Source organism: Protomyctophum bolini (assembly GCF_963924005.1).
Source record: "Protomyctophum bolini genome assembly, chromosome: 9".
In the NCBI taxonomy this organism is placed as follows: Eukaryota; Metazoa; Chordata; class Actinopteri; order Myctophiformes; family Myctophidae; genus Protomyctophum; species Protomyctophum bolini.
Genome location: NC_137870.1, coordinates 6,054,221 through 6,110,232, shown reverse-complemented (window position 1 = coordinate 6,110,232; position 56,012 = coordinate 6,054,221). Strand labels below are relative to the sequence as shown.

The 56,012-nt window shown below is 45.9% G+C and overlaps 1 protein-coding gene across 2 annotated transcripts; it reads left to right on the top strand.

The window, feature by feature from the left end:
- Positions 1–8,689: 8,689 nt before the first annotated feature.
- On the top strand, positions 8,690–54,036 carry ece2b (endothelin converting enzyme 2b). Of its 2 annotated transcripts, none has more exons than XM_080772380.1 (19): positions 8,690–9,174; positions 28,344–28,430; positions 29,872–30,016; positions 30,626–30,841; positions 31,507–31,631; positions 36,788–36,934; positions 37,856–37,921; positions 38,615–38,803; positions 40,270–40,412; positions 42,676–42,790; positions 43,994–44,104; positions 44,537–44,635; positions 47,187–47,264; positions 48,642–48,715; positions 49,171–49,281; positions 49,755–49,822; positions 49,968–50,158; positions 51,366–51,461; positions 52,914–54,036. In XM_080772380.1, exons 1-19 carry the CDS (start codon positions 9,142–9,144, stop codon positions 53,091–53,093), a joined length of 2,274 nt encoding a protein of 757 aa, XP_080628506.1. In that variant the 5' UTR covers positions 8,690–9,141; the 3' UTR covers positions 53,094–54,036. The 2 variants fall into 2 exon arrangements, with proteins under 2 accessions (XP_080628506.1, XP_080628505.1); XM_080772379.1 differs by having other exon boundaries at positions 48,612–48,715.
- Positions 54,037–56,012: the final 1,976 nt, after the last annotated feature.

Genomic DNA, 56,012 nt, shown 5'->3' with positions numbered 1-56,012 from the left:
TCTGAACAACACCTCCAGCCATCACTACCATACAGGGGAGTCAACTCTATTACAACACTTTGATACTGGTTCAGTCTCTAAGTATGACATTATTGCATCTAACGGTTCAACCAATTGTTTTGTGCCATAACATCCCAGCTCAGCTGCAGCTTGAGCTTCACTCTGACTCCTCCTTCTACCTCACCGGAGTCCAGCCACTCAGCCGAGGTCCAGGCAGACTTGTCTCCCGGCCCTTCTCATCCCAGACTCGAGTGGCCCACTCACATGGACCTCACACACGACACGTGTGCCACCATGCTTCCCCCCCCCCTCCTCCCCCCTCCCTCCCTTGGATCGGCTCCGTGCTCCTTCCCCCCCCCCCCCTGCCTTGGATCGGCTCCGTGCTCCTCGATCGTTCGCCCTCCTCCCCCCTCCTACCTCCCCCCTCCCTCCCTAACGAGCATGCTGGTGGGTGCCGCCCCGCCCACCCTGGCCACGCCTCCCTCCAACTCCGCCCACCAGCCTCCTCCTGCTTCTCAGCAGCACCAAGAGGTCAGCAAGTGCCTCCTTCCTCTCCCCCTCAAGTCCGACGCCGCGCATCCCAGGACCACGCCATCTCCCCTTCCCCCCCCAGCCCCCCCGCCGTGGTCTCTCTCGACAACCAGCCCGCAAACGCTCCCCATCCGCTTCCTCATCAGCGTTGCCAAGCGGGCGTACGCCCCTCACCTCCCCGTCTCCTCCCCCTGCCTGCCAGGCTCACAGAGACCGCCACCCCCCCCCCCCCCCCTCCCCCCCACCTGCCCAGGCAAGCCCCTCCCGTTGTCAGGCTCGCCACTCTCCCACCCAGAGCCCACCCGGCGCCAGGCTCGCCACCGCTCGCCCCTCCCTCCTCCTCCCGTCCATCCCGAGCCCACTCAGCGCCAGGCCCGCCGACCTGGAGCCCACCCAGCGCCAGGCCCGCCGACCTGGAGCCCACCCAGCGCCAGGGCCGCCGACCTGGAGCCCACCCAGCGCCAGGCCCGCCGATCTGGAGCCCACCCAGCGCCAGGCTCGTCGCCGCGGACAGGCTCGCTACCGCTCACCACTCCCTCACCTGGAGCCCACCCAGCGCCAGGCCCGCCGACCTGGAGCCCGCCTCCTTCCCCCCCCCCCCTCCCGCCGACCTGGAGCCCCCACGGCGCCAGGCTCTCCACTGCTCGCCCCCCCCCCCCCCCCCCCAAATCACCTCCACGTGCACGCCGTCCCCCCCAGTAGACCGGCACAGTGCGCCCCCCTCCCTTGATCATCAAAGCGTGCCCCCCTCCCTGGATCGGCACACTGTGCCCCCCTTCCTGGATCGGCACACCGTGCCCCCCTCCCTCCCTGGATCAGCACACCGTGCCCCCCTCCCTCCCTGGATCGGCACACCGTGCCCCCCTCCCTGGATCAGCACACCGTGCCCCCCTCCCTCCCTGGATCAGCACACCGTGCCCCCCTCCCTCCCTGGATCGGCACACCGTGCCCCCCTCCCTGGATCAGCACACCGTGCCCCCCTCCCTCCCTGGATCAGCACACCGTGCCCCCCTCCCTCCCTGGAGCAGCACACCGTGCCCCCCTCCCTGGATCAGCACACCGTGCCCCCCTCCCTCCCTGGATCAGCACACCGTGCCCCCCTCCCTCCCTGGAGCAGCACACCGTGCCCCCCTCCCTCCCTGGATCAGCACACCGTGCCCCCCTCCCTCCCTGGATCGGCACACCGTGCCCCCCTCCTCCCTGGGTCGGCACACCGTGCCCCCCTCCCCGGATCGGCACAGCGTGCCCCCCTCCCTGGACCCGGCACACCGTGCCCCCGTCCCTGGACTCTGCACAGCGTGCCCCCTCCCTCGATCGGCACAGCGTGCCCCCTCCCTGGATCGGCCCACCGTGCCCCCACCTGGATCGGCCCACCGTGCCCCCCTCCCTCCCTGGATCGGCACAGCGTGCCCCCTCCCTGGAGCGGCACAGCGTGCCCCCTCCCTCGATCGGCACAGCGTGCCCCCCCCTGGGTCGGCACACCGTGCCCCCCCCCCTGGGTCGGCACACCGTGCCCCCCCCCCCCCCCTGGGTCGGCACACCGTGCCCCCCCCCCCCCCCCTGGGTCGGCACACCGTGCCCCCCCCCTGGGTCGGCACACCGTGCCCCCCTCCCCGGATCGGCACAGCGTGCCCCCCTCCCTGGACCCGGCACACCGTGCCCCCGTCCCTGGACTCTGCACAGCGTGCCCCCTCCCTCGATCTGCACAGCGTGCCCCCTCCCTCGATCGGCACAGCGTGCCCCCTCCCTGGATCCGCCCACCGTGCCCCCACCTGGATCGGCCCACCGTGCCCCCCTCCCTCCCTGGATCGGCACAGCGTGCCCCCCTCCCTCCCTGGAGCGGCACAGCGTGCCCCCTCCCTCGATCGGCACAGCGCGCCCCCCCCTGGGTCGGCACACCGTGCCCCCCCCCCCCTGGGTCGGCACACCGTGCCCCCCCCCCCCCCCTGGGTCGGCACACCGTGCCCCCCCCCTGGGTCGGCACACCGTGCCCCCCTCCCCGGATCGGCACAGCGTGCCCCCCTCCCTGGACCCGGCACACCGTGCCCCCGTCCCTGGACTCTGCACAGCGTGCCCCCTCCCTCGATCGGCACAGCGTGCCCCCTCCCTGGATCGGCCCACCGTGCCCCCACCTGGATCGGCCCACCGTGCCTCCCTCCCTCCCTGGATCGGCACAGCGTGCCCCCTCCCTGGAGCGGCACAGCGTGCCCCCTCCCTCGATCGGCACAGCGTGCCCCCTCCCTGGAGCGGCACAGCGTGCCCCCTCCCTCGATCGGCACAGCGTGCCCCCCCTGGGTCGGCACACCGTGCCCCCCTCCCCGGATCGGCACAGCGTGCCCCCCTCCCTGGACCCGGCACACCGTGCCCCCGTCCCTGGACTCTGCACAGCGTGCCCCCTCCCTCGATCGGCACAGCGTGCCCCCTCCCTGGATCGGCCCACCGTGCCCCCACCCGGATCGGCCCACTGTGCCCCCCTCCCTCCCTGGATCGGCACAGCGTGCCCCCTCCCTGGAGCGGCACAGCGTGCCCCCTCCCTCGATCAGCACAGCGTGCCCCCCCCTGGGTCGGCACACCGTGCCCCCCCCCCTGGGTCGGCACACCGTGCCCCCCCCCCCTATGGGTCGGCACACCGTGCCCCCCTCCCTGGACCCGGCACACCGTGCCCCCCTCCCCGGATCGGCACACCGTGCCCCCCCCCTGGATCGGCACAGTCCGCCCCCCTCCCTGGATCGGCACAGCGTGCCCCCCTCCCTGGATCGGGCCACCGTGCCCCCCCCTGGATCGGCCCACCGTGCCCCCCCTCCCTCGACCTGGCACAGTGCGCCTCGTGCACATCATGGCCCCGCTCCCTCCACTCGGCACATCATGCCTCCCCCCTCTGGCACAACGTACCTGCCCCTTCCTCGATTCCCCCAGGATCACCCAAACCCATCTCCGGTTCTGATCAAGTAGGCCTCGTCACATGCTCATCCGGACCGCAACGGCCAATCGTCAGGCAGCCAGACGCAGCCATCCTCCAGTCGGTTCTCAGCCTCTCCTCGCTCCATTACTCCCGTCGCCCCCAGTTTTAGGACGCTCCACCTGTCGGTGGAAGATCGGACAGTCGCCAGTCTAAGCGTGAGGTATCCCTTTCCAACGTACCAACCGGAAGACGGCGTTGCTCGTTGCTTCGCTGGCCTACTCCGGTCCGGATGCGGCCCCGCCCACCCGGGCCACACGTTCCACGACTCCGCCAACCAGCCCCCTCCTGCTTTACAGCTGCAGCAACAGACACGAGCCCGGCCCACTTCCCCTTCCCCCCCCTCCCTCACACACACGCCGGCCGGCGCACGCACCGTCTGCTTCCCTTCCTCCCCCTCCTCCCTCCCTCCTCCTCCCCCCACAAGCACGCTGGCAGGTGCAGCAATGCACCACGCAGGTGGGCGCGTAATACGCCCCGCAGGCGGCGGTCGCGGCGACGCACCTCGCCCTCTTCCAACCTCCCCCCCCCCAAGCACGCTGGCAGGTGTGGCAATGCGCCACGCAGGCGGGCGCGTAATACGCCCCGCAGGCGGCGGTCGCGGCGACGCACCTCGCCCTCTTCCAACCTCCCACCCCCCCCCCCCCCCCCCCCAAGCACGCTGGCAGGTGTGGCAATGCGCCACGCAGGCGGGCGCGTAATACGCCCCGCAGGCGGCGGTCGCGGCGACGCACCTCGCCCTCTTCCAACCTCCCCCCCCCCCCCAAGCACGCTGGCAGGTGTGGCAATGCGCCACGCAGGCAGGCGCGTAATACGCCCCGCAGGTGGCGGTCGCGGCGACGCACCTCGCCCTCTTCCAACCTCCCACCCCCCCCCCCCCCCCCCCAAGCACGCTGGCAGGTGTGGCAATGCGCCACGCAGGCGGGCGCGTAATACGCCCCGCAGGCGGCGGTCGCGGAGACGCACCTCGCCCACTTCCTCCCCCCTCCCTTCCCTCCCACACACTCCCGGCCCAGTCCAAAGCCAAGCACGTCAGGACCACAACAACAATCCCCGACGACATGCAGCACCGCCGGGCCCATGAGTTCAAAACACCTTGACCCCCTCCGCACATCAAACGTTCTCCGCGAGACTTACCCAATAGTCTTCGCCATGCTTTTTTGGGGCCACGATTCGACACAAAGAAGCATCCCAATTCTCTAGGCCAACTCAAGATCATACTCCCCCCGATAGACTCTTCTCATTGCCCACATCCATCCTACTCGTTCCACTACTACCAAACCATCAACGGATGCACTCATCCATCATTCCCGAACAACTCTCCCCACAGTCTACCCGAATCCATCCTCCGCCACATCCCCACAGGACGTTCCTCAACACTGCAACTCAAGACCATCTCCTCACGGAGACTGGCTTCGCCACCCCAGTCAAATCTTGACTCCTACGTCACTCCTACTCTGGCACTCGTCCTGCATTGGTGTCATTCCTACCACACCACATGAGCCCAACTCAAGACCATCTCCGCACAGAGACTGGTTTCGCCACTCCTGGCTCCACCCCAGCCAAATCTTGACTCCTACATCACTCCTAATCTGGGCACTCGTTCTGCATCGGTGTCATTCCTACCACACCACGCGAGCCCTTCAGATCATCCCGCACCCCCGGTCGATGGTCATCCCAAACCTACCACAATCACAGCAGTAGCAACATCCACATCGCCCATCCCCATCCAGGACGACCGTAACGTGCCGCATCATCTTCAGCCTGTCCGCCCCGGAAGGGGGTCCCCTCTCTTGCGATCCTTCCCGAGGTTTCTTCCTCTTTCCTCAACCTAACCTAGAGGGAGTTTTTCCTCGCCCAATTGAGGGTCTAAGGACAGGGCGGATCATGCGACACGTTGCCCTAGCTTCAAGACCTTCGGTCTCTACCTCCCAGCCATTCACACGCGTGGGCCAGCTCTTTTGGGGGCAGTGACGGAGCAGAGACGACCAGCCGCTCATTCCGAGTATAGAGCAAAGATGACCGTCAGCTCCAGAGACTACGCCCCCACCCTGAGTCTCGCCCTACCTTGGGTTCCTCACTCCACTCCATGCATTCATCTCATTCTGTTTCAATAAACTGTTAATCTTGAGCGAAGGTGTGGTCTCTTACTAAGTGAAGGGAAGTTGTACTATACAACGTAGTTTCGGGAGAAGAGACCTCCTTCCGCTTGACCTTAACCACAACCACTCCTCCCTCATTATCAACAACTCCTCCCTCCTCATCAACTCATCTGAACCACTCCTCCCTCATTATCAACAACTCCTCCCTCCTCATCAACTCACCTGCCTTTCATTATCACCCAGCCAATCCCTGGCGCAATCACCACAGCATAAATACACCTGCGATCTCTCAACCAAGTTGTTTGTTCTGCTCCACGACAGACCAAACATGGGTTGTGAGTACTGCACTTGTAGATCGGCCATTTTCACTATTCTTCAAAATCGCCATCCTCCTCCACCCCAACCTCCTCCTTCCGCCTCGATTCTCTAGGAATCCAGGGGGGGCAGTGACGGAGCAGAGACGACCAGCCGCTCATTCCGAGTATAGAGCAAAGATGACCGTCAGCTCCAGAGACTACGCCCCCACCCTGAGTCTCGCCCTACCTTGGGTTCCTCACTCCACTCCATGCATTCATCTCATTCTGTTTCAATAAACTGTTAATCTTGAGCGAAGGTGTGGTCTCTTACTAAGTGAATGGGTCATATGTATATGTTACAGGTGGGGTAGAGTAGATGCAGAACTTTAGCACCAAAATTGCCGTCCGTGGCCATACATACACATGAATATGAGGGTCCTTGACATGAACAGGTTTGAGAACAACTTGCCTAATGGACTATATGGTAGATTGTTTCAATTGCATTACATATACGATAAGGTTCTACATGAATTTTAAACTAGTCTATACTTAGATGATGCTACTGTACAAGTATGGTGAATATTTAGCTCCTGTGTACAGTGGAGATGCATTGACCTACAGCACATGCATCATTGTGTACTAAGCGTGGCTTAATGATAAAATCACACCCGTGTGAAGTGAGTGGTGCAACTCCGTGTGTGTGTGTGTGTGTGTGTGTGTGTGTGTGTGTGTGTGTATATCACCATATATACAGTTAATATGTGCGTGTTTGTGTGTTAGGTTGTGCACAGGTGGTGAAAAACAACCATGCTGTTTTCGTGCTCAGACGCACCCAGCCACCCACCCACACACATAGCTCCGTAAGGGAGTGGTTGCACCACTCAAAAACCAACAGTCCATAATGGAGAAGAGCACATATGTCCAACAGCATCGAACACAGCTGGATAGGACTGACACTCAACATAACAGCAGATGAACAAAAACACTTTTACAACTGGAATGACGGTCTGCCAGCTAATGGACAGGGGAACAACAATATTGTGCAATAATTGGAACCGAAGGGCTGTGGAGCAACTCCCTGTGTGGAGTTGCTCTTCCCTTTGTATGCTTCACTCGTCGTGAGTATATCTGAACCACTGTGTACACAACACTCAACTGACATAATACAAATCACATATTTCTCAACTAGAAAATGAAAACAAAACAAAAACATACCATCTTGTGAGAGTTGAAGATACCACGAAGCCAGGCAGTTCTGCGAAAAAATATCACACACAAGTTCGGCTTCAATTCACACTGTAATGAAGCTCATGGAAAGATCAAGCATCATGGATTTGGCTTGAGCCGGAAATAATTGGTCTGACCTTGGCCTACCAAATTCAAACCCTTCCGTATAACCGTAAGTGGGCAAAAGGACAATCACCAAGTGGTGTGTGGCAATGGATCTCTTGACTAAACAATGGCACAAGCATGCACTGTGACCTGCAATGCAGGTGAGAACAATTTGTATATCTTTCAAAAGTGTGTAAACGCAAACATTGAAGACAAAAATGAGGAAGCAAATTGTGATTGGCCAGAATGAGATGAAGAGCACCCCTCACTTCACACGGGTGTGATTTTTTTAAGAGAAGGAAATACATTTTGTTTGCCATCATCTTAATATTCAGTCTACATCTGTGTTCACGGCACGCATATGTGGCTGTGTGTGCACTTCATCACACCCACAATATTAGTAAATTAGTACTATTTACACTACAAAAATAAAAGCGCAACATAATGTTGCAAATTGCAATATAGCCTATAACAAAGTAAAAGGCCTGGTTTGGCGACATGTCTAATAATACTACTAGGCTACTAGTAAGCAACTACTACTACTACTAACTGTAGCCTATCTGTTCTTTTTTACTTATTTTATTTTATGCATCCTAATGGGTGTTGTACAATTGTGCTTCCTCTGCTTGAGGTTCTGTGTAATGCACATTGAATTGCCTTGTTTTTGGAATTAGCCATACAAATTAAAACTGCCTTGCCTATGATTACTACGTACAACTATTGCTATGCTATAAATGCTAGTATACTACTGCTACTAGACTTAGTATGCTACTACTAACATTGAACGCTAGGACAGAATACAATTCGTAACACCAGTTGTTCTCAGGACTATCGAGGCTTTTTGGTTTCCATGGCAACATTAAGGCAAAGCTGATGTTAGCTCTGACTCTGATCAGATAGGCTATACGGTTGCCATAGCAGTGCTATGACAACACTTTGCAACATCACCATGGTGATTTGACGGCCACTTTACTGCAGTAGATGACCGAGCTGGAGAGATAGGACCAAATGTCAAATATCTTAAAATAATGTAAAAAATAAACCTCCATTTCGACCTTTCATGTGTATGTGTGTGTGTGTGTGTGTGTGTGTGTGTGTGTGTGTGTGACTGTGCATGTGCGTGCATGCATGCACAGTTGGTAGGGAGCCAGTCAGTACATTTTACTTTGGTCTCAAGCCAAAACTCCTCAATTAGGGGGACACACACGCGCGCACACACACACACACACACACACACAGAGGGGGGAGGCGGAGAGCCACTCATCTTTTTTTGCCCCCCTCCCCTCTCTCTCTCTGTCTGTCTGTCTGTCTCTCTATCTGTCTGTCTGTCTGTCTGTCTCCCTGAGGAGGAGGAGAGGAGAGGATTGGAGGGTGTGTTTGTGTTTGTGTCGGTGAGGAAGGGAAAGGGTTGATGTTGGGCGGGGTTGTAGCCAAGACTGATTACTATCTTCCTCTCCGTTCATCGCCCGGTCTGTAGAGAATCAGAGATAGAGGGTCAGAGAGAGAGACACAGAGAGAGAAAAGGACAGAAAGACACACACACAGAGAGAGAGAATAGGACAGAGAGACAGAGAGAGAAGTCTCCTCCGCCACAGCCATAGATAGACGATGGGAAAATCCTCTCCTCCTTCTCCTTCCCTCGGTTGAACAAAGACAAGCGACTCGTCTCGCGGTTTGTTGTTCGCTCGTTGCTCCGCCCGCCCGGCGGATCCCTTCTTCTGTTCGGGGTTGTTTGTTTGTTTGTTTGTTTGTTTCTCGTCTTTCCGACGCACGGATAACAACAGACACAGACAGACACATTATATAGGGAGATAGAGGCAGAAGACACACGCACAGAGAGAGGGAGAGGGAGAGAGAGAGAGAGAGAAAGAGAGAGAGAGAGAGAGAGAGAAGGAGGGATGGCTCGGTAGAGGTTTGCAGGATGAGCGTCGCCCTGCAAGATCTGCGGAACAGCGTAAGTGAACACACACATGCACACGCACGCACGCTTGCGCGACACGCGCACACACGCACACACACACACACACACACACACACACACACACACACGCACACACAAATCCACAGTATGTAGGCTATTTGTATCTGTCTGCCTGGGACAAGGTGTGATGTATCATGTAGGCTATGTCAATCATCACCATGAGATTAGCCATAATATGTCATATAGGCTATGTCAAATGTATTCTATTTCATATGATAGGTGATGTATTTCTGCCTGACTGCCTACATTAGCAGCAGTGGTACAGCTGTGGTTCATCATCTGATTGTTAGGTTGGTTTGTTTTGTTTTATGCATACCAATGCTGTATGCACCATCTTAGTTTTTTCAATTTTAGTAGCCTATACATGTTTAATATAGCCTACTAAATAAATATATCTATGCTATGTAGGCCTACCATGTTTTTATAAACATGTTTATGTATACAATATATATGTTATTAACATCCACATTCTCTAAATGCACAATCTTAGTCATTATAAATATGTGTGTTCTAATCTAATGTATAAACCATCTCAGCCATTAAAACATATAGCCTATGTCCTTATACTAAATAAAACATCTTAGTCATGTATGACTTCGATAGATGTATGTTCTTATCTAAGTAAATACACAACTTTAGTCATTATACACATATATTCTATACTATACTACTATATATAGCTAACCGTCTAAGTAATTAAAACCTATATGTTGTAGGCTAAGTGTACTGTATAAACAATCCTCATTATAACCCTCAGTCACACAATGAATATATAAAGCGCCCATAAAGACAGGGGCGAGGGACAGTGGACACGACAGCCAGTGCACAGCGGCTGTGACAGTCTGCAGATGCACACTAATACTGGTTCAATAGATAGACGATACATACAAGACACACATTACAACCTTCTGACCTTCGCTTTGAGCCCTGAGCGTTTAGTTTAGTGGATTGTAAACTTCTGGAACTTTATTTTCACGCTAGAAGTAACTATGCCACTTTAGTCTTTACAAATCTATATGTTCTTGTATACGAAGTATTATAAACCAGTTATATGTTTGGATGAATACAACGTTTTTCTCTCAATTGTTTACACACTAACGCTGCGACTTCAGATTCAATGACCACAATCTGTAACTCATCTACCAAATCCGGAAAAAATTCTGCTTAAATACAAGCACGTTTCCTGCTTTATACTTTTCCCCTTTCCTTTTTTTCCAAGACTCTATACACACAATTCTCTACAATCTTCATGGATAAAACATAAAAGTCTCTTGTTTTTGCATGGAACATACCGCACTGTCATTCAGAATGTCCTGCTAACCATGCACATGCAGTGACTCCTCCATATGGACAAACACATGTTGCACAATTGTTCAATTAGCAATCAGAGCTTTTGTTGATGAGGCGCTGTGGCCAGACCAGACAGGATGCTGCTTAATCTTTACGGTGTGGAGTGGACAGCCAGCCATCTTGAACAGCTGGTTGGTCGAAGCTAGGTGATCTGGCCAGAGTTAAACTAATCAGACTGAGATGCAGGGCATCCATCCACCTAATTGATACACATAGGATAAAGGTACAGACACACACATGTCGCGTCCAGTCATTCTACACATGAGAGAAGGGGTGGCACTTCCCATTGCAGTGCGTTGGCATGTCTTGTGAGTTCAAGTTAGCTGAACTTTGACATGGTTGGTATGTTGGCCACTCCCCTCAGTCCCTGCCATTGTGCATGTGTGACTGTACCCAAATCTACACACACACACACACACACACACACACACACACACACACACACACACACACAGTGACACGCACGCACGCACACACACACACACACACACACACACACACACACGCACACACACACACACACACACACACACACACACACACACACACACACACACACACACACACACACATACACACACACACACACACACGCTCACACACGCTCTTGTTCGGATCTTGTTTCTGTTTTGTGACTACCCCAATTGACTATTATACTACCTGAGGCATGGCAAGCAGGTGCTGGTACAAAAAAATATGAAACTTGCCTCATGTCCCCTATACTTTTGAGCCTGTATACAGTAGAGCTAAATGCCTGGACAGAGCAATGAAAAAACCACACCTTGCTCACCCACCGCATAGTGCACTCCTTCCAGGTTTGAGCCTATATTGGTTTGATGACATCAGGGGCCCTTAAGAATGAAGCGGTATCTCTATCTTCTTTCATTCTTTCTTTCTTTCTTTCTTTTTTACTGTATACACATTTTGTTTGATTATATTCTATTTGATACTTGACACATACATTCAGTTTGGTGGACTGCAATATGTTGAGGCAACAATACAAATATATTTTTTGTATTTTGATATTATGTTAAACGCACCCGTGCAAACTGAGCGGTGGAACTATATACTTTTATTGTTATAGTTACTGTGTGTTATATAGTTACATAGTGACTGTGTGTTAAATTATAATACTGTGTTACAGTGTGTATGTGGTGCCTTGGAGTGCCCTGTTGTTGTCTTAAAGCAGCTGCTGGGTCAATAGTCAGTCAGGTCCTACTCAGACAGCTGGGGGTCATACTCGGACATAGGGACAGATAGACATACAGTACAGATACACATAGCTGTGGATAGGAGACGGTGTGCCACCTCTCAAAAACATTATAGAACAGGACAGATGCAATAACGGCATGTGCATCTCTGTCAGCGTATTGATTGTATGGAGGGACGGCAGGACTTTCAGCTTGTATTTTGCTGTGCTTTCCATGATTCCATTTGTACTATAGTGAGTAGTGACTAAGCAAAACACAGCATTTTGATCTTTTGCTCCATGACGTCATGTGGCAGCCACGTCTATGGACTTTTAATGTTTGCTTTAAGTATGCCCCCTGTGACGTCATGTTGTGGGCATGGTTTCAGCCTGCGCCAAGCTCCTTTGAGTTCCATTATGAGATTAGAGTGAAATATTTAAAAAAAAACATAAAACATGTGGGTGGAAAAAAGGTACTAAGTGGCAGTTGTGCACAAGAAATGTAGTGATCGGTAGCATTTTGTGCTACCGATCGACCGATATAGAATGAACAATAACCGAAATGGCGTGGCATTGGCCATTTTTATTTGAAAATGATAAGATACTCTCCTGTCCTGCAATGTTGTTATTAAATACATACAAAGATGAGGCCAGGATGTACACATTTAAAACACATCACATAGAGTCAGAAGGCGGAGCTTGCCATTTCCGACAACCTACAGAAATGATAGCCCGTATACTACCCAGCCATGATATAACGGAAAGATATTGTCACCATTTCACTTTCCCTTTGTCTATCACAGATATCGATACAGTCAATAGAGAATCAGTTATGATATCTATGCTGATATGATTTGAATGCCTTATATTTCCAAATAGTATGGCTAGGCGTTAATTACGCGACATCGTTTTGAACCCGGGTGTTTAAGGAACTAGGCAGCTATTTGCAGCAGGCTTTTATTTATTTTTGCACTGGCCTGCACCGGGCCAATATTTGGTTACAATTCCAATTAGGCTGAATAACTGAAAATAATAGCCCGGGTTGACCCAAATTAGGCTGAAGAAACTGAAAACAATACCCCCCCCCCCTGCAAATAATTCCTTTTATTTGGTGGCGGCTATTATTTGGATTTTGGACGGGGTGTTTTAATAATACGTAAAATGGTGTCAGACCACAAGCGTTTTGGAAATATACACTATGATAACTTTTCAATGTCTAATTGGGCTGCTTTCTGCGAGCAACAAAATGCACTCTGAAAAAGCTCCTGATGGGAACAGTTCTGCAAACATCTCTCCGCACATAGTAATGATGTGCTGACGCACGTCTGGGGGGGATTCAGGGCATCACACAGGAGCCCCCTGAGGGGTGGGGCGCATTTCAATTGAAACGGGTGAAGCATAGCTAAGGCTGCCTCTGGTGGCGCTTGTCATGTGACGAAGTATGAATCAGGCTGAACACTGCAATAGGACTGCATAGGACTCTTAACCTAAGGCAGTCATATGGTCTGTTGTGCTTTCATAGTAGCGTACCTAAGTGTTCAATTGGCTCTTTAGAAATGTCTGCTCATAATGATGTCTGTGTGTTATTTGAACACATATACCATTTTGAGAAAACAAGACATATAGCCTACAGTACTGTGATGTTGTTTTGAATTCATGCGTTTCATTTAGCAGGAGATTTGTGATGTTTTGTCTTGTCGTGTGTGTGTGTGTGCGTGTGTGCGTGTGTGCGTGTGCGTTTTTTAACACACACTCAGAAATGTGTAAATATGGAGAAAAACTAAACCCATAATGCATCTGTTAACATCTGTGTTATATCACTGGTGTGACTGAGTGAAGGTAATCTTCTGTTTGTTATTGCCCCTTTGTTGATACCATGTTAACATATTTAATGTGAACATAAAATGGGCAACTGTTCCGCACTGCATGTTTCCCTGCCCCTGCACTTGTTGCCGTCTTTTATCTCCTTACATTTGGACTTGACTCCCCCCCCCCCCCCCACCCCCCCCTGTACAAGATATTCCTGTACATTTCTTCAAGCTAGCAGACGGGTAATTTCCCCCTCTAGTGTCCAGGGACTATTGTTCTCCATTTCTACAGTCCTCTATGATAGTGGAATTCCCAAACTTTTTAGCTCAAGACCCAAAAGAGAAATTTGATGTTTGCGCCCGTGACCAAACTATATAGTGAAAATAGCAGATCTACAAGCTCACAATGCGTCGTATAGACTTCTACAGAAGCCACGTCATATATAGAAGTCCTCGCGTTGCACTCGATGTGTCTCTCCTCACTGAGATGCGTCACTCTTTATCATCATTTCAATTCAAAAGAATGCATTTAAAATCTGAGGGAAAACACTTTACTATTCTCATTCCTATCTGGATAATATGCCCACATTTTGATTTGTTCTAGAGCACACTGAACAAATAAAGACAGAGATACATTGGATTGATTTGACTCTGATCCATGATTGACAAATCATGTTCAACATTCTGCCCTACTGCACTGCAGTACTAATACATAGTAAATCAATGAATATGATGTGCATAGTAATTATGAATTATAAAAATATCTGTCTGTCTACCCATCTGTCTCTCTGTTTCGCTTTGTCTCTCACTCCTTCTGCTCTCAAGTGATGACGCACGCAGAGAGAGAGAGAGAGGTTGCCATGGAGACTGAGTGTGTTCCGTCGTTGTCTGTGACATTCAGGTGTGTGTGTGTGTGTGTGTGTGTAGTACAAATGTGCATTTTTTGTGTAAGTGTGTGTGTGTGTAAAATTAATTGTAATTTGTGGGTTCAAATAAAGAAATTTAAATGTGTGCGTGCGTGCGTGCGTGCGTGCGTGCGTGCGTGCGTTTATCCAGTTAATATCCAGTTGTACTGGAGCTTACATCATCTCTGTTACATAATAGAAACTCAGCGGCAACCTATCTATCAATATATCAATCAATCTATCTATCTATCCATCCGTCTGTCTATCAGTTTCATCGCACTGTTCTGAGCCCAGCACAGAATCATAATGGGTTTGTTGAGCAAGGATAATTAGTCTTGGTAGGTTGCACTCTGTGGCCATCTCCGTGAATAGGCCTGTTACACTGACTCTAGTGTTTACTGTTTACAGAATCTGTTACATAATGGACTGAAATTAACCATTGGATGGGATTGGATTGGATTGGAAATGTACTCAATGTTATAACTGTTCCTCTGTGACTGTGCCTTGTGATCAGTTGATCTCTGTGATTGGCCCATCCAGACAGTGGGCGTGTACACAGTGTCTGGTAAATCAGTGGTGATGCAGGACAGGTGGTGACAGGGTAGATTCAGCGACCGGACTGCCGCATAGAATGAACAATAACAGAGTGACAAGGCACAGTGATGAGGTTCAAGCTTTACTCACTGTAATCCATTCATCAGAATGAACAATAACCAAAATGGCGTGGCATTATTGCCACAGTGAAGCTCTCTCCACTGTGCTCTCTTAAAAACCCATTTAGGCCTGACCTCGAAATAAAAATAAAAAAATCTTCTAAATCCTCCAGTTTTCTGAAATAAACATTTTCACAATTTTTCAACAATAGCAGACCTATACAAGCTCGTAGCGCGCGCTATGAGCTTGTAGATCTGCTATTTTTCAATAGCTATATTATAACGTAATGTTTAAAACACCAAAAGGGGTTCCCGCCCCCAAAATGGGTTAACACAGTGGAGTTAAGAAAAAATGACCAAAAAACCCTCAAATAAAAGTTGATAAAAGTTGTGTGTGTGTGTGTGTGTGTGTGTGTGTGTGTGTGTGTGTGTGTGTGTGTGTGTGTGTGTGTGTGTGTGTGTGTGTGTGTGGGTGGGAATAACGAGTCAGTGATTCATGAATCGTGGAGCTGAAGTGTGGCAGATCTACAAGCGACCCACATACCTAATTATTATGAACATTTACGTTCACGTACACAACATAACACACCACTATAGACAGTATTCTTCATCTTCAGTATACATCTGGTTTTGGATCTGGTTTCCATGTTTTATGATTTGCTGCAGGCTTCTGTTGTGGTTTCCAGTGATAAATCTAGGTGTGACTGGGAGAGGGATTTGGATATACTGCAATCTCTGGAGAGGTTTTGGAATCAATTCTGGGTAAACATCCATTCTAGTTCTAGACTATAACCCATTTTGACCTGAGATCAGATTCTAAAAATGTTTTGTACATCCTGACAGTTTTTCTGAAAAAGCTATGTTTCTATGTCAGTCGCTCTTCGATTTTTCAAAAATAGCAGACCTATACAAGCTCGTAGCGCTATGAGCTTGTAGATCTGCTATTTTTCAATAGCTAAAGCATAACATAATGCTAACACCAAAAAGGTGTTCCTGCCCAAAATGGAATAAATGCCAGACACTCGTTGGTTCAGTTCAAGGTAGTGCACAGACTAAATCACGGCTCCATGCCATATATATCCCACTTCCTCTCCCTTGTGTGATAAATATATTTTTATTACTTAACAAAGGCCTCGAAGAAAAATATTGAGCCAGATCCATACTTGGATCGGTGACATTTAATCCCCTCTATTAATTATTTTGATGGTCAAGCCATTTTCTTGTTTCACAACGATGGAAATCTGAAGCTACTGTAGCCCTGTGTTTCAACAGTGGCTACAGTTAGTTAGTTACTTTATTGACACAAATGTATAAAACATTGGGTCCAAACAATAATAAAAAAACCCATGAATCAAAAACTTTTAAAAGGTACAATACATTAAAATATACAATACACAATACAGAAACCCTTTACAACAGGAGCTTTCTATTGCTAAGTGACAGGCAGGCATGTAGCATATGCAAAGTCTCTCTGTTAGTGCCCACAAAGAGTGAGCTCAAATCAATACCCTCATGTCCATATTTCTCTCTGATATCTTGTGTGAGGGGACAAACCAGTATATATGTGCTGTTCGTTTTGTATACCAGACTCACATTGGCAAAACCGCTGTTCAGGTGGTATGCGTCTCCATCTTCCCATTTCCACACGCAGTCTATGAGCGGACAACCGAAACCGTGTAAAGGTTATCCTCAAATAGTCCTCAATGGAGAGAATTCGGTATGCAATCAACAAAAAAAGACCATGTCTTCCTGAAAATATGGCAGCCCTTGTTGGATAGGTGGTCGTTCTCCTGTGCCCCTAGTGGTCCCTCACGTGCTTGAGAGCAGTTTGGGTTAAGATTACTTTATATATTATGTTGTAATGGTATGTACCAACAAGCGTATCACATGCTGTTATCTCTCTCTCTTCCTATACTCTCTTCATTGTATTGTTATCACTTTCTTCTTAATTTTTTTAGTTAGGGGGTTTGGGTTTGGGTTAGGGGGTTTGGGTTAGGGGGTTTGGGTGGGTGGGCTTGGTGTTTGTCTTGTGAGTTTGTTTTTCTTTTGGTTGTTCCAGAAAACCTGAAGGGTTTTCACCACTGATATACTGTACATATGATGTTAAAACGAAAAGCAAGCTCTCAAATGTCATGCAAGCTGCAATGCGTTGTGGGCTTGTAGATCAGCTATTTTGATAAAACATTTCATGTTCAAATGTCATGCCATTGAACAAAACTTTGAATACCGGTATTTGATTAATTGGGGATCAGCCCTTGAGCCCTATACCACATATACTGGATCATTGAAGCAAGGAATGCAGCAATTAGAAACAAACAGTAAATGCCATTGAAAATGAATGCCCATTTTTGAGTGTTTGTGTAAACACAAACATTATGTAAACACAAACATTGAAGCCCAAAAGTGAGGACGGATTGTGATGAAATTATGATGATGTACGATGATAAAGAGCGCCCCTCACTTCACACCGGTGTGATATTTTAAGATTGATTTTCAGTCACACAGTGTGACTGAAAAGTCAATGTTTTAAAATAGATAGATAGACAAATAGAAAAAGGAAGATGACTAAACTGACAGGTATCAAACAAGTGTTGGAAGAGTTGCCCCTGCATGTCATAAAATATTCTTAACATAATATTAATAATTACGGAGCCCCTGAGTGGCCATGGTAAGAAAAATTATAAATAATAATAATAATAATAATAATGTGATGTGGTCCCTGGATCGGGTTCTGGTGAGCAAGCCGGCAGCAGAGTTTTGAACTGTTGTTTTCTGAGAACCTTGGTGGTGATGCCGTACACGAGGCTATTAGTCGAGTCTGGATGTGATAAAGGCATGGATGAGGTGTCTCGGCAGCAGTGTGTGTTAGAATTGGACGAAGGCGGGCAATGTTACGGAGGTGAAAGAAGGGGTCCGAGGTTACGGACTTGGGTGGAGGGGGTGACAGTGGAGCCATCAATATTGATGGAGAAGTGATGAGTGGAGCGGGTGAGGGAGTCATATAGGGCCAATGATGAGTATTTCAGATTTTTATTGCAGTTGACTTTTAGAAAGTTAGTTTGCATCCATGTTTTGATGTCAGTCAGGCAGGAGGTGAGGGCCGGAGTGGGCGATGGCGGTGATGGTTGTGGAGGGGAGACATATGTTGTGTGTCGTCAGCATAACAGTGGAAGCGGAGGCCGTGACTGCCGAGTACTGTATCTGACTAAGGGGGAGCATATGTACAGAATGAGGGGACCAAGTACTGAGCCTTGGGGGACACTGGTGACAGGTGATGTGAGTGATTGGCAGTTGTTAATGGAAAATAAAATGATGTCTGTCAGTGATGTATGATTTGAATCAGGAGAGGGCAGTGTCTGTGATTCCAAGGGTGGATTTGAGGCGTGAAATGAGTATGGACTATGGAGTGTGGTGTATGGTATCAAAGGCGGCACTGAGGTCAAGGAGGATGAGGATGTTTAGTGAGCCGGCGTCAGAAGATAACAGAAGGTCATTTGTGACTCTGAGGAGGGCAGTCTCTGTGCTTTCTTGTGTTTAGTGCGGAAGCCGGATTGAAATTGTTCGTAGAGGTCGTTTGTTTCCTCTTTCCAGGTATGCAGTGAGTTGGGTTGTAACAACTCCTTCCAGATATCTTTTTCACAGAAATGGGAGATTTGAGATGGGCCAGTATAGTTATTGGGGGAGTCGGGTTTGAGACTGTTGTTTTCTTTAGAACACAGTAGGTGTAATGGAGTTTTAGGGGAGTGGGTACAAACCCAGAGGGAGGAGTTTATTGTTTTAGTGATGTGTGGGGACTGGGAGGCATACAGTTATTTATCATTAACAAATAACTGTATGCCATACGGTTATTTATCATTATTTGGTGAGAGAGAGTCTAATTTCAATCACTATAGGCCTGTACGCACCAGAGCCATAGAGTAAGACAGAGTTACGAGTTACAACAACTCCGTTCACTTCATGGGGCCAGTCCTTCTACATAGACTTCTGTTGGCGAATAGGGACACCGGACGTTTACGGAATGCATTGGAGTCTATGGGCTCGCGCGAGTTACATGAACCATGTGACCGTGCTGTTTTCTGCCCCCTCAATGTCGCAACTCTGTCTACATTCTATGGCTCTGGTACGCACTACGCGATTGTGAGCCTGATTTTAGCCTTATTTGTCACCCGCCAACACAATTCCTGTGTCGGGCCAAATAATGAACTCCCGACAAGATAAATATTCGGCCTCTGCAACGCCCACGACAACACGTCGTCAATATTAAACAATATTTCAATTTATTTTCATATTTCAACAAATTCAATGACCAATTGAACGATAAGACACATTATCAACATTTCTTACCTGAAGTTCTCTTTGAAAGATGGACATATTTTGTGACACCGTATCTTGTTCTCCATTTCATGGTCATCCAGCAAAGAGTTTATTTTTCTTTGTTTTCGTTTTCCTATAGCGTTGCTATCATCACACCCAGTGCTTCTGCAGCTGCCATTATAAAATGACCCTCCTCCCCCGTCCGAAATTACACTATATTTTCGTGAACGTGTCCCCCCGCGTTAATACGTCGGGGAATGTGAAAAACTAGTTGTGTTTCTCAAGAGAAAGAAACGGCAAGGATTTGTTCCATTTTAATCGGATAGTCGGATATCGTGAACGATAATCGTCAAGGAATAGTCAAGGAAAGAAATATGCAAAAAACAAACAAACGAAAAAACTGAATCCAAATGGGTGCTCAAAGGAGTTAAATAATAATTATTATTTTTAATAAAAAGTATGCTGAAGATGCTTCTAGGATGAGTAGGAGTCGGGACAAAAGCAACTGTGTCAACTTTTATACTTTGGCTATTAAAGAATCGTGAAAATTGCCGCAAATCTTATACAGATTCTTTAAAGCAAACATTTTTAACTCAAATCTTTAGTTCTGGGGGTCCCTTGAACAAAATATGTTGAGATGGGGTCTGCGGCCAAATACATTTCTTAAAAAAAATGTTATAACATTTAAGGAAAATGTTATCACAAAAGCACAAGGCACACCTGGACCTTTCTCACAGGAAGCGCATGTGTCAGCACTAGGGCTGGGCAATTAACCCATTCTGAACGGGAACCCATTTTGGTGTTAGCATCATGTCATGCTTTAGCTATTGAAAAATAGCAGATCTACAAGCTCATAGCGCGCCACCGAGTGGCGCGCTACGAGCTTGTAGGTCTGCTATTTTTGAAAAATCGAAGAGCGACTGACATTTTTTGGAATCTGATCTCAGGTCAGAATGGGTTAATCAGACCAATCTGTGTCCAGTGGAAACCTCGTATGAATCTGATCTCAGGTCAGAATGGGTTAACTGAAAGTACATCAAAACCAATAGAAGAACCAATAATAACCAACGTAATCCTGCTCATGTCGTTTAATCAAACCTATGTTTTTACACTTCTTGCATCAGCAAATTGACACGAACAATTCTAATATTCCTTACTAGAATTTCGTGCGCGCTACGCGCGCACTCATCCCAGAGCGACTTTGCCACGCACTATGGGAAGAAATAAATGGCGGGAGTTGACTCCACATGTAGTAACGAATGGGTTATTGGAAATGTACCATTGTTTTGTCCTGAATATTTCCACAGCCTAAGTACTAAAGGATTGTGACTGTGGGACAGACATACAGTCTGACATACAATAGGCTACACGTGTGCACAGTGAATAAACAATGACCTATATGCCCAGAGTTCTTAAATTAACATAGTTGGATTTTAACAGAAAGACAATGCCATAAATCAGTCAAAGTAAGTGACAGACTCAACAGTAGCACACAGCATGCAAGGCAGCGATGCATGCATGCAAACATGTTTGTCCAGCTGAGATTTAGTGTCTCCATCTCTCTGTGGAAGAGGTTGCACATGACCTGTACGGCCACACTGAGGCGCTCCAACACAAACACAGACACAAAACAACACCACGCTGTTTGTCCAGTTGACCCAAATCAACACCAATACCTAGCCTGTTTGTCCAAAACACAGTATCTGCTGGCCACGTGTCTACTTCGCCACAACCTAATGTTAGTAACAAATGTAGGGGAGAGCCGCCAAGGTTGTAACGCTTCACGGTTGTAACATGGACGTTATATCTTGATTGGTCAACGCCACCATGACGCCATCGCGTCAGTATGTGTACAGCAACGTACTCTACGTGGCCAGGAGTTTGAAGTTTGAAGTGTTTACCTTCAAAATGCGTCTAATTTTACACCTGGAGTATATGTGTGGTACAATTTTTGTCTTTGGTGTTGGTGAATAAAAATCCACATGGATGTGTTCATGCTTATGTTCTTCATTAGTTTGCATCGTGTTTAGACGGAATTCACGTTCATTCTGGTCTGTAAGCAACTGCAAAGAAAACTTGCAAAAGCGGGTCATTTGTAACATGTGTTACAAATGGTCCGCTTCCATTCAATGCCATTATATGTAATATTTACATATTTGACATATTGGCCAATATTATATGTTCTGAAATGGTATTGTATCGTGTAGTGTATTCTGAAATTAGTTTAGGGTTGTATAACGTTGTACAACTCAATCAATCAAACGTTTGTTTAATCAATGTATTGCCCCATTGAAAAAAAAGAAATGGCCAAACTGGTACTGGTACACCCGATACTATTTAATATTTCCCTTATGTTTGATACATTTTCTTATCACATCCATGGTATAAAAACAATGCTAAGGAGTTGCTTCAATGAAATGTAATTGCTTTAAGCTGAGAACGATATGTTTAATGGTGTTTTTTAGCGTTGTTACATTTATCATGCATGCCGTTACAATTGATCCGATATGCGCAGCAAATGTAACACTGAAACAGCGTCCACGTTCGGTTGAATAACTCCCGACCTGTTTTATCAAAAAAATAACTTGAAGTGGTTTATGGTAGCTGACATGTGTAGGTCCGTTGCCTGAAAATATTACATGTGTAGCTAAACGGATCTCTGAGTAAAAGAATGAAACGTGCAAAATGTTACATCCTTGGCGGCTCTCCCCTATTAGTTTACTCACAGCACAGCACCGTCACTCCTGTCAGTTATTTCGTCCTAATAACTTGAAGTGGTTTATGGTAGCTGACATGTGTAGGTCCGTTGCCTGGAAATATTACATGTGTAGCTAAAGGGATCTCTGAGTAAAAAAATGGAACGTGCAAAATATGTTCTAAAATTGTATTGTATTGTGTAGTGTATTCTAAAATTAGTTTAGGGTTGTATAACGTTGTACAACTCAATCAATCAAACGTTTGTTTAATCAATGTATTGCCCCATTGAAAAAAAAGAAATGGTCAAACTGGTACACCCGATCCTATTTAATATTTCCCTTATGTTTGATACATTATCTTATCACATCCATGGTATGAAAACAATGCTAAGGAGTTGCTTCAATGAAATGTAATAGCTTTAAGGTGAAAACGATATGTTTAATGGTGTTTTTTAGCGTTGTTACATTTATCATGCATGCCGTTACAATTATTCCGATATGCGCAGCAAATGTAACACTGAAACAGCGTCCACGTTCGGTTTAATAACTCCCGAGCTGTTGTGTGTATTGCGTGGTGAAAAGGCCGTGTGTTTGTGTTGTAAACAACTCATGTTATGTCTGCGCACACTGTATGTTGCTATGGCTGCTGACGTTAGCATGTGTGCTATCAGGCAAAAGCTGAGATAGATATGCAACTACTACTGGGGAAAATGCCATACAAAACATAACACCTAATTTCGGAATGTTATTGTGACCTATTGAGCACAATCAGACCATCATGATTTGCTTGCTGGACCTATAATTAATTTATTAGCATTAAATGTCCACTCGCCCATCCAAAAGAAAAGCAAGATGGCTGCGACAGATTGTGAGCGCGACGGACTACGGAGGCCAGGAGGAGCAGAGCTGGTGACGTAAGAGGCAGGCAGTGTTGCCAGGTTTGCGAATTGTAAGCGAGTTGCAGTGTATGCAAGTAGCGTGGTTAAATTCCTTGTTTCTCGGCGTGTTGTGGCACCCGTTTATCTGCTGGCTCGATCGTGATTTTCATAAAAGTAATATTTGCAGAGTAAATAAGAAACTTGAACGGCTAAAAAATAGGCTATGTCAGTTCGGGGAGGGTGGCGAATTTATTTTGCATATAGAGATGTGTGGTAAAAGTGTGGTTCGGTCGGAGATAGAGCATGAAGAATGAGTATGGGTACACCTTTTCACTTGTATATAAGATAGTCGACGATTAGTCTGATTACCCACATAATAACCCTCTAGTTACTACAGTAAACCTTTGTGTACTGTATGTGAACTTTTGTTTTTAACAGTCGTTCATTTATCGTAATTGAAGCAAAAGTTTTAAATATGGGTGACATTGATTTGAAGTCCTGTGCAGTATGTCGCCCTGCAGCAGTCAACACACCATGGGAAAGACAGCATTACATCCGTTATCTGTTTCAGCTGTGTGAGTGCAGACAGAGTGACAATACATGAATGACATCATTCACACTGTCACACATGATGACATGCAATGGTTATGGGTATTGCTTTTGCTGTGGACTGGACAGTGTGTTCGTGTGTGAGCGTGTGTGTGTGTGTGTGTGTGTGTGTGTGTGTGTGTGTGTGTGTGTGTGTATGTGTGTGCGCGCGAGCGTATGTGTGTGTGTGTGTGTCTGTCTTTTGGGTCAGAAGGTCATGCCAGGCTTTCCTCTGACGGTGATGTCACTTCCTATTAAAAACACCAGAGAGGAAACGACTTCAAACAATTGCTGCAACGCCCAAACACGCACGCACACGCACACACACACACACACACACACACAAACACACACACACACACACACACACACACACACACACACACACACACACACACACCATGTTAAAACCGTGGGAAACGTGTCCCTCCAGGTCAATATATCCTTCTGTCTGTCTGTCTGTCTATCTATCTATCTATCTGTGTGTGTCTGTTTGTCTGTCTGCTTGTCTGTCAATCAAACTTGATTTATATCACATACATATACAGATAATGAACAACTCCAAGTGCTGAACAATATAAAAGTGGGTAAAAAAACGAATGAATTAACAAAACATAGCCTAACTCATAAAAATAAGTAATAAACTAAGTAATAAATAACTAAATAAGAAGTAGTACTGAGCAAGATGAAATAAAGACACTACATAAATGGCCAGGCTAAAAAGGTGTGTTTGAAGTTTTCAAAAAAGGGAGATATATCTACACTATTTTTTCACGCTCACATGCTCTGGTAAGCTGTTAACATCTTCAACCTCTGCAGCGTCCTTATTCTGGAAGGATTGTTCGGCAAAAATTGCAGATCAGTAGCTTGTAGATTTAATAATTTTTAGGCTAAGAGATGGTGCGTATAAACTGAGGACAAAAAGCATAACAAGTACAGTTGCAAGGGTTGAAGTTGTTAAAATTAGTTGGGATACAAACTACGTTGTGATGTGTAGTTGAGAGCAAGGTCCTTAACCCACGGAACCCCAGCATCCATATTCTGGGGGAAATCATTTGCTGAAAATAGCTGATCTATGATGAGCTTATGGATCGGCTATTTTCAGCAAGGTTCAAGGTCACGTTTTTTTAAATTGTTATGTCTTGTGTACACTGTACAGGTTTGGCATACAATAAGTTTTGTTCTGGTTCCCCATGGCATTCTGTTTGTCTGTCTCTCTATGTAACAGAGACAGACAAATGGAGACCTATATTCAAACCTATAGTTAGTCAGTGTGACTCAGCATTCGGCCTGAGGGTTTGTTTTGCTGACTCAAGTCACACCAAAGTGACCAAATCAGATGTCGCTGAACTGAAACCTCGTTCAGTCTGTTTACATGCACAATAAATACTAATTGGGCCAGATCCGGATTAAGACAATAATCTCGTGTTAATAAAACACTTGTCTTAATCTGATTATGGTGTCAATCATGGGAAACACATTCAACATGATTCACAGATTTGTCTTCAATGTTTCCATTCATTTTTGTTAACATGTAAACATCTTCAGATAGAGTTAAAACCAGTGTTTGACAATCTGGTTAACTGGTTACCATGTAAACCGTTCTCTGCTGTGCCTGCATGTGTTTGGTCCAACATGTCAGTCTTGTTGGAATGTGTCATGTTGGTGGTTCTCTAACCATTTCACATCAACTACCCCCGAAATGAATGAATATGTATTAGGCCGTCTGAAAATATTGTGTGCCAGGGATCCCTATACGAGATTGTATATAGGGTTAAACCCCCTGAAGAACGCCTGGGGGTCCAAGTTGTCCAACACAACACTTTGAGAGCCACTTGACTTGTCTCTGGGACAGCAATCTACAAAATCCAGTGTCAATTTAACTCAGACTTTTCCTTGTGGTTCCATTTTGTACACTCCCTGAGTTATAGACCTGCAATTTCTCAAGGACCCTGTGGGTCCCTGAACCTCACAGTGAGAACCAGGGTCTTTGGAGGCCCTCTATGAAAATAAGCCTTTGTGCTTTATCGTGTATTTCATCCTCAACCAAAATAAAAAAATTAATATATATAATATATATAAAATGTCTCTCTCTGGAGGCCTACAGTTACAAACTGTGAAACATGACATCCATCATCTTCATTGAGCATTGAGCAATAATGCCAAATAATGATAGCCAATGATATTTGTTTTTTTAAATACACTTTATTCAAAGAGTGTAAGCATGACATCATATGCAAGTTTCACAGAAAGAAAAGAAAATACAACTCTTTGTTTTTATATATTTCCCCCCACATCCTCCCCATCCACCCACCATCTTTTCCCCACGAGGCCAGACATACAGTACAAACAAATATGAAACCAATAGATAGTACATAACTAAGATATGATTTTAAGGTAAATATTCTAATGTACAGTAAAAGACCCAATACAGGATCAAAACACCTGACATAGAGTACTACTCACTATTGTATTTCTGTGCGTGTTTCTTCAGCACAACAACACCGTTATATAATAACATGTTATATTCATGTATGACGCAGTGACAACAGCGGTGGCAGACCTCTCATCTCTGTGAGTCATTAAGTGACATGAGAGGACACACTCACACATGCATGGCATACAGTACACACCCTTTCTACCATGTGCCCTTTATGCCTTTTTGCACCTGATGTCTAATCATGCACAAGCCGCAAATGTGGACCTACCATTGTGTTACCACTTTGGCACCTTATGCTTAACCTCATGTACTGTATATGTACTGTACATGTGCAGTACTATCCGCTGGCGTTTTGATTGTTTTCTGTCTGGCCCTGCTTAAAACCCCCCCGACATTTTGTCGTCTCCTTTTCTGGAAAACAACACAGAATTGGATATTTATGGAGCTTATGCAAAAACTAATGTCATCCTCTTCTTTACACCTGGGTTAAGAAGACCAGCTACAGTATGTAAAATGAAGTGTATTCTGATTCGGATACCTTTTGTTGCTGTTCAACTTTCACAATTCAAGATTCAAGGACTTTGTCACACATACATGCATTTCTAGTGTGGCACACCTTGCAAGAAATGTTCAACATAATTCATAAATTACAAGGTCAAAAATATCTAAGCTTCCTCGGCCTGTTTCCACTAAAGGGTGCCACTGGGGGGGCATGCAGTTTCCTGTTTTCCTGTTTAGAGGTTTGGTATTGTTTTAAGTAGCTTTTAACTACTGTTTTTAACAATAATGTCATTCAAATGGGAACACTCGTTAACCTACCGGTGTTATATCTAATGTATCCCACAACAGAATACAAAGCCTAAAATATCATACAGCAAAATGTGTTCCTAACCCATGGTGAAAAATCGGAAAGACTCAAAAGCATAAGTTTTACCAATATCTCCACAGCAACTAATTTGGCAGTGTACTAACATACAAACAAGACGGCCTGGTGTACATTTTAAGGTATTATTATTATTAGACATAAACCGTAAAGTTACGTAGTTGACAGTGGTGTAAAGTAACGTACATTTACTTAAGTGCTGTACTTAAGTACAATTTTGTGGGACTTTTACTTCACTAAAGTATATCCAATTTTCAATACTTTATACTTCTACTCCATTACATCTCAGAGACAAATATTGTAGGCTACTTTGTATTGCCCCCGGGCTAGACAAAATTACAGGGCCCCCCTGGGCTGTGCGGTGCATTTTGAAAAAGAAAAAAGGCGTATATTGTTCTAATTTCGCTGTAATTTTGGGGTACCCAGCCCCCCCAAAAGAGAAAGGCAGGCAGACAGACAGACAGACAGACTAGTCGCTGAATGCAGGCTGCCATGCACAGCGACATTGGCAGGGGTTTCCACAGCTACCCCACAACACAGCGTCACCGTGTACACCCCTAGCCTATCAGTTGTCCTTCTATTGATCCCTATTCCCTTTGATGGTATACTGCCACTCCTGTCTCAGGTTGTTTAGATCCGTCTGTATATATTTATATAAGTGCTGGTTAAATACACCAACCAGGTCTCTCTCCTCTTTACCTCTATAGCAAACGCCAATCTACATCGATTCGGGCCACACCAACCTCCATGGCGGCACCTCCCCTGTTTCCTGGTCATGTGACCTGAGTAACCAATACATGACAGCAGTGTGTGTGTGTGTGTGGCAGCCAATCAGGACTAGGTCCTCAGTATGACAAGGTCTTCTACATTTCATGAGCTTCTTTCACTAGTAAGGTTTCACCTGACAAAAAAAGAGAACCGGGAGGCTGTGCACCTTCTGTTTTGACCCACATATTTATGTTACAGCTGAGCTTAATGATATTAAGCCTGGTGCTGGGACTCTGGTGCAACGCACAGGTCCTCGCTCTACTCCTGGTGAGAGCAGGAGTGGACCTGGTGAGACGTAGGAGGGGCCCGGACAGGAGACAACCCACTATAGAGTCTATAGTCCCTCCATGTGCCAGAAGCGTACCTCCCAGCCCTGGCAGAGTATAGTCCTGGAGTAGTTCCAACGGATTGTGTGCCCCTGGTTTTTCCCTAGTGGGACTGATTGAGGGTAGCTACTGGGACGTAAGTCGGGACTTGATCACTCCCGGCTGGGTCGCCTGAGTGAGGGGTATGATGTTGAGAGACCCGAAACCCCGTTGACCTCAGGATACATCACTGAGGATACGTCCCAGGTGCATCCATGCCATGTTTTTTATTTATATATTAGTAATTGTAAAATGTTGTATACTATACTAACAGTGTTATGATCTTTATTATTTTTGTATTTCAGATGTCCAATTACAAACGAGCAACGTTTGAGGAAGACGATGTCGCCGATGGTCCGACTGATGGAAATGTTTCACCCGACAGTGTGGAGGTAAGATTATTAATATTAAATTATCTCATATCATGTCATGACGTTTTCCTGTCACAGTCGGGTGAAAACCGTTATTTTTCATAAACTGTCACAAGCTCTTGTTAACCCATCCCACGTCGAAATAAGATTTGTGCCGCACATCAAAAATAGCAGACCTACAAGCTCGTAGTGTGCCACTCGGTGGCATGCTATGAGCTTGTAGATCTGCTATTTTTTTTACCCCCAAAAGGGGTTCCCGTACAGAATAGGTTAAGCATGTTCAGCCTGGCGTTGCTATTTTGGGCATGGTATTATAGGCAAAAAGTTTCAACACATTTTCAAAATCCTTCAAAAATCACACTTTGAGAGCCACTGACCTAAGACGCTCGAAATGTCACCTTGCCTGTAATCAGTGGTATCATGCTCATTGCTCGTAGTACCATCTGTATAGTGGCGTATGACAAACTAAATAACACAGAAGAGGACAATATGATATCAACTTCGACTAAATACAAAGCAAAACTAAAATTAAACCCAAATCACCCCCATGAGATGGCAGCACACGGTTTGACCCTATGATCTGGCTCCAGGATTTTAAGAGTCCCCACCTTTCGTTCCACACACAGGAAGGGACCTCCCTATACCATGGTAACTCGAAGACAAAGAAACAAATGATTAATTTAACAGACAATTCCCCGTGTAAACCATACACAGTGTGTGCACGTTGTATAAACACTCGGTTAAAAAGCTAAAACGGATTCCGAGTCAAAGTTAAACCAACAGTGTTGTGTTAATTGTTTGGGTGTGGTTGATTTCAAATAAATTATCCTGTGTGTAGGTCCCAAACTCATGATGTGGGAGACAGGGAATAACTGTCTATTTCTTGCCATGTGTGGCTGTGGTCATCCCAGGAGCGTAACCTTTATATTCTAGTCACAATATTGGCGACAAGATAATCCATAAAAATAATGTTCAAACCCTGTTCAATCACTCAAATGAATTGAATTCACGTGCGACAATGTGACACGGGACACTTGTGGACAGCGTGCGTTCCGTAATAATGGTCTCTGTCTCTCCAACCATTTAATAAATAGAAAATATATTTTCAGGTCATATAGTAGACACTATACACTGTAAAAGTTGATAAATGATCTTTGTGGGTTCTCTCTCCTGATTGGACAGAATTTGAACACAGCTCTGTACTTGGCACGCTCTTTTTCTCCCCTAAACCAAATCCCTTTTCCGGAAAAATAGCTAACGTAATGGTTGTGAGCTAATAAGCTTGTAGATCCGCAATTGTCAGCTATAATGCCACCCAGCTAAAAATAAACATATTTTCTTTCTTTCACAAAAACGTATCACTTACACACCCGCTTTAAGGTCAACCGACAGAAGATGAAATGCCTCTCTCTCTCTCTCTCTCTCTCTCTCTCTCTCTCTCTCTGTGTGTGTGTGTGTGTAGCTGGGGTTCAGGAAAGGAGGCATCCAGCTGCTCGGCCCTCTGGGAAGGAGGACCTCCCTGGAGGTACTGCTGTCTGGTCTGCTCCTCATCTGTCTGCTCACGCTCCTCGCCACCTCCCTGGCACTAGCCCTTACATACAGTACAGGTATGATATACAGTACACCTGCCTGGCACTGGCCCTTACACACAGTACAGGTATGATGAGGAGAACCCCCCCGAAGGGTCGTGACCCCCAGGTTCAGAACCCCTGAATAAATAACCCCAGTCTATTCAAATTACTTGTTTTTATATGGTTTGTATCATCTATATGGACCCCAGGAAGATTTGCTGTCACCCCGGCGTCAGCTAATGGGGATCCATTTAAAGGTATATTCAGTGATTTCACTTTTTCTTGTTTTGTGATAATCCTCCCTACTATAGAGTGTGCTGACCATATAATTAGTTCCTCCCTATTCCCAGTTTACCGCAGGGGTAAAAAAAAAACCTAGTTTCGGTTTTGGTGGTGGGTGAGAAAGCCTTCATCCAATCAGGATAGAGGGGGGCCTTCCTCCAATCAGGATCGAGCGGGGCGGGCCTTGGTGCGCGTGCTGTCGGCCTGTTGCACTTCCCCCCCCCCCCCCCCCCCCCACTGTAGAGTGTGTGCATCTTATTACCGGGGCGGACCGGGTTTTTTTCTCTCCAAATCACTGAATGCTCCTTTTAATAAACGATAAACAATATTCTCCTGTTTTTCTCCCATGATGCATCCCTGCAGCGCCGGGGCGAGGCCTGTGCCTTTCCGAGGCGTGCGTGATGGTGGCCAGTAAGATCGTGGCGGCCATGGACAGCTCCATCCACCCCTGTGACGACTTCTACCAGTTCTCGTGCGGAGGCTGGGTCCGGAAGAACCCTCTGCCCGACGGGCGGGCCCGCTGGTCCACCTTCAACTCCATCTGGGACCAGAACCAAGCTTTACTGAAACACATACTGGGTAATGCAGTTGTTTACAGTATGTCAAGGACATTCCAAAATTTGTATTTGGATGTGGACCCCCAGCTGAAATGATTGTGTGCCAGGGACCCCATACAAGATTAGTGTTGCAATATTTCAACAATATTCCACAATTCTATGAGTAGTAAAATTAGAACTGTGTGGAGTTTGCATGTTCTCCCCGTGTCCCCTAGGGTAGGTACCCTCACAAAAACATGCAGTAATCCTGGTCACTAAACTGCCTCCCCCTGGCCAGCCGGGGCGCCTGATGGAGGGGAAAGGAACTGGTTGGAATAACGTGTTCCTTCCACGCGCTACGTCCAACCAGGGAAACTCCCCCCTGTCAGGTGTAAAGGAGCAACTTGGACACTCAGGCATGAAGGGAGCATGAGTTCAAGTCCGTTGCTCTCCCCAGGTTGGCGGAGGGTGTGTAGAGCCCAGGATCACAGTAGATGATTGACACAGGGGTGAAAAATGGGTTACAAAATCGTGGGATAAAAAATATATTAAAAAAAAAAGAACTGTGTTCTGCCCAAATATGTGAAAATACAATAAACTAGTTGCCCCTGCCAATATGGCAGCAAATCACACGTACAATTCAGTGGCCAACATGGTGTCTGTGTATATTCTGTCTGTGTAATTAACTGTCTTTGTTCCTGGTGTCAGAGAATGGGACGTTTAACTCCACCAGTGATGCAGAGAAGAAGACTCAGTCATATTATCTGTCATGTCTCAACGAGCAGCGAATCACAGAGCTCGGAGCTCAGCCACTCATTGACCTCATCACCAAGGTCGGTACTGTAAAACATTAATGTATTGTAACTCTCACTTACTAACATAACATTACAGTGTTTTGCATGCATTTGAACCATAGACTGTAAAAAATATGGACAAAGCGTTCCGCGGGTCTAACGTGAACGTAAAATGAAGCCTGTCAGTCCTTGCAATGGAAGTCGCCATCTTTCTAGATCCGTTTTGGCCCAGCTCAGGCCAGCTGGCCCATTGGCTGGCCCAGACAACGAGGCGGGACTTCCCCCTTCTTCTTCGTTGGTTTTTATTTTGACTCGAGTGGGTGGGGGATCCCGTTCATACTGTAACGGTAGCCACGCCCCTCAGAACATACGCGACTTTATGGTAATTTTTTTAATAAATGGGACCATAATTTTCCAAAAAGAATATTATGACATTAGAAATGAGACTTTAAACTAGTGACTGGAAGCAAAAGTATTCATGACCATGTTTATTAAGGTAATACAGTCTAGGTGAAGTTGGGCCAAAATACATGGACTTCTATGGGGATATGGGTTTTTCTGGGTCCAGTGACAGCGCCACAACAGGCCATTATATGAACTTTCATTTCCTTAGTGGCTTCACAAAATATCTCTCTGACTGCCCCCCTGATTTGAACCAATCTTCAAATCTGAAAACTTGAGGCGTGACCAGTGGTGTCTAAAGGTTATAAGGCAATTATATATTGCATTTATTCAAAGTGCTTTACAATGTGCATTATACATTCACCCAGGGCCATTCACGCACACACATTAGGAGGAAAGTAGGAAACCATGCAAGGCACCAACCTGCTCAGTTTAGGGGTTCAGTGTCTTGCTCACGGACTCTTCGACACTAACCCAGGGGGAGTTGAACCGGGAACCTTCCCATTCCCAAGTGGCCATGCAGTCTTACTCCTGACGGCCAAGCATGTGTGCGTTTGACGTAAGCGCACTACACGCACAAAGTATGCGTGCGAAATGCCCTGGCTACACCAGATATGTATATCTTCCTTCCGGGAAGATATATAGATACGCGCGTATGGGGCATACGCACGTAAAAATAATAGAACCGATCCTATTTTTAGATCCTGTTTTTACTCATGGATTGGATCCACCCACTTCCTGCTGTCACTCCCTCTCAATCAGTAATCTCACCTGCTCTCACTCACACCTCAATCAGTTGCCAGCTATATATGCTGCCTGACTGCCTGTCCAATCCATGCAGTCATTCTTTGTCAGCAGCAGCAGCAACAACCTCTGTCCTGGAGCCTCGATCAGGCCTTGGTTATGTGTCACTGAATAAAACCCATAACTGAAGCCTCACCACCTCCTTGATCAATCAAATGCTAATCTGTGCAAAGGAAAATGAAAGGCTTAAACGGAACTCTCCTTGTCTACTCTGTATATTCTGACCGATGTACCATGGTGAATGTGAATAGTCCATGAGCCAGTCTAAAACCAAACCCTACCCTACACTACAGCTCTCTTCCTTTTGCAATTCAATCACCCACAAGTGACATTTCGAGGCAGACACGCTTGTCTTCAGACTTGTCGGAAAAAGCATGTTCCGCCCTCCTCCGACCAGTGCTTCCATTGTTTCCGATGCCAGCTTCGACGGCCAACAGTTGTCTCTGCTGGAGGGGACCTAAGGACTAGGGAGAGACGCAGTGTTCTGCTACCTCCTACGCTCATGATTTATTTGTTTATTTGACAGGGACAAAGCTCATTAATCAACGTGTCAGTTTTCTCCTGTAAATGTAAATGGGCCAGAGTATAGCCAAAGCTATAAATCTCATCTGTAGTCCCTGCATTTGAAGGTTGGTTGTTGATCTGAACTGGCAGTGAGGGAGACTAGAGGTCAGGGGCTCCTGTGAGACTACAGGTCTTCACTCACTGGGGGCTGGATGAATAATGGCTACGAAATAATCGCGTTCATGGCTGATGCCTTTAACCCTTTAACCCATTTTGGTGTTTTAAACATGATGTTATAATTTAGCTATTGAAAAATAGCAGACCTACAAGCTCATAGCTCATAGCTCGTAGCGCGCTACGAGCTTGTAGCTCTGCTATTTTTGAAAAATTGTGAAAATATTTATTTCAGAAAACTGGAGGATTTAGAAGATCACATTTCGTGTGGCTGTACTGATGACAGTTGGAAAAATATATTTCCGGGTATATTACTTGTAGTAATAGTTGTCCTTGAACAAGCCATGCTGGGAAGCATTGAAAAATGAAACCCGGTCCCAGGCCAGACATTCTGAACAAGCAAAATGATCACATGCACTCACAGAATGTCTATCAGGCAAGGCATGCACCCGGTCGTGCGTCGTGCATTCTTCTAAGTTAGCCAAACTCTTCATTTCCGTCGTCAACGTACTGTAACTGGTTCAGGCCAGGTCAGTGTTTCCCAACTTGGTGTCGGGGGGGGGTCAAGATCACAGGGGAGAGTGTGAGGCCATATCTCTTTGGAGCTAGTCCAAAATACATGTTGCAACAAAATCATAACTTGCTTCACTGTGTTTTTGGGCATGTCATTTTGGCAAAGATTGTCAAAACTCATTCATTCATATTCATTTTATAAATATTTTATTGTGAAGATAACAGAGCGATAAGCTCTGTACTACGTGTGCGATTGTGCGTGCATGCGTGCACGGGTGGGTGGTCTCAGCTTTTGGGTTTTGTTTTCTCCAAGAAAGAAAAGTTTGGAACCACTGAGGTAGATGGTACAGGACTTACTGTGGTAAGAGTGATCTGACTACAGACACACTCTGTGTCTGTAGTCTCGCGTTGCCAGACTGTTGCCTCTCGCAATTTCCAAATGCTTCTGTCGTACAGTCTGGAGCAACGGAAGCTCTATCATCAGTAAAATATAAAGCAAGAAGTGGAGCCTCCTCGTCCCCACTTCCGTTTCGTCTTTATACAGTCGTGCAAATTTACCCTAATATAAATAGAAATCATCTAAGCATATATAAGCTTGTTGCTTAGCACAAAAGGAAATACAACAATAAAATGTAAAAAATATATATTTTCGTGAACGGAAAATAGCAGCTTCCTTATACTCGGATTTCGGTAGTTCCAGACTCTCTATAGCATTCGGAGATTGTGGAATAGTTGTCTTGCTATACGCGAGACTACAGTGTCTGTGAATGGCTTGTTTGTACTGTCTGGCCAGAAGGATGAGACAGATTAAGCAGGAGTAACAATAACAGTGTTTTACTAAGACGATAAGCATAAAAGGTACAAGCAATAGAGGCAGGTCGAGGCCGGAACAGATGGTCTATTAGCATTCTCAATCAGACAGAATTAAATACAGCTGTGTGCAGCTGACAGGCAAATCGACCGTTTCCAGAATGTACAACAAACAATGATAATGCCCAGTATATGTGTGTGTATTGTTGATATAGGGTGTGTGTGTGTGTGTGTGTGTGTGTGTGTGTGTGTGTGTGTGTGTGTGTGTGTGTGTGTGTGTGCGCGCGCGCGCTTAATGCTTAATGTAAGTCGCTCTGGATTAAGAGCGTCTGCTAAATGCCTAAATTGTAAATTGTAAATTGTGTGCATTGTATATTTGAGACGTTTGCTCTTGAGAGAAATTACCTTTCAGGGGTTCCTCTTTCATGACACAGTGTGTGTGTGTGTGTGTGTGTGTGTGTGTGTGTGTGTGTGTGTGTGTGTGTATATTACCTGCATGCCAGTGTGCTGAGCTCAGCACTACAGCTCTTAAAGGTCATGAAAAGCAGCCACTCGATTGGTCCTGATTGAATCCATGCAGCACACCCACTGATGATATATTCATCCTAATGCAAACCCATTTGGTCCATTTTGCACCGTGGGTAGTCGGCCTTTCTCTGGTCCTGAAAATACCAACAGTCACTCAGTCGGTCTGTCACACCTCCCACCTACCACATAATGGGCCCCTGTAAAGGTCATTGGACAGACAGGTGCTCATGAAGGATGGGGACATCTGCTGGATGTGGGGAGAAACAGATGAGGCAAAAACCATGCAGATAAACGCCAACATTTATACCTAGTATACATTTCATCTTGGCTGTCGATCTTTATTGATGTTTCTGTGAGGAGACGCTGTGCATTTTTTTTTTTTTTTTTTTTTTTTTAATATATATTTTTTATCCCACAATTTTGTAACCCATTTTTCACCCCTGTGTCAATCATCTAATGTGATCCTGGGCTCTACACACCCTCCGCCAACCTAGTCCCCATATATGGGGGACAAGGGGAGAGCAACGGACTTGAACTCATATCATGCTTCCTTCATGCCTGAGTGTCCAAGTTGCTCCTTTACACCTGACAGGGGGGGAGTTTCCCTGGTTGGACGTATAGCGCGTGGAAGGAACACGTTATTCCAACCAGTTCCTTTCCCCTCCATCAGGCGCCCCGGCTGGCCAGGGGGAGGCAGTTTAGTGACCAGGATTACTGCATGTTTTTTTGTGAGGGTACCTATACCCTACAGGTTCATTTTTAATGTAATGAATAGGACAGATTGTCTGGGAGAATATTATACATATTATACAGACAGTAAACACCGTATTACGTCACCAAATAAGCATTATTGTTCTGAAGACAGGAGAGAAATGTGTCAAAACAATATTGGTCATTGTCTCAAATACAAAAGCTGCGAGCGACGCAGCAGACAACAGAGAAATAGATTTGAATAGAGATGAATAGCATTGAGCTCAATATAGATAGATAGATTATAGCGCCAATGATTAAATGGTTTGAAAAGATAAATAATGAAGAGGAGTGGGAATGCAGAATCTGTTTTTATTTGAATCATTTTGACAAAATAAATGTTTCCTAAATGTTTTATTTTATTGTATTTATGAATAAATAAAAAAATAAAAATATATAATTTAAATAAAAAAATAAGAAATTATAATTGCAACACCTTTGGTTCTGCTGGTGTCAAGAAATAGAAAATAACATAACACACACACACTCACTCACACGTTGAATTATTTATGAAACTGTTTAAACCTGTGAAGAAATATACGAGAGCAGCATTTAAACATTGTGTTTCTGTGTGTGTGTGTGTGTGTGTGTGTGTGTGTGTGTGTGTGTGTGTTTGCGTGCGTGCGTGCGTGCGTGCGTGCGTGCGTGCGTGCGTGCGTGCGTGCGTGCATGCCCGTGTGCGCACTCTTGTGTGTGTGTTTCTGTGTCAGACTGGAGGCTGGAATCTAACAGGTTCCTGGGATAAGGAAAACTTCCAGGAGGTCTTACGTCTGGTCTCTGGTCCTTACAGAGGCCAGCCTTTCTTCAGTGTTGGAGTCAGTGTCGACCCCAAGAGCTCCAACAGTAACATTATACAGGTACTAGTGAGCTGTTACTTCTAACATACACATACACTCACGTTGTGAGCTTGTAGATCAGCTGTTTTCAAATAGCCAATGTACAGTATGTGTCCCTGTGTCCGTCTGTTCGTTTAGAGTAGGTCCTTTGACCCTGCTGTTTACGCAATTGACACCTGTGGCTGATGTTGATTGGGGTCAGGTCACACACACACACACACACACACACACACGCACACACACACACACACGCACACACACTAGTAAGAGAGTGGCGGCACACTTTGATCTCGCCGCAAAAGCGGGTGCACGCCTAGTATGGGCTATAGTTCCAAACATTGGAACTATCCCATTGAGATAGAATGAGCACTTCCGCATGCCATTACAGTGGGAGTCAAGTCAACGCTATAGTGTCGCCACTCTCTTACTAGATCACTCTGAGACGCACGTCACACGGACATGATACTTGTATAGAGGGTATGCGTTTGACATCATCATCATCGTACCCGGGAAGTTATGCGGGAACGCCTACTGAGGGAACGATACTTTCTGGCTTTGGCAGCCCATTCATCCAAACAGAAAAGTCCTATCTGATCGCATTAAACGAGGTTAAACTCACTTTGCCACTCACTTTCTGCATGCTTGTACCCTCTATTGATAATGATAATACTGTATATTATGTAGGGCTGATTTTACACTTGACTGTGTTTCGTTTTCATAGTAATATATTTCAAGTGTCTTTAAAATAATGTTAAGATACTGTATGTCCAGTTTGCGGCGCACCCACACACCCTATAGGCATAGGGCCTAGTTAGTAATGTGTGAAGAATGAAGCATGAAAGAATGCCCATATATAGTGACATCATTCACTCTGCTCAATTCCGCACATTGAGAAGGGCTGTATTTGTTGTTCTCCTATTGGCTGATTCTCTCCCGCTATAGGTGGACCAATCAGGGCTTTTCCTACCGTCCAGGGACTACTACCTCAACAAGACAGCCAATGAGAAGGTCAGCCTGACAATTATGTACCGTATGACACCTGTGTAAAACCAGGAAAATACTTTTTAATAGTCAATTAAATACAAAATAATTATGCTGCCCAGTGATAACAGCAGAAGACTGTACTCTGACTGGTCAGCTCCCAGTGACGAGCAGTAGAATACATATTGATTAGAACCTAATCATTAGATCAAATAATCTCACAACAGAATAATATGGATGAATAATATTGATTATACCGTTTCGAGGAAGCAATCTGATTGGTTGAAACAGCCTTCTAGCCGTGGATTAAACCAGCACCATTCACCACCTAATCAAAACAAAGAATTCAGCTGCTCTGTTTTCCCAGAGCGCTAGCAAACTCGGTGGCTGGGCTAGCTAGTTTCTTGGGACATTTGTGGTCATTCGTCTCGTTCCTTACTGTCGTGGCAATAATCACGTTAAACCACACCTTCTCGTGTAATATTGCTTAATTTTTTATAACATAGGATTGCTGTTGGGTGGAAACCAAGTACTGTATGTCCAAAACCGTTACCTTTATAGACATGGTTGCCACATGACAAGAATTTTGTAAAGCCATGCATTGGAGAGGTTAGCGCCACTCAAAAAAGTTGAGATAAATATATCTATGCAAGGTCTCTGCAGCCACACATTAGTGAACAACATAACGGTTCCAACGCTGTCCGTTGGGGGAGTGTGTAGGTGCTGTCAGCCTACCTGGACTACATGGTGGAGCTGGGCCTGCTGCTGGGAGGAGACCGGAACGCCACCCGGCCGCTGATGGAGCAGATCCTGGAGTTCGAGACGGAGCTGGCGTCCATCCAGGTCCCTCAGGAGGAGCGGAGGGACGAGGAGAAGATCTACCACAAGATGGCCGTCTCTGAGCTGCAGGTATATATACCGTATACCGTCTCACCCTCTGCCCGTCTCTGTCTCTACCCGTCTCTGGGTCTCACCCTGTACCTGTCTCTGGGTTTCACCCTGTACCTGTCTCTGTCTGTCTCTACCTGTCTCTGGGTCTACCTGTCTCTGTCTCTACCTGTCTCTGGGTCTCACCCTGTACCTGTCTCTGGGTCTCACCCTGTACCTGTCTCTGTCTGTCTCTACCTGTCTCTGGGTCTACCTGTCTCTGTCTCTACCTGTCTCTGGGTCTCACCCTGTACCTGTCTCTGGGTCTCACCCTGTACCTGTCTCTGTCTGTCTCTACCTGTCTCTGGGTCTACCTGTCTCTGTCTCTACCTGTCTCTGGGTCTCACCCTGTACCTGTCTCTGGGTCTCACCCTGTACCTGTCTCTGTCTGTCTCTACCTGTCTCTGGGTCTACCTGTCTCTGTCTCTACCTGTCTCTGGGTCTCACCCTGTACCTGTCTCTGGGTCTCACCCTGTACCTGTCTCTGTCTGTCTCTACCTGTCTCTGGGTCTACCTGTCTCTGTCTCTACCCGTCTCTGGGTCTCACCCTGTACCTGTCTCTGGGTCTCACCCTGTACCTGTCTCTGTCTGTCTCTACCTGTCTCTGGGTCTACCTGTCTCTGTCTCTACCTGTCTCTGGGTCTCACCCTGTACCTGTCTCTGTCTGTCTCTACCTGTCTCTGGGTCTACCTGTCTCTGTCTCTACCTGTCTCTGGGTCTCACCCTGTACCTGTCTCTGTCTGTCTCTACCTGTCTCTGGGTCTACCTGTCTCTGGGTCTCACCCTGTACCTGTCTCTGTCTGTCTCTACCTGTCTCTGGGTCTACCTGTCTCTGTCTCTACCTGTCTCTGGGTCTCACCCTGTACCTGTCTCTCTGGGTCTCACCCTGTACCTGTCTCTGGGTCTACCTGTCTCTGGGTCTCACCCTGTACCTGTCTCTCCGTCTCACCCTCTTCGGTCTCTCTGGGGGGGGGGGGTCCCGAATTGTCAAATAATTGCACGGGACGCCTCGCAATGTGAGGTGTTGTGAGCATGTATACATCAGCTGTTTTCACACTATTTATCCGTGGAACCGAGTCAAAGTAAATATAATGCCTCAACTCATATACAATTACAAGTGCTTATCAGGATGGGGCGTCCCCCCCCAGTACACATTATGATTATTTTGGGGGGTTGCGGCCTAAAAAGGTTGAGAACCACTGCACTATACTGTCTTTCTCTATCATCTTAACGTGTAAGAGCATTATATTTAATGTAATCATATTAATATAGGCAGCATAATATGACATGTGTTTGTGCGCATTGCTATAGTATGCAGTAATGAGTTATTTTTTAAAGTGTATGATTGCTATATTTAATATTATGTGTGTATATATCCAGATGTGTTATTATTATTTTAATGTGTATGACTAATTATAGTCGATATGACACATTGTGTACATTTCCAGACATTGTGTCCGGCAGTAGAGTGGCTGGACTTCCTGTCTGCGTCTCTCTCTCCGCTGGAGCTCAATGAATCAGAGCCTCTGGTCCTTTACGCCAAGGAGTACCTGGTTCAGCTGTCAGAGCTCGTTAACAAGACTGACCACAGGTTCATACACACACACACACACACACACACACACACGCTAAGGCTGTACCCTAGCCCTTATTTTAGGACTCGAACTTGGCCAGGAATTTTCGAGTGAACATTCGGACCAATCATGACAAACACAATTTTTCGGGCCAAACAAAGAATTAGAAAGTAGATAAAACAGCAGGTTACAACACGTTGTGTTCTTTGTAATTATTTGGTCCACAATATTGTGTGAGTTGTCATGATTTGTCACGACAGGAGTTGGCTTCATGGAGAAAATGAAATGGAGAAAAAAATCCTGGGCCACTCGTCGTTCTGAAAGGGGGAGGGACTGCGACGCTCTATTGTGCAAAAGGATGCCTGTTTAACAGATTAAATGTAATCAGCAGGGCGCAGCAGGGAATCGAACCCCATCCCAGTAAACCAGGAGCTCCATGCCTGTGCCAAAGTGCTTTGTTTGCGACGCAACGCAAAAACCTACCCTTGTAGGAGCCCTACCCTACCAGCCCTACCCTACCAGCAGCAAAGAATACAAAAACAGATACTTACCCAGTTACCGTGAACCATCACGTTCTTCTGCAGATGACAGGCAGTGTCCACAAGTTAGGTGAAATGAGGTGAAATGACAGAACCGGCCGAAATTGTGGCAGTCGACGCAAAAGACGCAACGCAAACGAGTGCAACAGCAGGTAGCCCGACACGACGCAACCGCAGGAAGCCGGAACGCAAACGCAAACGAGAGCAACACCAGCAGTAGGCTACCCTGCAGAACCACACCAGCGACAGCAAAGGACAATGAACAAGATTTGTACTCACTGCGCAGCAAGCAGCTCTTCCCAGCAGCAGCTATAGCGTACAGTTCCTACCTCAATGTCTTGTGCAGGGAGGGGGGGGCATCGGTCTGGGACACTTCACATGGGCTCCAGGGTAGGGTGGGGGTCCTCGGAAGCCTAAATTGGTGGGGCTGTGGGGCCCACGGACATGGCTCGTCTCAGGGTCCAGGGCTTGGTGCTGCCTCCTACACCACTGGTGCAGTGACTCTTCATATTCTGGAATTACATGAAGAGAAAAGATAAGTGTCATGTAGGCCTACATCACATTAGAAACACATGTGGCTGTATAGCCTTGTCAGCCCCCACAACCCATATTTTATAATATATAATTATATATTATAATAGAATACATCAATATTAATTATTAAACCAAAAGTTCAAACATAAATCATAAATCAAATGCTTTCAAAATAAACAAACAGTTAACCAGTTGATCCAAGTTAAGACACCAAGCCTACAGTATATGACTCACCGAAGAGTAACCAAAGGTTGTCACAGTGAACATGCTGTTGTCACAGTGAACATGCTGCTGTCAAACATTTCGGCCATCTTGCATAGGTGGGAGTGGGAGTGGGGAGTGTAGGAACTGATGTCACCTTTATACTGCCTTGATTGACAGTTGACATGGGTTGCCATTTGCGGGTTGCCATGTTGGCTGGGTTACATTTACATTGCCAAGGCAAAAAGCAACAATACAATCAAAACTAAATGTATGTACATTTGAATTGAAAGTCAGAATATTCAATAAGTCAGTGTCACACACGCACATGCGCGTGCACACACACACACACACACACACACACACACACACACACACACACACACACACACACACACACACACACACACACACAGACGCAACAGCGCAGCGAGAGAGAGAGAGAGAGAGAGAGAGAGAGAGAGAGTCCCCTGTGCACATTAATTTGGTGATGGGCCTGCAGCCAATCAGCCAATCAGCAACAAACACACACACACACACACACACACACACACACACACACACACACACACACACACACACACACACACACATGCACACGCACACGCACACACACACACACACACACACACACACACACACACACACACACACACACACACACACACACACACACACACACACACACACACACACACACAACAAACTACACAAAATACACAACTTTAGTTTGTACAAATAATATATTTGTCTTTTTTGTCTGTCTGTATGTCTGTCCGTCTGTCCCTCTGTCCGTCTGTCTGTCTGTCTGTCTGTCTGTCTGTCTGTCTGTCTGTCTGTCTGTCTGTCTGTCTGTCTGTCTGTCTGTCTGTCTGTCTGTCTGTCTGTCTGTCTGTCTGTCCGTCCGTCCCTCTGTCTGTCTGTCTGTCTGTCTGTCTGTCTGTCTGTCTGTCTGTCTGTCTGTCTGTCTCTCTGTCTCTCTGTCTCTGTCTCTGTCTGTCTGTAGCTTGCTGAATAACTACATGATCTGGACGCTGGTCCAGAAAGGTGTGTCCAGTTTGGACCAACGCTTTGAAAACGCACAAGACAAACTACTGGAGAGTCTGTATGGAACCAAAAAGGTGATGCTGCTACTAGTATTATTGTTACTATAGTATGTCTGGTCATATATCAGCCAGCCAGTTCTACTACGTGTTACTATACTACTGAACACTGCTACTTCTACTGCAGATATATACGACCACCAAGCTACTACTTTTATTTCTACTACTGATGCTACAACTACTACTACAGATACTGTTATCACCAGCAATACAATAGACCAGCGGTCCCCAAACTGGGAAGCTCAAGCTACAAGCTTGTAGATCTGCTATTTTTCAATAGCTAAAGCATAACATAATTCTACAGTAACACCAAAAGGGCTTCCCGCCCAAAATGGGTTAATCTCATTGAATTTGGCCGAAAAATATATATTTTTAAAAATAAATATATTATGGCAAATAATCATGGAATGTCACTCACTGCACTGCACTGCTGTATACTCCCACAGCTGCTCTATACACCTCCTTACAGCTGTGTTTACCGGATTTTGCCGTTTGCGCTAAATAATACCATAAAACCGGCCATTACCCTTTTAAGTCACGCACCCCCCACCAGCCTTGTGGTTAGAGTGTCCGCCCTGAAACTGGGAGGTCGGGGTTCAATCCCTGCCGGGTCATACCAAAGACTGTAAAAATGGGACCCAATGCCTCCCTGCTTGACACTCAGCATCAAGGGTTGGATTGGGGGTAAGTCCCTGCGACATACTAGGGTCATGTCCAGGGGGTGTACTTGTACATCAAGCTGCCTCACGCTACAGAAACAGGAGATAGGCTCCTGCCCTATGGGCCTCATGGCTTGGCAAGGCTACTTACTACCCCCTTGAGGGCGTTTGCGCACCACAAGGGGGTGCACGCACCACAGTTTGGGAACCGCTGCAGAATGGACCGCATATTCACACGACGGCCATGTTGGCACTTTGCATTGAAAAAGCAGGGTGGACCCAAGGACTGTCTAAAGAGGACGAGACGCAAAGACATGCGCAGTTGAGACCAGGAAGTTGTACATGCCCAAATTTGAGCGTGTACAACTTCCTGGTCTCAACTGCTCCATGTTTCTTTCCTTCCATGGAGCAACATGGCGTCGCCCGTAGCGGTCTTCACGTCTCGACCTCTTTAGACAGTCCTTGGGTGTGGACCCTGCCATTGACTTGACGGCAAGATGGCCGCCATGTGAATACGGTCTATTGCTTATAGTGTTAGTAATGTTGCTGTTTATGGTTCCAGTCGTGCACTCCTCGCTGGCAGACGTGCATCGGGAACACAGACGACACCATGGGCTTCGCTCTGGGAGCGCTCTTCGTCAAACACACCTTTGACAAACACAGTAAAGAGATAGTAAGTATCAGTCGCTGGTCGTCACTATTAAGGACAACGTTCATGTCATGGCGTCGCATTGCATTTCATTACATTAGATAACGACTCCATTAGATTAGACTAAATACGCTTGGCATTAGATTCGATTAGACTACAATTAGATTACATTTAGATTAGATTGTATTTCGAGACATTTAGATACAAATTACATTTAGACCTTGCAGGTCTGTTTCAATCTCTCCTTTTGTTTGTCTCTCTCTCTCTCTCTCTCTCTCTCCCTGTCTTTACCTCTGTGTCTCTCTCTTTGTCTCTCTGTCCCTGCCTCTCTCTCCCTGCCTTTACCTCTGTGTCTCTCTCTCTTTGTCTCTCCGTCCCTGCCTCTCTCTCCCTGTCTTTACCTCTGTGTCTCTCTCTTTGTCTCTCTGTCCCTGCCTCTCTCTCCCTGTCTGTCAGGCTGAAGAGATGATCAATGGGATTCGATCAGCGTTTAAAGAATCGCTGGACAAACTAACTTGGATGGACGGACAGACAAGACAGGCTGCGAAAGACAAGGTGAGGGGGGTTGGGGGGTTGTAATTGTGTGTTATTATTGATTATATCAAAGCCAGCTTTTGTTTAATTGAAAAAGTTACACAGTATACTTTAAGTAACTACCTAAAACTCAACTGGAACAAATCAGAAATAATCATCATCGGCCCCCCGACTCCCTCACCCCGCTCCACCCAGGACTTCTCGCTCGACATCGACGGCTCCCGTGTCACAGCAACCTCCACACACATCCGCTAACCTATAAGGTGTCACAGCAACCTCCACACACATCCACAAACCTATAAGGTGCTGCGGAAACCCTCATCCAGGCCTTCATCTCACCCCGGGCCGGACTATTGCAATAGCATCCTCTATCTATTCTACGGCATATACGGTATCGCCTAAAAAAAACCTCAATAAACTCCAATATGTCCAAAACACCTCCACCCGCAACAGAGATCACATCATCACACCAGTCCTTCATGCCCTCCACTAGCTCCCTGTATGTCACGATCAGAGTCAGAGGTGTGTAGGACCCAAGCGCAGGACAAAGGCAGAGGATGAGGCAGACACAAGGCAGGTCGAGTGCACAGTGATTTATTAACCAAAAACCAGAGGTACAGGAACAAACACGGGGAAACTAGGGATAACTAGGAGCAAGAAAAATAACACTAGGAAAATACAAGGAATCACAATTTACGAACCAACAAAGAACTGAAAACACAAGGGCATACTTATAGACATGGGATAACTAGACACAGGTGAACAAAACTCAAAATCAAGACAGGGATTGGCTGAGGGACTAAGAGGACACAGGTGATTGGCTGGGGGACTAAGAGGACACAGGTGATTGGCTGGGGGACTAAGAGGACACAGGTGGAAAACAAAGACTAATCACAATACAGGTTAGACAAGGCAGGTACAGAACTACAGGGGCAGACAGGATGGCACAAAACAATACTACAAAATAAAAGGTACACAATAAACCATAACATGTCACGTACCGTGACACTGTAAGGCTGTCCCCAAACATTCAAGGTTCGAATGTTCGCGCGTTAGGGTTGGCACTCGGATCTTAATTAATGGGCTTGAACCATTCGTTTTATTTCATTTTTATTTTTTATTAAACTCGAAAATATATCTCGGCGAGAATGCGATTATGAGCATGTCAAAACACGTCACGGTAACGGAGGTTCTGCTTTTGCCCTGTGCCCATTTCAATGCGCTTCTGAAGCTGCATTCATACCTTGAGAGTACACAGGTGGAACACATTAACGAGTGACAGCTAACGAGCAAGCTATGCTGTTGTCTTAGCTGCCTGCCAGCAAGTTCGCAGATCAGCTGTTTTCGCGGAGCCAGTGACACAGTGACGCTGTGTGTGTGTGTGTGTGTGTGTGTGTGTGTGTGTGTGTGTGTGGGTGGGTGTGGAGAGACGAGAGAGATTGATAAAGAGCGGGGGAGACACGCTGCGCTTTGATCGAGACGGATATCTCAATCTTTTCAAATTAATTAGAAACAAATGGTCCGGATGTTCGCTTGAAAATTCCTGCCGAAGTTCGAGTCCTAAAAGAAGGTCTAGGGTACAGCCTTAGCTCCCTGTCAAACAAAGAATTGACTTCAAAGTGCTCCTCACCACCTACAAGGCACTGCCCAACCTGGCTACCCTCCTCCTCCCCGAGCCACATGTGCCATCCCGTTCCCTTAGGTCCTTAAGATCCCCAAAAAGTATCCCGGGGCGACAGGGCTGCCCCCTCCCTCCCGACCCTCTGAAATGCACTCCCCAAACATATCAGAGAAGCCCCCTCCATCGCTACCTTCAAATCCGCAATGAAAACCCACCTGTTTAGCCTATAGCCTTTGATTTTAACTTGTTAAATATACTGTTTTATTGCTTTTAATTCGTATATTTTAATTCGTTTTTTTTCCTAATAAAGCTGTCCTTTTTCTATGTCCTCTCCCCTGGCCTCCACACATGTATAAAGCGTCTTTTGAGTACTTAAAAATAAATCCCAGCTATAGAGCACCGAAGTCCTGACGTAACTCGCTCATCCCGACGATTCCCCTGGTTCGCGGAAGTAATTTCTCTATGGAGAATAACATGGGGTGATCTTAATATCGTCTACTATAAGCGTTGTGGTCCAAAAATAAACAAGCTGTCTCGGCGTTATTGTTAGGGAGGTGTCTCTGTATCGTTTGCAACAGTCAGTCACTCATATATGATACAGTCTGCTTCTAGCGAAAATCTAACTAATTCAGCAGCAGTAACATTAGCGTTTTCTCTCAGTCAGTTGATTCTTCATATCCATATGAGTGAAGCGGCCGGGGTGACATGTTTATTTTTCAAACACAGTTGTTATATGAGGCGATCTAAAATCGCCTCAATGGGGATTTCAATGCAACTAAACAAATACATGAACCTGGGGACTGACGCCCTCTACTGAAAGTGACGTCAGACTTCGGTGCTCTATTATTAATATTATTACCTCTACTAAAAGTGTGTCTTTTTTTATCCATATCTGTGTGTCTCTGTGTCCTCCTGTCTGTCTCTCTCTTTGTCTGCATGTCTTGGGTGTAGGCAGACGCTATCTATGACATGATTGGCTTCCCAGACTTCATCCTGGACTCCAAAGAACTAGACGATGTTTATGACGGGGTGAGTGACATCAATGCGTTATATTTTCTTTTGTGTGTTTGTTGTTGTATTGTCTATTTCTGTTTTCTGTGCAGTCTGTGTTTTTATTTTCTTTACTGCACAGCTGCCCCCCTTTGACAACTTGTAGATTTATGTACTGTTCTTTATGAACTTTTAATCTTTTAAACCAATGTCCTCTTCCTTCAGGAAAGGATTCCATATAAGACTTCTGGCTTCTTCCTTTCCTTGCATTGTATTTTTGTTTCTTTGATATGTTATTGTCTATTTTGTTGTACTATATGCTAAATAAATAAACCTAAACCTAAACGCGACGCCGCTGTTAAATATTGGGTGCCATAGTTTTGTAAAAAAAAAAGAATTATGTGTCTATAGAGTTAACAAACATTCTACCACAGGTCGTTTCGAGGAAGCAATCTGATTGTTTGAAACAGACTTCTAGCCGGTGGTTAAACCAGCACTGTTCACCACCTAATCAAAACAAATAATTCAGCCGCTCTGTTCTCCCAGAGCGCTAGCAAACTCGGTGGCTAGGCTAGCTAGTTTATTGGAACATTTGTGGTCGTAGTGACTACATCTGTCATTAAAAATATATATTCTTTCAGCGATTTTCTTTGTTTTAAGGGTAACTGTGGTAGAATTGCAATATTACACGAGAGGGTGTGGGTTAACGTGATTATTGCCACTTCAGTGATGCTTGCGGAACTCGACTCCGTCTCGTTCCTGACCGCATCCCTGTCGTGGCAATAATCACGTTAACCCACACCCTCTCGTGTAATATTGCTTAATTAACGCACTGAAATCAGCCCCTCCCCTTATTATTATACAACGGCGCAGCTTAGGTGGGTGGTGCTACGGGGAAAACCAGGTATATTTAATGAACTTTCTGTATACCTTTTTGAAAAAGATCTTCCTCCTACGTAGTATAATCAAAATACCAGATGATCATGTTTTCTTTGGGGGCACTCCGTCTTTAATATATGCAATGATATAATTTATGCATTGCATGCATAGTTGTCTCCACCAGGCCGAAGGCATGGGGAGAGAGTACAGTATGTTTTGCACTCTGTCTGTCAGTGTGTACGTATCATGTGTATATTTGTAAGTCTTTAAATGTTCTGAAGAATAGAAAATGGAGGACCCTGATGTAGTGTTTTTCATTGTTTCGTCATCGTAGCTGTTTTTGTATTGACTCGTGCTTTCGTTTTGAAATGTACCCATTCTACATACTGCGAACAACATTTTCAATCAATCAATCATGAAAGTGAGTGGCCAGGTCATACATTCTATCTGCTGTCTATCTATCTACTGACTGTCTACGTTGTTCTATTCCATTCCGTTCTATTTCAGTATGAGGTCACAGCTGACAACTTCTTTCAGAACATGTTGAACTTTTACAACTTCTCAGCGAGAGTGATGTCAGACCAACTCCGCAAGACTCCCAACAGAGACCAGTAAGACGCTCACTCACTCACTCACTCACTCACTCACTCCCTCGCTCGCTCGCTCGCTCGCTCGCTCGCTCGCTCGCTCACTCACTCACTCGCTCGCTCGCTCGCTCACTCACTCGCTCGCTCACTCACTCACTCGCTCACTCGCTCGCTCACTCGCTCACTCGCTCACTCGCTCACTCACTCACTCACTCACTCACTCACTCACTCCTCGGTGGCCGAACGGTTTGCAGAGCGGTCTTGATACCGGAAGGTCGCTAGTTCATATCCCTGGACCGCCACATTAAAATTATCACCGCTGTAGTGCCCTTGAGCAAGGCATTGAACCCCTACCATGAAATGTTTTATATGAGCAGGGCCTGGCTGTAAACAAGTTCTTGAGCTTAGTACAGTTACCCTGGGTAAATATAGTAACTTTGCTTTGCTCCCCTCCCCTCCCCACCTCCTCTCCTCTCCAGGTGGAGTATGACTCCTCCTACAGTAAATGCATACTACATGCCCACCAAGAACGGTATTGTGTTCCCAGCTGGCATCCTACAAGCTCCCTTCTACGCCCGCGACCACCCAAAGTATGTTGATCTATGTTCGTCTGTCTGTCTGACTGTCTGTCTGTCTGTCTGTCTGTCTCGTTAGTGTCAGGGTTAGGCTTCGAACATGCTCTGTGCTGTCCATGTTTCATGGCCGCCTCAATGCTTTTCCAATGGAAGTCACGTGGTTTGACCAAACAGCTGTGTGTGATTGGGGGAGGGGGGAAATCAAACACAAGTGTTCAAAACCACTTGACTTCCATTGGAAAAGCATTGGGGCGGCCATGAAACACAGGCAGAGCACAGCACAGTTGTTCTTTATGTGTGTACCAAGCCTTAGAGCTGGGGTTGTAGATAATTCCACATGAAACCCAGCCTGTTAATATAAAATATAACATTTTTTTCTTACATAAAATGTGTTAATTCATGTAACATTTAATTACTTAATCAATCAATGTAGCATTTGGACAAAGGACAACATTGTAACCATGAAGTGACGATTGTGTTGTGTTCAGAGCGCTGAACTTTGGAGGGATCGGAGTGGTCATGGGACATGAACTCACACACGCCTTCGACGACCAGGGTGCGTTCAATCACATCCCACCTGTGTGACTCTGTGTTGGTTGTGAGTACGACGATGAAGAGACTAAACCTGCCTGTCTGTCTGTGTCTGTGTCTGTGTCTGTGTCTGTGTCTGTGTCTGTGTCTGTGTCTGTGTCTGTCTGTAGGCAGGGAGTATGATAAGACGGGTAACCTGCGTCCGTGGTGGCAGAACTCGTCCCTGGAGTTCTTCAAGAAGGAGACAGAGTGCATGGTGGAGCAGTACAACAGCTACACGGTCAACGGAGAACACATCAACGGAAAGAACACGCTGGGAGAGAACATCGCCGACAACGGAGGACTGAAGGCTGCTTATAATGTCAGTACACCTTAAAGCTAGTAACACTACAAGGCTATAGCAACATGCCTGCAGCAGAACAAGCAGTTACCTGTTACCTGAGAAAGGACCTAGTCTTAAATGTGCTAGTTGATCCGCTATATTCAAATTGCCTCGTGGGTGGATGGTGGACGTCACAAACATAACATCCGGACTTGCACACATGTGGGACATTATACAGGCAGCAGTGTTTAATAGTACGGCAGCCGACAGGAAATTTGTATATAGTCTTTTTTATTGGCCTAACATATTGTCTAAATACCGGTACATACATTAATGAATCCACTTTCTGACCGGCTGTCACTATCGAACTTTTTGTTTTTCATTAACATCCTATGGCAGGCAAAAATGTCAAACTTTCCTTATGCTCTAAGTAGCATGTGACATGTCAAAGTAGGGGGTTCTCATGATTCTGAATCCATTCCAAGCATTAGTTTGGCACAATTAAGAAACACTCCTTGGACTAAAAACGGCCATAGACGTCATGACAAACGTGATGAGGTCAGCCTATAGAGCGTCGCAGTCCCGCCCCCTTTCATGACGACGCCTGGCCCAGGAAATGAATCACAATGCATTTTTCCCATAGACATTTCAAAAAGTATTTATTCAAAGATCTTTTAAGCGTCGTACGAAGCCAACTCGAGTCGTGACAAATCATGACAACACACACAATATTTTGGACAAAACAAATAATTAATTACATAGAAGAAAAACAACAAAAAAAGTGTTGTAACCTGCCGTTTTTTTCTACTTTCGAATTCTTTGTTTGGCCCGAAAAATTGTGTTTGTTGTCATGATTTGTCACGACAAGAGTTGGCTTTCTCCGCAGCGTAAACGTCTTTAAATAAATACTTTCTGAAATGTCTATGAGGAAAATGAACGGAGAATCATTTCCTGGGCCATGGTAGGGGGCGGGACTGCGACGCTCTATAGGTCCTGGGTGTAGGCCTAATGTTATAATAATATGAATACCATCTCCCAGGCCTATAGGGTTAGGGTGTAATGCTAATAATATGAATACCATCTCCCAGGCCTATAGGGTTAGGGTGTAATGCTAATAATATGAATACCATCTCCCAGGCCTATATGTAGGTCCTGGGTGTAATGCTATAATAATATGAATACCATCTCCCAGGCCTACTGTAGGTCCTGGGTGTAATGCTATAATAATATGAATACCATCTCCCAGGCCTATAGGTCCTGGGTACAGACGCATGGCGAGGAGAAGAGACTACCAGCTGTCAACCTCACCAATGAGCAACTCTTCTTCGTCGGTTTTGCCCAGGTGGGTGGACAACATTATTGATTATTTGTTACGCAACTTCCTAGACGAATTCACAGAGGCTTGCACTGGGTGCGGCCATTACTGAGGTGTACCATTAAAGCGCAGCAGCAGCACTGATTAGCTACACCTGGCCTACGGAGCACCTGCTCCATGGATTACCCCTCAGTAATGGCCGCGCCCAGGGCACCCCTCTGTGAATTTGTCTATATAGGGTCTGCCAAAATCTCCCGGAGGGGGCGTTAACATATGTGTCACGTGGTAGCGGCCGCCATGTTGGCAGGCATTTCTGCTTTGTTTACATTCAGCGACCATCCGTGTGCGTTCTAATTTTAAAACACCAGAGGGAGTTCAACGAGCTCGTTCCTGGCGACAACACAGTGAGCCAACACCAGGATGGAAAGAAAAAACGTCGGCCTCTACATACCTTGCTTACAAGGAGAAGCTTAACTTTGAGGAAAAGGAGCGTTACCTGAACAAAATCAAGGATATTGACGGTCTCGACCCCTATGAACACACTGACTGAACAGAGGATTCGATCTTCTATCACCACTAATGCGACTACATTTAATGCTTGTCCTTGTAAGGTATGTCGAGGCCGACGTTTTTTCTTTCCATCCTGGTGTTGGCTCACTGTGTTGTCGCCAGGAACGAGCGTTGAACTCCCTCTGGTGTTTAAAAATTAGAACGCACACGGATGGTCGCTGAATGTAAACAAAGCGGAAATGCCTGCCAACATGGCGGCCGCTACCACGTGACACATATGTTAACGCCCCCTCCGGGAGATTTTGGCAGACCCTATAGGGCAGGCACCGCTTTCTTCAAATCCCACGTTGTACTCACCCTCCTACAGATTTTTGTCCAAAACTCATAAACCGGCACATATTAGTAATGGGCTGTATTTTGCGTGTCTTAAGTACCAGGTCTTATTCCCTAACTTGAGTAAACTAAAGACCTGGAGGCGTGATCAATGCTCTTTGGCCACTCAGAATAGCCAAATGGCATTGATCACGCCTCCAGGTCTTTAGTTTACTCAAGTTAGGGAATAAGACCTGGTACTTAAGACGTGCAAAATACAGCCCCATTTAATGATTGTCTCTGGAGACGTGTGAACGAAAAGCAGTTCTAGAACGCTAACATTCTGTTTTGGTCAAATAGGTTTGAACAGATTATAAATTGTAACACAAACATTATGATATACATGTACATTTTTCTTTTATAGAAAACTAAAAATAATATAACCCATTCTGGCCGTGGGAACCCCTTTTGGTGTTAGCATTATGTTATGCTTTAGCTATTGAAAAACGAGCTTGTAGGTCTGCTATTTTTTTTTAAATCGAAGAACGACTGACACATAGAAACGTAGCTTTTTCAGAAAACTGTCAGGATGTAGAAGACATTTTTAGAATCTGATCTCAGGTCAGAATGGTTAAAACATTGTCTTTTCTTCATCAGGTGTGGTGTTCTGTGAGGACCCCGGAGAGCGCCCACGAGGGCCTGATGACGGACCCCCACAGCCCCCCTCGGTACCGGGTCATCGGCACGCTGTCCAACTCTCCGGAGTTCTCCCAGCACTTCAACTGCCCCGTGGGCTCGTCCATGAACCCGGGCCAGAAGCGCTGTCAGGTGTGGTAGTAGAGCAGTGGTTCGACAACGACAACTTTCTTTCATTTCAAGGGACCCTGTGAGAGGGAGGATGACTGATTTAAGCAGTCACACCTGGCCTGAGTCAAACTAGAACTGCACTCAGAGTTGGCTGGGTGTGGCTGCGCACCTGTTGTGCATCATGGACTTGATCAAAGGCACAGCAGGTTAAATCAGTCATCTCCACAAACACTGAGGAGAGAGCCTCTATCCGGACAGTGGAGATATAGCCATCTGCTCTCCTGTGTAAACTATTATTGTGATGCTTTCTTGAGTTTGTACCTTTTATTCCTCCATGTGCAGGGAATTATACACAATATAATCTCACATTACACACAGGAGAGGCGATCTCCCCACTGTCCGGACAGAGGCTATCTCTTGAGTGTTTGTGGAGATGACTGATTTAACCTGCTGTGCCTTGATCAAGTCCATGCACAACAGGTGCGCAGCCAGCCACACCCAGCTCTGAGTCCAGTTCTAGTTTGACTCAGGCCAGGTGTGACTGCTTAAATCAGTCATCCTCCCTCTCACAGACCCCCAGTTCGGTATACATTAGGTCATGGACCCCCCCCAATAACTCTTTCTTGAGAGTGTACAAAAATGGAACCACATGGAGCCTGCAATAAGGGTCCATCTGGTTCCATTTGTACACTCTCAGAGGCCCCTTTTCCACCGGTTGGTTCCCGATGGGAACCGGTTCAGTTCTTTGTGGTTCTTATAGTCTATGAGCCAGAGCTCCAAAACTGGAACGTTAATTATGAATTGAGTGTGCAAAACCATACCTATATTAGATTGTTATCGCCATGACACTTCCCCAATTGATTACTTACACGAAGACAATGATTTATTGTATTAGAAATTTTAAATATGCAAATGAAGCATTATGTAGGAAAATATGCAAAATAATAGAAAATATGAAAAAGCTACTACTGTGGAAGGGTTATCATGTATTCATTTACTTGTATTTATCCTATAAACAATTGAATATACCGTAGGTATAGAGCACCGAAGTCTGACGTCACTTTCAGTAGAGGGCGTCAGTCCCCAGGTTCATGTATTTGTTTAGTTGCATTGAAATCCCCATTGAGGCGATTTTAGCTCATATAACAACTGTGTTTGAAAAATAAACATGTCACCCCGGCCGCTTCACTCATATGGATATGAAGAATCAACTGACTGAGAGAAAACGCTAATGTTAGAATTAGTTAGATTTTCGCTAGAAGCAGACTTTATCATATATGAGTGACTGACTGTTGCAAACGATACAGAGACACCTCCCTAACAATAACGCCGAGACAGCTTGTTTATTTTTGGACCACAACGCTTATAGTAGACGATATTAAGATCACCCCATGTTATTCTCCATAGAGAAATTACTTCCGCGAACCAGGGGAATCGTCGGGATGAGCGAGTTACGTCAGGACTTCGGTGCTCTATCGTTTTTCCCACCAATTTTGGAGCTCTGGCTCTTGGACTATATGAACCAAAAAAAGAACTGAACCGTTTCCCATTGGGAACCACCCGGTGGAAAAGGGGGTATCAGAGTTACAGTTACCCTTAAAGGTCCATCTGGTTCCTATAACTATTGGCCATTTCCCCGGGGGGGAACCCCTGGAACCCCCCTCAAGGACCCCCGAGGGTCCCCTGACCCCACTTTGAAAACCACTGTGATAAGAGGAGGCCTCCTCCTTCCTGCCTCATGCTGCTTCTAGTGAGCGTCATGTGACCGACCGACCGACCAATCGACCGACCGTCTGACTGACCAAAACGGAGAAAAAAAAAGGACACGTTGACATTTCTGGTTCCCATGGAGACGCCCCCAAACAACACAGTCCCCCCAGGCGGTCGTCGAGGACGTGAAACGCAATCATAACCAACCACTTTAACCCATTCTGACCTGAGATCAGATTCATACGAGGTTTCCACTAGGACACACACTGGTCTGATTAACCCATTCTGACCTGAGATCAGATTCTAAAAATGTCAGTCGTTCTTCGATTTTTCAAAAATAGCAGACCTACAAGCTCATAGCGCGCCACTCGGTGGCGCGCTATGAGCTTGTAGATCTGCTATTTTTCAATAGCTAAAGCATAACATGATGCTAACACCAAAACGGGTTCCCGTTCAGAATGGGTTAAAGGCCTGTTAAGAAAAGAAAAAAAAGCCAAATATGTTTTTCAGTTTTTTATCTCTCTATCTATATCTAGAGCAGCGGTTCCCATAGCCTTGTCTGGGGAATATTATACACGTGCATCTTCAGAGCATGTTTATTTTTAAAAGATGAATCAATCCATTGTGTTTTCCGGGGCTTGGATCAGTGGGAACAAACATGGTATTACTTTAAAGGGACACTTCACCCTTTTTGCAAAAAAAATATATGTTAATGACGTTTAGAAGCTTTAGATCACTTTCCTGGGGGTATTTATGTGTGTAATATGTGGTTTTAGATATTTTAGATTGTAGCAGTGAGCCTGTTGTCTCTGATGTCATGGACACTGGTCTCACTACCTTCCTGGACTACAATTCCCATAATTCTTTGGTGCACTGCTCCTCCTTGTGGATAGGGGGGAGAGCTGTCTTACTGAGACAACATGTAGTCCATTAACATATTTAACATCATTTAACATCATTAACATATATATTTTTGCAAAAAGGGTGAAGTGTCCCTTTAAAGTTCCCACTCATCTGTGTCACCATTAAAACACATGACACTATTTGTTTTATATTAATGTCCACATTATCAATACAATGTCAGTGTTTCGCGAATCATTTGGGGATCTATACTTCCTCACGGCCCAACAGGTTGGGAATCGCTGATCTATAGTCAAATAAATCTTGAGATTAAACAACATATAAAATGGAGACGTGTAGAGTATGAATCTACTGAATTATGACAATAGCCATCCATGG

Excerpts from the sequence above, each read along its gene's own strand:
- ece2b (XM_080772379.1), top strand. The coding sequence starts at position 9,142 with ATGAGCGTCGCCCTGCAAGATCTGCGGAACAGC. Across the intron at positions 42,791-43,993 it reads GTCTGTATGGAACCAAAAAG|TCGTGCACTCCTCGCTGGCA; the intron begins GTGATGCTGCTA and ends TTATGGTTCCAG. Across the intron at positions 49,823-49,967 it reads ACACGCCTTCGACGACCAGG|GCAGGGAGTATGATAAGACG; the intron begins GTGCGTTCAATC and ends GTCTGTCTGTAG.